Source organism: Aptenodytes patagonicus, chromosome W, assembly GCF_965638725.1.
Source record: "Aptenodytes patagonicus chromosome W, bAptPat1.pri.cur, whole genome shotgun sequence".
NCBI lineage: Eukaryota > Metazoa > Chordata > Aves > Sphenisciformes > Spheniscidae > Aptenodytes > Aptenodytes patagonicus.
The window spans coordinates 41,695,258-41,767,346 of record NC_134981.1 but is presented as its reverse complement, the minus strand read 5'-3'; the positions used below and the strand labels follow the sequence as shown (position 1 = coordinate 41,767,346).

General features: G+C 43.4%; 2 pseudogenes; one reads left to right on the top strand and one right to left on the bottom strand.

Moving 5' to 3' along the window:
* The window catches only part of LOC143172252 (transmembrane protein 161B-like), a 21,907-nt pseudogene extending 15,816 nt beyond the window's left edge, over positions 1–6,091 (top strand).
* A 10,896-nt stretch (positions 6,092–16,987) lies between these two features.
* LOC143172251 (transmembrane protein 161B-like) lies at positions 16,988–38,894 on the bottom strand (annotated as a pseudogene).
* Positions 38,895–72,089: the final 33,195 nt, after the last annotated feature.

Sequence of the window (72,089 nt, the reverse complement as noted above, 5' to 3'; positions counted from 1 at the left end):
CTACAACCAGTGTGATTTCACAGTATGTAATATTACTGTTTTGTTGAGACTTGAGTCATACTTATAAAAAAAGGGAAGTAATTCTCTTATTTACCTTTCCCCCACTATTTTAAAATTTGTATTACTCTTTTTGAATCCGTACCACCAGTTTCAACAGTATGGTAACTGTATTTAATAACACACACCCCTTTATTTTTCCTCTTTCAGAACATTGCTACATATAAACTTCTTGGCTCCTTTACCTATGGTTCTACTGTGAGTAAAACCAATCACTAAGGACTACATTATGAACCCACATTTGGGCAAAGAGAGTGTACCTTTGTAAGATTCCCTTTAAAAATTTTTTCTGGAGTGTTGAGGATAAAACCTTAAGTCTAAGTAGTGCCCTGTAAAAGTCATAGCAACATGGAAAACTTAAAATTGTGGCTGTGAATAGCATCTGTCATGAAAGGTACCGTAGAAGTTCCAACTGAGCTGTAAAGGGCTTCTGTTATTTAGGAAGAATGAGAATTAGTCGCAGAGTGTTGAATCCGATTAAGAATGGTAAGGCAGTGGTTCCCAAAGAGCTGCTATCTTCTGGCATCTCTGTGTCAGAGTTCTGTGTTGTTCTCCCTAGGGACAGAATACCACTTCATTGACAGCTTCTAATACCTTACATCTTACTTATTGGTGTAAAGGGAGAAGTGATTTCACTGAAGACAATTGAGATAGATACATTGGCATGAGAACTGACCTAAGGTTCTTAGTAGTATGAGACTTGCCTTAAAATGTATGTGTAGAATCATAGAATCATAGAATCATTGAGGTTGGAAAAGACCTCTAAGATCATCAAGTCCAACCGTCAACCCAACACTACCATGCCCACTAAACCATGTCCCTAAGCGCCTCATCTACACATCTTTTAAATACCTCCAGGGATGGGGACTCAACCACTTCCCTGGGCAGCCTGTTCCAATGTTTAACCACTCTTTCAGTAAAGAAATTTTTCCTCACGTCCAATCTAAACCTCCCCTGGCGCAACTTGAGGCCGTTTCCTCTCGTCCTATCGCTAGTTACTTGGGAGAAGAGACCAACACCCACCTCGCTACAACCTCCTTTCAGGTAGTTGTAGAGCGCGATGAGGTCTCCCCTCAGCCTCCTTTTCTCCAGGCTAAACAGTCCCAGTTCCCTTAGCCGCTCCTCATAAGACTTGTTCTCCAGACCCCTCACCAGCCTCGTTGCCCTTCTCTGGACACGCTCTAACACCTCAACGTCCTTCTTGTAGTGAGGGGCCTGTAGATGAAGTGCATATGAAATTTGATAGCTAAAATATTTAAAAGCATAAAAAGGGAAAGAATTTTCAGGAAGAATTATATCTGAAATCAATATTGTATAAGTAGCATAGGTGACTGTCATTGTCACTTTATTAACCTAGGTAATTCAAAATAGTAGTATTCAGAGTTGAAACTGATATGATTGGCTGTCACTTTTATTGCTTTCTAGGTCTAAATGATGCTTCTGAGATAACTGTGATCACTGAGCTATTACGTAAAACATTGCAAATATATAATTTTTGTGTTTCCATTTTATTCTTCAGTTAATCTTAATGAGAGTTGTGCTATAGCAACATATCTAAGGCAGCTGAAGTACACATTTGGTATCTAGAACTATATATCTCAAAACTTGGAATTATCTGAAAGAGCTTGCTTTTTAGTGTCCTGTCTTCATTACTCAGAATTCAAGCTTTTAAGAGTTGTTCGCGTTTGCAAGCAAATGGGTACTAATTTGGATCTAATGCTGTAATAGGGCTACCAAGAAGTAGCAGTAAAGAGAATGGGTGGAAAAGTGAATATTACTTGCACGTGAACTCCATAACTGTGGATTGTGTGTAAGTACTTTTAACAATATACTTAAAGATTTCTTTACAAATAACTCTGTAGTGGTAGGTGACCTTTGGAAAACAACGTTACCCTTTTTATCCACAGAATGTCAGAAGATATATTTGACACCATGCGGTTGTGGATTATAATCCTGTTGTGTGCTTTACGTTTGGCTATGATGCACAGTCACTTACAGGCCTATCTGAATTTAGCCCAGAAATGTGTGGATCAGGTGAAAAAGGAAGCCAGCAGAATAAGTACAACTGATTTACAAAAAAATGGTAAGTATAATGGCACTAAGGTTACATATATTTGGAGTGCTCTGTCTGTGCAGATTTTTTTCATAGAAAAACATAAACATCTGGTTTGTTGTCTTCTGTGGCACCAGAACTGAAATTTGAATGAAGCTTCCTAAACTATATCCCTTCTAAAAATAGCACCATTACAACAAAATTCTGCAAACCAAAATATGCAAAGATGCATCATCCATATTATTCAGATGGCTTGTCTTAAGTTGTTCCTCCATTGTTCTAAGAGATCCCATCATGAAGTGTTCTTTACAAATATATTGGCAAGCCTTACGTTTATCTTGATGAGTTCAGCATGAATAGAACCTGGGGAGTGTATAGGGTAAGTGGTGATTTGTTAGTTACAGCAACAAAAAAAAGTCAGATTTAGATAGAAGGGCAAAATATTGTTGCCTAATCCCAACTGTGATTTTTAAATTGGGGCAAATTTTAAGATAGGATGGCTATATTTTGGGATAAAATAAGACATGTTTAGTTCTGTAAGACCACTCTCTAGGCACTAGCCTAGATATAAAACCGTCTGCCTATAAAACTGTTACTGTGGCAAGTGATAAAAGAGAAAGATTTCCTTGAGGGCTTTTTTTATAGAAAAATAATTTAAAAACCATCAACAAACAGAGGAGATAGAAATTTGTAAGCTTGGTATAGAGTGGTGTTGCATGTTTCCTGCAAAATGAACTTATTTCTAGTGTTACATGATAGTGCTGCCTGATAATCTTGCTGAGTCAGGGTGTATTCCAGAAGGAATATTCAAGTATGCCATAAGACAAAGCTTCCTCTTCATTTTTAAATTGTCACTACTATAATCTTGTCTTTGTCTCACAAATATCTTAAGGTTGTAAATGGACTGTGCAGTAGTTATTTCAAATATTTAGTTACAAAACAAGTGACTTGCTTTGGACTTCAGAAAAAAGGTTAGGAAATATAACTAGCAACAATTGTTTACGACAGAACAGTTCTAGTTGTTGTGAATGCATAATTTTAGTTTTGGGAGCTTTCATCTTATTGATAAAATAATAATGCCTTCTGTATCTGGTGTTTCCTAATCCATTTATCCAGTACCTCAAATATCTTCTCTTTAGGAAGCCCAGGGCCATTAAATATAGTCCTATCTGGTTTTACTAGCCATACCTACTTTCTCTTCTTCTGGTGCTTTTGCCAGTAAAATCTTTCCTATCTGTCTTCCTACACTGATCATTACTTTTTTTTTTTTTGCTCTTTTTATCATATCCCATCAATTATCTTAAAATATTTTGTCTCATGCTTTTTCTTCTGTCAATGTTTTACTGCTTTTTTTCTCATGTTAATTTTTTGATGTTTGATCATCTCAAAGCCCTTTGAGGTTTTAAAGCTATTTCGAAAAATGTCAGGGCTGCCTTGATCTTTTTTGCCACCCTATATTCTGTTCTTTGCTAAAATCCAGTTAACTATATTTTACTGCTTGCTTGCTATTGATTTTATGACTTTTTTCCTTCTTCATTTGATATAGTCTTTAAGGTCAACAGTTTATGTAAAATATGTAACGTAACAATCTTGAGAAAGCTGGAACAGATTGTGAGCAGGGGGAGGGATAAATCTGAGTGGATTTCAATGAACCATAATGTGTACCTGAAATAAAGATCATTTAAATGCTTTGTTATTGATGAACTGCTAATGAAAATTCCTCTTGTCGTTGTTTTAAAAGTACTGGTGTTTACCATTTGGATATCTTACAAATATCTCACTTTGAAAAGGGACTGAAATATTAACCAAAGTTTCATTTACTTTTTATCAGGCTTTGGACTGTTTCTACAGTCACAGTACTTCATTTTCGAAATGGGATTTAGTTTGTAATCACTTGGGATAACCATATATTTAGCTTTGAGGTAGCTTACAAAATTCTAGTGTGTTCAAATACGAATATTTGAATGATAGCATTCAGTTTGCATAAGCAAAATTAATTTTGTTTGTGTTAACAGAACTGCTACTTTTAATTATTTTCTTTCAGTGATTCCTCTTGGGATTGTAAGTGTCCTGAAACCAGAATTCATTATAGGGATCAGTTCTTCATTAGGTCTTTTGAAGACAATATTTCACATACCAAAACATGCTATAAAACTTTTAAAATAGCTTTTTTGCATAAGAATTGGGGTTTTTTTTTAATAAATTGCTTGTTTTTACCATAAAGGTAAAAAGCCATAAAGGTTTGCTTTGATCACCCAGAACTCATGAATTACCCTTTTCTCTTTTTCCATGTGGCTCGGGTATTCTATTATCTTTGTGTAATTGCACTGCAGTACGTTGCACCATTTGTAATGGTCTTTCACGCAACTCTGCTTTTGAAAACACTAGGTAGGCAAAATTTGATGAACAAAACTGTGCTCTATTCCATATAGAGCATTTATATTTTCAGTCTACTAAAGAACATTAGAACGTATGGGTACTCATAGCACAGAAATACATTGTAGTTTCCTGCCATTTAAAACTTGCAAAATCACAGAATTGTTTAAGTTGGAAGGGACCTCATGAGATCATCTAGTCCAACCCCCCCTGTTCAAGCAGGGTCAACTAGAACAGGTTGCCCAGGACCGTGTCCAGTCGGGTTTTGAGTATCTCCAAGGATGGAGACTCCACAACCTCTCTGGGCAACCTGTTCCAGTGTTTGACCACCCTTAGAGTAAAAAAGTGTTTTCTTGTGTTCAGATGGAATTTCTTGTGTTTTAATTTGTGCCCATTGCCTCTTGTCCCGTCACTGGGCACTACTGAGATGAGCCTGGCTCCCTCTTCTTCATTCCCTCCCATCAGGTATTTATATGCAGTAATAAGATCCTCTCTGAGCCTTCTCTTCTCCAGGCTAAAGAAGCCCAGCTCTCTCAGCGTCTCCTCATATGAAAGATGCTCCAGTGCCTTAATCATCTTTGTGGCCCTGCGCTGGGCTTGCTCCAGTATGTTCGTGTCTCTCTCGTACTGGGGAGCCCAGAACTGGACACAGGACTCCAGGTGAGGCCTCACCAGTGCTGAGTAGAGGGGAAGGATCACCTCCCTCAATCTGCTGGCAAACAGCTGATAAACAGCTTTTAAGCTGTGCTCTTCTCTTGCTGCTTTTGACATCTTTCAACAATGAGCTGTATTGTTGATTTAACTTTATTAATATCTGTTAATTTTTTTTTCAATATTTCAAACTTCAGTGGACTTTTTGAACAGAAAATGTAAGATGTGGGGTTTATTTCATTAGTGGGAGATCTGATGTCACTGTTTTTCTTCTTTCTTGTGAGGGATGTCTTTCACAGCCTACCATGCAGTGGTGGCATTCATTTTGACAAATGTGAACAGAAAGAAATAGGCATTATTAGTCTGTGATTCATTCCATCCTAAAACAGACATCTACATCTGGTGAGATGAATCATACCCAGCACTGACAGGGGTCCCAAGGCAACTGACTCACATGTAAAAGTTAGGATGTCAAAAGGTAAGGTTAATCCTACCCTGATAGCTTACTGGTATGATCAGGAAGCCATGTGGATGGACACAGCTAGCATTTACTAATTTATAAGTAAAATTTTGCAATTTTTTTGTTTGAAAAAAATATATAGGATTATCTATAAAGTTGCTAGAAATAACAGAACTAATCTAATTCTACAAATATCTTATATGTTACTCTGTTTTTTAACAGGTAATTATTCTTGGGGCATCTATCCAGAATCTGACACTCCAGTAGAAAACAATCTGCTTCCCAGTTCAGTTTATTATGAGTCTCCATCTGCTGATGGAAAGATGAAAACAACTGTAGTGCAAATAACAATGGCTTTGGGAAGCCTAAAGAATATTTTCACTCCTCTCCTATTCCGGGAACTCTTGTCTTTCCTCACCTGGTAGATCGCTGCTTGCCTCTTTTCCACAAGCCTTTTTGGGCTTTTCTATCACCAGTACCTGACTGTGGCATAAACAGATCAACTGACAAAGCAAGTATGAGGTCAAATTCTAGATACAAACCCAAGTACTCAAGAGGAGATGAAGAAAAAACTGTATATGAAAACATATCAACATTTATTCTTAAACACTTATTCTGTGTTCTCAGGGTGAATATTCTTATAATGTTTAAAATTGCAACTGGATTTGTTACTTTTTTACTGAAATGATAAGTAACATTGAATTATGGTACTGGGATTGAGTGACATTATTGTGTAGCAGGTATTGGTGGACATATTGAAAAGATAGCACCTCAGAGTATCTTTGTTTCCATTAAACAGCAAGCCACCCTCAAAATTTTCTATTTGAAGAATCAAGAGTCAGTGACTGAACTATGTTAGTAGGGTATTAGATATGCTAATGGTGGCTGCCTAGTAAGTAAAATCTTGAAATTGAGCCATACAATGGAAGAGTAGGGGGATATAAAAAAATTGTTGGCTAGCTATTGATCACTTTTCTCCATGAAAAATGAAATAAACCAACAGGGCAAAAGAGATACTGTATATTACAGTAAAGAAAATTGTATAAAATTTAAATTTAACGTAGGAATAGATGTGTGGGCCTGGCAGGTATTGCTGCCTAAACATATGCATGAATGCTTGTGCAGTAAGGAGTGTTATAAATATGATTTCAGTCCCTGCAGTCATTTTGAAGTAATGGCCATGTGGGACTTTTGGGTCTTTTAAATTTCTTCTTTTCAGGTAATGGATAAATTCCATTGAATTTACAAAATAATTGAAGTAGATTAGTGACACCAATCAAACATTTCAAAACAAAACAGTTTAATCCTGCTGAGTGTATCTGTGTAATGTACACATAAATATATATTATATATTAAATATATAATATATATGAAATCTATAAAATATTGAATCCTTATTTTAAATTGCTGAATGTATATTACAAGGCAGTGGGACAGGGATATATGTGTATCAAGTAATTTCAAGATCCCTTTTGAAACGAAAATTAAATTTTTTTGAAAGTTCAGTTGAAAGAGCTATTTGGTTTTGGTGCCTCTATAAAGGTACTTACCTATACTAAAGAACCTTTGCTATTTTGGAAGGAAAGAACTACTTAAATTGTTAATCTTGAAGTTTCTGTTCTGTCAGATCATCATCTTTTGCCAGTCTACACAATTACACAATTCATGTAATCAGAAAACAGGAATGGGAATTTGTATGCGGTAGCTTTTTTAAAAGTTAATATTACACTGTAAAGAGAGTTCTCAGTGTTTAACTAATATTAGCTATTTTTATCTTACTGGTTTTTTTACTCTTGAATTTCTGTAAAGCTTTGGCATATAATAAGCATTTATAAATGGAAAAGCTTAACAAATATTTAATCCATTGCAAACTACCATACGGGAAAGCAAACTGTCAGTGAATGCAGAAAATTAAAGATTTAAGCTGGTGATAAACTGTCTTGCTACATTGAATGTTTTTAAAGTTATTTATCAGTTTTTTAAATTACACTTACAGATTTGAGGAAAAGATGTATGTACATGAGCTTGTACCTTCTGCATGCATTTGGGATATCTGAGAACACCTTGCATGATTCTAGCAGTTTAAATAACTTTGAATTCCAGCTGAAATATGGACAAACTTGTTATCGGTTGTTTAAGCACTGCACTTTTATTATAGAAGTCTCTTTAAACAAAGTATTAGGATAGTGATAAATCCAAGTCTTCCAGCACGATTCAGGGAAGTCCAAATATAACACTTTGGCTATTTCTGAGCTTAGAAAAGTTGATTAGGAAAAGGAGAAGGGATTGTAACAAGCCTATTCTTCCACTTTGCAGGCAATATTCTCAGGCAGCACTTGTCCTCTTTTGATACCTTACCAAGCTTTAGGATTTCCCAGGTGTTGAAGGGACTGTGGTAATTTCAGCTGCAGTTTTTTTCTCTTTCTGACTTCTCTTGCATAAGAATCAACAAGTAAAGTAACAAGAAAAACAGGTAGTATCAGTACAAGAGAACATCCTTGTACAGAAGGCCATGCTTTAGAAAATTCATTTCTATGGCAGTTGTTCTTCAGCTTCTTTTAGTTACAAATACCGGAAGACGTGAGCAGAGATGCATGTTTCCCTGGATTGTAACGTCAAACTCACCTATGAACAAAAATGCCATCAAAATACATCAAAACTGCAATTAGCTAGCAAAACTTCAGTGTATATGTAATATGCTTAGTTAGTACAGAAATTCCAACTAACCTCAAAGGAACAATTTAAAGTTTTGCACTTTGTCACAGTAACTACAGCTAACTGGTAATAGAGGTCTTGGATTTAATGCATAGAAAATATAAAAGTATCGAATCCTGAAACCTATTATTTAAGTCACATAAAAATGTTGGAAGGCTCTACAAGATAGGCCTTATAACTATTAATTCTCCAAGGCCCCTTGTTTTTCCTGATAAGTTTTTGAACAGTTTTGAAATGCTATCCTTCATGTTTTGGCATAATATGATGCAATTTGTGCATTTATTTGTTAGCCAGAAAAACTCTAAATTTAACCCACAGTTCATTTTGTCCCTACAAAGTTGCTAGAATGTTTTGCCTAAGATTGAAGAATTAAGCGCACAGTGAAAACAGAAAATCTTGAATGAAAATGAGGCCCAAAAAATTGTATGCTCTGTTGGGGAAATCTTTCTATTATGGCTGAGTAAAATCTTAATAGCAGAAGGCAACAGCAGGTGTTTGTATCCGAAAGCATATATTAAAGATTAATATTTACCATAATGAGTAAGACTCTTATTTTCAGCATCTGCAGCCAAAGTCTTAAATCCCAAATGATAAATTAAGACCAATATTTTGACCTTACTGATATTTACTCTAAAGAGCATATAGGCAACAAGTATTGTAGCTAAATGCTAGATCTAGTTAAGCAAGCTGATATAGAGTAGTCAGTCTATACTTCAGAGTGACATTTGAGCAACTTTTACTTTAGAGAGATCTGCCATGCTTTGTGGCTTTGGCAATGCATGTACTGAAACTGATGGCATATCTAATCTTCATCCTGATACTAGACTGAAAAGTTTTCTTCCTCCATGGGAGAGATGGTGAGGCCAAGACTTGTTCTCCAGACCCCTCACCAGCCTCGTTGCCCTTCTCTGGACACGCTCTAACACCTCAACGTCCTTCTTGTAGTGAGGGGCCTGTAGATGAAGTGCATATGAAATTAGATAGCTAAAATATTTAAAAGCATAAAAAGGGAAATCTTCCTTTTCTGGCCAACATACTTGTAGAAGCTCTTCTTATTATTCTTCGCATTCCTTGCCAAATTCAGCTCCAACTGTGCCTTAGGTTTCCTGATCCCACCTTCAGAAAATTTTGAGTAGCCTAGGATATTAAACCACCCAACCTAACTTCAATACCCAGATAATACCTGACTGTGCCACATGAGCTGATAATGTGCCATTGCGGCAATGGTGGCTAATGGTATCCTGGGCTGCATTAGACAAAGCATTGCCAGCAGGTCGAAGGAGATGATCCTTCCCCTCTACTCAGCACTGGTGAGACCACACTTGGAGTACTGTTTCCAGTTCTGGGCTCCCTAGTACAAGAGAGATATGGAGCTACTGGAGAGGCATCAACTGTTAAGTTAAAATCATAAAATTGTAACATCAAAAGAAAAAGTTCACGTGCTAAAGACTTACACTTCTAACTTTGTAGGAGTAAAGTTCTGACTCTACTGTTGATATGGGGTTAGATTCAGCATCTTTTCAAAGTTCAAAAATTTGGATCTTTAGACTAAAACTAAATTAAATAGTGGTTTAGTTATTTGTTATCTGGTTCCTTCACTTTTATCATCCTGCTTACTTTTTCTACCTTTTCTTTGCAGTCAAACATTTTAATACTATTGTCACGGAAAATCGGGACTAAAACTCCTTAACACTGGGTGTATTAAAGAGCAGGCATTACTTTATTCGGCCAGGTGCATGGGGGATCTCTCCTCCTAGCATGCACACCATATGTTGCATCAACCGTCCCTTATATGGTTCTGCGATATACATATTCATATTAATTTCTTGGAATAATCATGCATATTCATTATATTTCTAGGAACTAATTACAGTATCTGCATAGTCTTTCACACATGCGTTTTGAGTCCTTAGGAGCATCTTCAGGTGTCTCTGGTGGTCTCTGGAGGTTTCTCGTGGTCTCTGGTGGTCTTTGCAGGAGGTGAACTTTTCTTGAACCTTTGGGCCCTTCTCCTTATATGGTCACAAATTGGCTCATCACTGCCATTTGCCAGTTTTGGTTGTCCTCGTCCAGTTTCTGCTAGTATTTATCTGTCTCTCATGATGTGCTCGTTAGCTGTGGCCTTGTATGTTTGACGCACGCTTGATTAGTCCAGCATTTTATCTTACAACTATTTACAACACTATCACATGTGGGAGGGCTTAAAAAAATTTTGAGATAAATAGTGATCAATGCAGAAGTTGGCAACATTGAACACATTCTTAGAGAACGGAGTTATTGGACTTGTTAGTTTAAGTTACTCTATCCACACACAAGAAAAATACAAACCAGCTGTCACTTTTACTCATCTTTGAAAACCAGTGATAACATCAGCACTCAGAAGTATAGTTTCAGGTTCTCAAAAGAATAGGAGGGAATGATAACATCAGTGTTCAGAAGTATATGTAACACCCTGTAACAGTAATAGGAGAGAACAAGGGCAAACCATACATCAATAGTTAACCTTTAAAGTTAACCTTTAAGAAAGACAAGAATGACTCAGACTGAAGGACGCCAAATTGAAGAGGTGAGCAAAAGGACACAGTGAGGAAGACTATTGACGACCACCAGAGGACCCTGAGAGACCACCAATGAACATAAGAGCGCATGCGTTAAAGACTTTTACATATGTTGATGAGTTCCAGGAAGTAACATGAATATGTTAATCATTACTAGGAAATCTAATGAATATGTATATTCTAATTGTATAAAACTTCTGAAGTTGAACAACTCGGCGCGCACATTAGGTTGGAACGATCCCCTGAGCGCCCGGCGCCGCAATAAAGAATGCCTGCTTTCTAAAACTCCAAATTGAGTCTTAGAGAGTTTTTCATCTGCCGACTTACGGTAACACCAGATGTCAGTCATTAATATTACTGTCAGGGTTAAAAGTTTCAGTGGCTTAAGGAGGAAATAAGCAAAATACACATAGCAGGAGATTTAAATTCCTTGGTGGAATGCGAAAGGCTGGCTGGGTTCTTCCTCAGGGCTGAAATCCAAAAGAATATCATAGAATAGTGACCCATAAGTTCATGTACATTTTCACTGATTAACCTTTTACTGAGACCAGTAATTTTCTTACTGATAGCAGCTTATAAAAAGAATGTCTGAAAACAACCCAGTGAAGAATTCACCACTTCAGGTTGTAATTTAATTAGTTACTTCTCTTTTAAAATGATGTATTTTCCACTATTGTAGTTTATCTAGTGTTGGGTTCTAGTCACTGGTTCCTGTTCTGTCTTCCTCTAGGATTAGAGTCCTTCCCTATGCAGTTTTTATTCCACATTAAGGTATTTTAACCTCTGAATCTTCTCTTGACACTCTGAACAGTTCTTTTTATGTTTCCCTCTATAAGTAATTTTTCTAGTCCTTAAATCCTCCACAGCTTTTCATATAAAAAACAAACCCAACAAAAATCCACAAACATTCACCCCTGCAGTTTCATAGTGTTTGGTCCCACTTATCCCGGGTTACACAGAACAAACCTCTTTTGTTCCTGAATCTGTGAATCACATTCACTCCCCCACCTCCCAGATTGTTGTTCTAGCAGCATATAGGGAACTGCCTATTACCACATTGTACTTTCCTGAAGTCATTAAATCCCTTTCCAGATTAACCACTTTCTATGTCTTCCATTCTGTATAGTCTGAATTCCTCGATATACAACTTCGCCATGCTCCCCATAACCCCCTCCCCATTTCTGTGAACTTGTTCTGTTTGGGAGATGATGGAGTCATGCATAAATAAAATCAGTCTTTCCCATTTGGCAAATATGGAAATGAAGGGAGGGGAGCCCTTTGTTCTTAGGTTTGTTCTAGAATAGGACGTGTTATAGTCTCTTCACTTAAAAAGACAAAAAAAACATTAACAACAGAAAAACAACATTGAATTTATGCATGTTCCCAGCAACAGAGACATATTTAAAGTAAAACAACCCAGAGGATGTTCCCTGTGCAATTATAACAAGTCTACCTTAACAGAAATTTTAGGCTTAAACTAATGTTTACATTAATATTTGCTCATAATTGGGAAAACTGAAACATTAGATAAAATTTCCTACTATTGCTATTACAGACTGTTTCCCCAGGTGTATTCTTCCTAAAAACCCTACATACTGAAAACATGCAAGATCATTAACAATGGAAAAAGACATGACTGAAAAACAGGAAAAACAGAAACTATTTGTTGGCATATCATGACATGGGTATGAACTGCATTTACAAAATAGAATTTTTGGTGCATTTTTCTTCATCCTAGCTTTTAATCAAAAATACTATAAATATGCATTCTTGAAACTTAGAACATGAGGGAAGCAAAGTTACAAAGAAGAGAGGAAAAGAGAACAAAGGCTGATTTTAAGCACATGATATTTTAAATCAGTCTTTAAAAATACTTAGCAGCATGATAAAATAAATAAAAATGGTCAGCTACTAAGTAGTTTGAAAAAAGCTACTCTGAAAACACTACAGTTCTTTAAAAAGTAGAGTCATAAGGATAGCGTGTTGTTGAAAGAAATACTACAAATCTGAACTTCCTTGTTTATTCTTGACTGGTGTGTGATATGAAAAAAGTTTGGTATTTACAGGTTGATTTCACACTTCAGTATAAAACTGCATACTTTTTAATATGTCAATCTGAATATCAAGTTTTAAAAAAAATCTGCGTGTAGAAATATTTGTCTTATGGTTGCAGGCACTGATATTAATTAAAAAAAGAAAAGGTAATGCATGATATCAGGATTAAAAATAATTTCCTTTTAAAAATGCCACTGAAACCAAAGGTATAAAAATATATATACACTGGCATGCAAAACAATGTCCAGTGCAGCATTATCTCTGTCCTGGTTTCGTCTGGGATAGAGTTAATTTTCTTCCTAGTAGCTGGTATAGTGCTGTGTTTTGGATTTAGGATGAGAATAATGTTGATAACACACTGATGTTTTAGTTGTTGCTAGGTAATGCTTACACCAGCCAAGGACTTTTCAGCTTCCCATGCTCTACCAACTGAGAAGGCTGGAGGTGCACAAGAAGCTGGGAGGGGGCACAGCCAGGACAGCTGACCCCAACTGGCCAAAGGGATGTTCCATACCATGTGACGTCATGCTCAGTACATAAACTGGGGGAAAGCTGGCCGGGGGGGCCGCTGCTCGGGGACTGGCTGGGCATCGGTCAGCGGGTGGTGAGCAATTGCATTGTGCATCACTTGCTTTGTATATTCTATTATTATTATTATTATTATTATTATCATTTTATTTCAATTATTAAACTGTTTTTATCTCAACGCATGAGTTTTCTCACTTTTACTCTTCTGATTCTCTCCCCCATCCCACCGGGGCTGAGGGAGAGTGAGCGAGCGGCTGTGTGGTGCTCAGTTGCCAGCTGAGGTTAAACCACAACATACCAAAGGTATAAAAATATATATACACTGGCATGCAAAAGAATGTCCAGTGCAGCATTAATCTCCTGGCAGTCAACAATGGGAGACTTCAAAAAGTTAAGTGCAGTATATACAGATTTCGGTAAAAGCAGTATTGGAGTAACATCTTGGCCTCACCATCTCTCCCATGGAGGAAGAAAACTTTTCAGTCTAGTATCAGGATGAAGATTAGATATGCCATCAGTTTCAGTACATGCATTGCCAAAGCCACAAAGCATGGCAGATCTCTCTAAAGTAAAAGTTGCTCAAATGTCACTCTGAAGTATAGACTGACTACTCTATATCAGCTTGCTTAACTAGATCTAGCATTTAGCTACAATACTTGTTGCCTATATGCTCTTTAGAGTAAATATCAGTAAGGTCAAAATATTGGTCTTAATTTATCATTTGGGATTTAAGACTTTGGCTGCAGATGCTGAAAATAAGAGTCTTACTCATTATGGTAAATATTAATCTTTAATATATGCTTTCGGATACAAACACCTGCTGTTGCCTTCTGCTATTAAGATTTTACTCAGCCATAATAGAAAGATTTCCCCAACAGAGCATACAATTTTTTGGGCCTCATTTTCATTCAAGATTTTCTGTTTTCACTGTGCGCTTAATTCTTCAATCTTAGGCAAAACATTCTAGCAACTTTGTAGGGACAAAATGAACTGTGGGTTAAATTTAGAGTTTTTCTGGCTAACAAATAAATGCACAAATTGCATCATATTATGCCAAAACATGAAGGATAGCATTTCAAAACTGTTCAAAAACTTATCAGGAAAAACAAGGGGCCTTGGAGAATTAATAGTTATAAGGCCTATCTTGTAGAGCCTTCCAACATTTTTATGTGACTTAAATAATAGGTTTCAGGATTCGATACTTTTATATTTTCTATGCATTAAATCCAAGACCTCTATTACCAGTTAGCTGTAGTTACTGTGACAAAGTGCAAAACTTTAAATTGTTCCTTTGAGGTTAGTTGGAATTTCTGTACTAACTAAGCATATTACATATACACTGAAGTTTTGCTAGCTAATTGCAGTTTTGATGTATTTTGATGGCATTTTTGTTCATAGGTGAGTTTGACGTTACAATCCAGGGAAACATGCATCTCTGCTCACGTCTTCCGGTATTTGTAACTAAAAGAAGCTGAAGAACAACTGCCATAGAAATGAATTTTCTAAAGCATGGCCTTCTGTACAAGGATGTTCTCTTGTACTGATACTACCTGTTTTTCTTGTTACTTTACTTGTTGATTCTTATGCAAGAGAAGTCAGAAAGAGAAAAAAACTGCAGCTGAAATTACCACAGTCCCTTCAACACCTGGGAAATCCTAAAGCTTGGTAAGGTATCAAAAGAGGACAAGTGCTGCCTGAGAATATTGCCTGCAAAGTGGAAGAATAGGCTTGTTACAATCCCTTCTCCTTTTCCTAATCAACTTTTCTAAGCTCAGAAATAGCCAAAGTGTTATATTTGGACTTCCCTGAATCGTGCTGGAAGACTTGGATTTATCACTATCCTAATACTTTGTTTAAAGAGACTTCTATAATAAAAGTGCAGTGCTTAAACAACCGATAACAAGTTTGTCCATATTTCAGCTGGAATTCAAAGTTATTTAAACTGCTAGAATCATGCAAGGTGTTCTCAGATATCCCAAATGCATGCAGAAGGTACAAGCTCATGTACATACATCTTTTCCTCAAATCTGTAAGTGTAATTTAAAAAACTGATAAATAACTTTAAAAACATTCAATGTAGCAAGACAGTTTATCACCAGCTTAAATCTTTAATTTTCTGCATTCACTGACAGTTTGCTTTCCCGTATGGTAGTTTGCAATGGATTAAATATTTGTTAAGCTTTTCCATTTATAAATGCTTATTATATGCCAAAGCTTTACAGAAATTCAAGAGTAAAAAAACCAGTAAGATAAAAATAGCTAATATTAGTTAAACACTGAGAACTCTCTTTACAGTGTAATATTAACTTTTAAAAAAGCTACCGCATACAAATTCCCATTCCTGTTTTCTGATTACATGAATTGTGTAATTGTGTAGACTGGCAAAAGATGATGATCTGACAGAACAGAAACTTCAAGATTAACAATTTAAGTAGTTCTTTCCTTCCAAAATAGCAAAGGTTCTTTAGTATAGGTAAGTACCTTTATAGAGGCACCAAAACCAAATAGCTCTTTCAACTGAACTTTCAAAAAAATTTAATTTTCGTTTCAAAAGGGATCTTGAAATTACTTGATACACATATATCCCTGTCCCACTGCCTTGTAATATACATTCAGCAATTTAAAATAAGGATTCAATATTTTATAGATTTCATATATATTATATATTTAATATATAATATATATTTATGTGTACATTACACAGATACACTCAGCAGGATTAAACTGTTTTGTTTTGAAATGTTTGATTGGTGTCACTAATCTACTTCAATTATTTTGTAAATTCAATGGAATTTATCCATTACCTGAAAAGAAGAAATTTAAAAGACCCAAAAGTCCCACATGGCCATTACTTCAAAATGACTGCAGGGACTGAAATCATATTTATAACACTCCTTACTGCACAAGCATTCATGCATATGTTTAGGCAGCAATACCTGCCAGGCCCACACATCTATTCCTACGTTAAATTTAAATTTTATACAATTTTCTTTACTGTAATATACAGTATCTCTTTTGCCCTGTTGGTTTATTTCATTTTTCATGGAGAAAAGTGATCAATAGCTAGCCAACAATTTTTTTATATCCCCCTACTCTTCCATTGTATGGCTCAATTTCAAGATTTTACTTACTAGGCAGCCACCATTAGCATATCTAATACCCTACTAACATAGTTCAGTCACTGACTCTTGATTCTTCAAATAGAAAATTTTGAGGGTGGCTTGCTGTTTAATGGAAACAAAGATACTCTGAGGTGCTATCTTTTCAATATGTCCACCAATACCTGCTACACAATAATGTCACTCAATCCCAGTACCATAATTCAATGTTACTTATCATTTCAGTAAAAAAGTAACAAATCCAGTTGCAATTTTAAACATTATAAGAATATTCACCCTGAGAACACAGAATAAGTGTTTAAGAATAAATGTTGATATGTTTTTTCTTCATATACAGTTTTTTCTTCATCTCCTCTTGAGTACTTGGGTTTGTATCTAGAATTTGACCTCATACTTGCTTTGTCAGTTGATCTGTTTATGCCACAGTCAGGTACTGGTGATAGAAAAGCCCAAAAAGGCTTGTGGAAAAGAGGCAAGCAGCGATCTACCAGGTGAGGAAAGACAAGAGTTCCCGGAATAGGAGAGGAGTGAAAATATTCTTTAGGCTTCCCAAAGCCATTGTTATTTGCACTACAGTTGTTTTCATCTTTCCATCAGCAGATGGAGACTCATAATAAACTGAACTGGGAAGCAGATTGTTTTCTACTGGAGTGTCAGATTCTGGATAGATGCCCCAAGAATAATTACCTGTTAAAAAACAGAGTAACATATAAGATATTTGTAGAATTAGATTAGTTCTGTTATTTCTAGCAACTTTATAGATAATCCTATATATTTTTTTCAAACAAAAAAATTGCAAAATTTTACTTATAAATTAGTAAATGCTAGCTGTGTCCATCCACATGGCTTCCTGATCATACCAGTAAGCTATCAGGGTAGGATTAACCTTACCTTTTGACATCCTAACTTTTACATGTGAGTCAGTTGCCTTGGGACCCCTGTCAGTGCTGGGTATGATTCATCTCACCAGATGTAGATGTCTGTTTTAGGATGGAATGAATCACAGACTAATAATGCCTATTTCTTTCTGTTCACATTTGTCAAAATGAATGCCACCACTGCATGGTAGGCTGTGAAAGACATCCCTCACAAGAAAGAAGAAAAACAGTGACATCAGATCTCCCACTAATGAAATAAACCCCACATCTTACATTTTCTGTTCAAAAAGTCCACTGAAGTTTGAAATATTGAAAAAAAAATTAACAGATATTAATAAAGTTAAATCAACAATACAGCTCATTGTTGAAAGATGTCAAAAGCAGCAAGAGAAGAGCACAGCTTAAAAGCTGTTTATCAGCTGTTTGCCAGCAGATTGAGGGAGGTGATCCTTCCCCTCTACTCAGCACTGGTGAGGCCTCACCTGGAGTCCTGTGTCCAGTTCTGGGCTCCCCAGTACGAGAGAGACACGAACATACTGGAGCAAGCCCAGCGCAGGGCCACAAAGATGATTAAGGCACTGGAGCATCTTTCATATGAGGAGACGCTGAGAGAGCTGGGCTTCTTTAGCCTGGAGAAGAGAAGGCTCAGAGAGGATCTTATTACTGCATATAAATACCTGATGGGAGGGAATGAAGAAGAGGGAGCCAGGCTCATCTCAGTAGTGCCCAGTGACGGGACAAGAGGCAATGGGCACAAATTAAAACACAAGAAATTCCATCTGAACACAAGAAAACACTTTTTTACTCTAAGGGTGGTCAAACACTGGAACAGGTTGCCCAGAGAGGTTGTGGAGTCTCCATCCTTGGAGATACTCAAAACCCGACTGGACACGGTCCTGGGCAACCTGTTCTAGTTGACCCTGCTTGAACAGGGGGGGTTGGACTAGATGATCTCATGAGGTCCCTTCCAACTTAAACAATTCTGTGATTTTGCAAGTTTTAAATGGCAGGAAACTACAATGTATTTCTGTGCTATGAGTACCCATACGTTCTAATGTTCTTTAGTAGACTGAAAATATAAATGCTCTATATGGAATAGAGCACAGTTTTGTTCATCAAATTTTGCCTACCTAGTGTTTTCAAAAGCAGAGTTGCGTGAAAGACCATTACAAATGGTGCAACGTACTGCAGTGCAATTACACAAAGATAATAGAATACCCGAGCCACATGGAAAAAGAGAAAAGGGTAATTCATGAGTTCTGGGTGATCAAAGCAAACCTTTATGGCTTTTTACCTTTATGGTAAAAACAAGCAATTTATTAAAAAAAAACCCCAATTCTTATGCAAAAAAGCTATTTTAAAAGTTTTATAGCATGTTTTGGTATGTGAAATATTGTCTTCAAAAGACCTAATGAAGAACTGATCCCTATAATGAATTCTGGTTTCAGGACACTTACAATCCCAAGAGGAATCACTGAAAGAAAATAATTAAAAGTAGCAGTTCTGTTAACACAAACAAAATTAATTTTGCTTATGCAAACTGAATGCTATCATTCAAATATTCGTATTTGAACACACTAGAATTTTGTAAGCTACCTCAAAGCTAAATATATGGTTATCCCAAGTGATTACAAACTAAATCCCATTTCGAAAATGAAGTACTGTGACTGTAGAAACAGTCCAAAGCCTGATAAAAAGTAAATGAAACTTTGGTTAATATTTCAGTCCCTTTTCAAAGTGAGATATTTGTAAGATATCCAAATGGTAAACACCAGTACTTTTAAAACAACGACAAGAGGAATTTTCATTAGCAGTTCATCAATAACAAAGCATTTAAATGATCTTTATTTCAGGTACACATTATGGTTCATTGAAATCCACTCAGATTTATCCCTCCCCCTGCTCACAATCTGTTCCAGCTTTCTCAAGATTGTTACGTTACATATTTTACATAAACTGTTGACCTTAAAGACTATATCAAATGAAGAAGGAAAAAAGTCATAAAATCAATAGCAAGCAAGCAGTAAAATATAGTTAACTGGATTTTAGCAAAGAACAGAATATAGGGTGGCAAAAAAGATCAAGGCAGCCCTGACATTTTTCGAAATAGCTTTAAAACCTCAAAGGGCTTTGAGATGATCAAACATCAAAAAATTAACATGAGAAAAAAAGCAGTAAAACATTGACAGAAGAAAAAGCATGAGACAAAATATTTTAAGATAATTGATGGGATATGATAAAAAGAGCAAAAAAAAAAAAAGTAATGATCAGTGTAGGAAGACAGATAGGAAAGATTTTACTGGCAAAAGCACCAGAAGAAGAGAAAGTAGGTATGGCTAGTAAAACCAGATAGGACTATATTTAATGGCCCTGGGCTTCCTAAAGAGAAGATATTTGAGGTACTGGATAAATGGATTAGGAAACACCAGATACAGAAGGCATTATTATTTTATCAATAAGATGAAAGCTCCCAAAACTAAAATTATGCATTCACAACAACTAGAACTGTTCTGTCGTAAACAATTGTTGCTAGTTATATTTCCTAACCTTTTTTCTGAAGTCCAAAGCAAGTCACTTGTTTTGTAACTAAATATTTGAAATAACTACTGCACAGTCCATTTACAACCTTAAGATATTTGTGAGACAAAGACAAGATTATAGTAGTGACAATTTAAAAATGAAGAGGAAGCTTTGTCTTATGGCATACTTGAATATTCCTTCTGGAATACACCCTGACTCAGCAAGATTATCAGGCAGCACTATCATGTAACACTAGAAATAAGTTCATTTTGCAGGAAACATGCAACACCACTCTATACCAAGCTTACAAATTTCTATCTCCTCTGTTTGTTGATGGTTTTTAAATTATTTTTCTATAAAAAAAGCCCTCAAGGAAATCTTTCTCTTTTATCACTTGCCACAGTAACAGTTTTATAGGCAGACGGTTTTATATCTAGGCTAGTGCCTAGAGAGTGGTCTTACAGAACTAAACATGTCTTATTTTATCCCAAAATATAGCCATCCTATCTTAAAATTTGCCCCAATTTAAAAATCACAGTTGGGATTAGGCAACAATATTTTGCCCTTCTATCTAAATCTGACTTTTTTTTGTTGCTGTAACTAACAAATCACCACTTACCCTATACACTCCCCAGGTTCTATTCATGCTGAACTCATCAAGATAAACGTAAGGCTTGCCAATATATTTGTAAAGAACACTTCATGATGGGATCTCTTAGAACAATGGAGGAACAACTTAAGACAAGCCATCTGAATAATATGGATGATGCATCTTTGCATATTTTGGTTTGCAGAATTTTGTTGTAATGGTGCTATTTTTAGAAGGGATATAGTTTAGGAAGCTTCATTCAAATTTCAGTTCTGGTGCCACAGAAGACAACAAACCAGATGTTTATGTTTTTCTATGAAAAAAATCTGCACAGACAGAGCACTCCAAATATATGTAACCTTAGTGCCATTATACTTACCATTTTTTTGTAAATCAGTTGTACTTATTCTGCTGGCTTCCTTTTTCACCTGATCCACACATTTCTGGGCTAAATTCAGATAGGCCTGTAAGTGACTGTGCATCATAGCCAAACGTAAAGCACACAACAGGATTATAATCCACAACCGCATGGTGTCAAATATATCTTCTGACATTCTGTGGATAAAAAGGGTAACGTTGTTTTCCAAAGGTCACCTACCACTACAGAGTTATTTGTAAAGAAATCTTTAAGTATATTGTTAAAAGTACTTACACACAATCCACAGTTATGGAGTTCACGTGCAAGTAATATTCACTTTTCCACCCATTCTCTTTACTGCTACTTCTTGGTAGCCCTATTACAGCATTAGATCCAAATTAGTACCCATTTGCTTGCAAACGCGAACAACTCTTAAAAGCTTGAATTCTGAGTAATGAAGACAGGACACTAAAAAGCAAGCTCTTTCAGATAATTCCAAGTTTTGAGATATATAGTTCTAGATACCAAATGTGTACTTCAGCTGCCTTAGATATGTTGCTATAGCACAACTCTCATTAAGATTAACTGAAGAATAAAATGGAAACACAAAAATTATATATTTGCAATGTTTTACGTAATAGCTCAGTGATCACAGTTATCTCAGAAGCATCATTTAGACCTAGAAAGCAATAAAAGTGACAGCCAATCATATCAGTTTCAACTCTGAATACTACTATTTTGAATTACCTAGGTTAATAAAGTGACAATGACAGTCACCTATGCTACTTATACAATATTGATTTCAGATATAATTCTTCCTGAAAATTCTTTCCCTTTTTATGCTTTTAAATATTTTAGCTATCAAATTTCATATGCACTTCATCTACAGGCCCCTCACTACAAGAAGGACGTTGAGGTGTTAGAGCGTGTCCAGAGAAGGGCAACGAGGCTGGTGAGGGGTCTGGAGAACAAGTCTTATGAGGAGCGGCTAAGGGAACTGGGACTGTTTAGCCTGGAGAAAAGGAGGCTGAGGGGAGACCTCATCGCGCTCTACAACTACCTGAAAGGAGGTTGTAGCGAGGTGGGTGTCGGTCTCTTCTCCCAAGTAACTAGCGATAGGACGAGAGGAAACGGCCTCAAGTTGCGCCAGGGGAGGTTTAGATTGGACGTGAGGAAAAATTTCTTTACTGAAAGAGTGGTTAAACATTGGAACAGGCTGCCCAGGGAAGTGGTTGAGTCCCCATCCCTGGAGGTATTTAAAAGATGTGTAGATGAGGCGCTTAGGGACATGGTTTAGTGGGCATGGTAGTGTTGGGTTGACGGTTGGACTTGATGATCTTAGAGGTCTTTTCCAACCTCAATGATTCTATGATTCTATGATTCTACACATACATTTTAAGGCAAGTCTCATACTACTAAGAACCTTAGGTCAGTTCTCATGCCAATGTATCTATCTCAATTGTCTTCAGTGAAATCACTTCTCCCTTTACACCAATAAGTAAGATGTAAGGTATTAGAAGCTGTCAATGAAGTGGTATTCTGTCCCTAGGGAGAACAACACAGAACTCTGACACAGAGATGCCAGAAGATAGCAGCTCTTTGGGAACCACTGCCTTACCATTCTTAATCGGATTCAACACTCTGCGACTAATTCTCATTCTTCCTAAATAACAGAAGCCCTTTACAGCTCAGTTGGAACTTCTACGGTACCTTTCATGACAGATGCTATTCACAGCCACAATTTTAAGTTTTCCATGTTGCTATGACTTTTACAGGGCACTACTTAGACTTAAGGTTTTATCCTCAACACTCCAGAAAAAATTTTTAAAGGGAATCTTACAAAGGTACACTCTCTTTGCCCAAATGTGGGTTCATAATGTAGTCCTTAGTGATTGGTTTTACTCACAGTAGAACCATAGGTAAAGGAGCCAAGAAGTTTATATGTAGCAATGTTCTGAAAGAGGAAAAATAAAGGGGTGTGTGTTATTAAATACAGTTACCATACTGTTGAAACTGGTGGTACGGATTCAAAAAGAGTAATACAAATTTTAAAATAGTGGGGGAAAGGTAAATAAGAGAATTACTTCCCTTTTTTTATAAGTATGACTCAAGTCTCAACAAAACAGTAATATTACATACTGTGAAATCACACTGGTTGTAGTTAAAAAAAAGTGCTTTTTGGAATAAATCAAGTTTTTTAGATATTTGAACAAACTAACCAAAGGAACTACATGCATTATACCACACTATAGTAAAAGACAGTTGTTGAAAATTTCCATACAATGGCATAATACCAAACTACAGTAGCCATTACTGTTTTAATCTAGAGGGTCAGTATCTTAGACAGATAATTATGGAAAATATGCTGCTATATTAGTGATTTTTTTTTTTGCTTTATTAAAAAGATACTCAGATTAATTTCTATTATCTATACAGACCAGGGGAAACACTTTTCACAGGTCAGATTACCCAGTTTAATGAAGATTTTTACTTAGGAACCTTGAGGAGCAGTCCAAAGAATTTCAGTAACTTGTGAAATGAGCTTCTACTTATTTGAGACATCCCATTGAATTAGTGGACTGGAATGTGCCAGAGTGGCAAGAACCACTTTGTGTTTATTTGAGTAGAGGTAGAAAGGCTGAAAGACTCTTGAAGCAGGCTCTGAAAATGGGGTGAATTTGTAGGAAATGATACAAATTGATTAAGAGAGCTCCAAAATATATACAGGGAAGGATGCTGCTAAAGGAAAACCAAACAGGCTATCAAAATTAAAAGTGACACCAGATTATTTTAATTCTATTTTATCCAAAAACTTATTCCCTATTTATATATGCAAGATTCACGTTAATCATTTTGACCACATTACTAAAGTGGCAATTCATCATTTACCTAATCTCCAATTATTTTTTTAAGTCACTGCTCCCTACAAGTTAAGTCTCCCATTCTGTAATTATGGCTTGTGCCTTTTTTCTTTTACAAATGTATGACCTTATATTTGCCTTATATGGAAAGGCATTATTTTCCCCACACCCAAATTAGACAGCTTTGTATCAATGACATGTCATCCGCATTTACTACTCTCCTTTAGTCACTGTCAAACAACTGCAAACAGTCAATAATGATCTACTCATTGACAAAAACACACCACTAAGGGCAAACACTGATCTCTTCAGGGCCCATTAGAAACAATCACTCAGCAATGATTCTTTGTTTATAATTGCATTACCTAACTACATTGATATCTGACCAAGTTTTAATCCATGTAATGCAATTTTTATATTGTTGCAGTTGAATAGACAAAGTATTGGCATACCTTTAAAAAGAATTTGCTTGGTGCTGCAAAATGTTATCTTTAACAATCAGTTCTAATATCCCCTAAACATCAAGTTAGAAAAGATTTATTTTTTTCATAACCCCATACTAGTGGATATTAATTACCCTCTTAGTTCTTCATTAATCAAGTCCTGTTTCAGAGATCCTATATTTCTGCCTAAGATATCATGTCCACAGGTCAAGAAAGATGTTGGTGTTGTGGTTTAACCCCAGCCGGCAACTAAGCACCATACAGCCGCTCGCTCACTCCTCCCCGGTGGGATGGGGGAGAGAATCAGAAGAGTAAAAGTGAGAAAACTCGTGGGTTGAGATAAAGACAGTTTAATAAGTAAAGCTTTATATGCTGAGCATGACGTTACATGGTATGGGATACGCCTTTGGTCAGTTGGGGTCAGCTATCCCAGCTGTGTCCCCTCCCAACTTCTTGTGCACCCCCAGCCTACTCGCTGGTGGGGCGGTGTGAGAAGCAGAAAAGGCCTTGACGCTGTGTAAGCACTGCTCAGCAATAACGAAAACATCCCTGTGTTATCAACACCGTTTTCAGCACAAATCCAAAACGTAGCCCCATACTAGCTACTATGAAGAAAATTAACTCTACCCCAGCCAAAACCAGCACATTCTCCACCCCTTATTCCATACCATTTACGTCATGCTCAGGTCCCACACTAGCCAATACATCCTCATTAACCACCACCACCCTTCCCATCCTTTGATACAATACACAGATATCATTCCCTTAGTCTATGGACCACCCCTGTGAAATGTCTTTAAAATGTCCACAAATGTCCACAAAATGTCCATTGAGTTCATTTAGTCCATGACTTTGGGCTCCATCTGTTATGGTGGTCACTCAGGACAGGAGAGATGGTGTGTTGCGTGGAGTTATTGGGCACCAAAGACAGCTCAGGTTGGGTCGCTGCTGCACTTGCACTGCTTCTTGTAAGACTTGTCTTCCACTGGTTCGGGTGGTTCCTGCTATAGTAATTCATATAACATGCAACTCAAATCATGGGTTACAACAATTTAAAGGTATATCCATTACAATCGCCACCCCTGGTCCCTTTGGGCCAGGTTATAGGGTTTAACATTGCAATGAACTCCTCCCCTTGCTCCTAGCCTGGCTAGCAACAAGGGGTTCTTGCTATAGTAATTCCCATAACATGCAACTCAAATCCCGGGTTACAACAATTTAAAGGTATTTCCATTACAGTCTCCGCCCTTGGCCCCTTTGGACCAGACCATAGGGTTTAACATTGCAATGAACTCCTCCCCTTGCCCCTGCTCCGGCTTGGACTTATCCACAGACTGCAGTCCCTTAGGGGAGTACCTGCTCCAAGTGAAGCCTTACCTATGAGCCACAGTCTCTCCAGGGGTATACCTGCTGCGGCATAGACTTATCCATAGCCACAGTCGCTTTGAGGTGCACCTGCTCCAGCGCGGCATTATCCATGGGCCACAATGCCTTCAGAGATGTACCTGCTCCAACATGGCCTTACCCATGGCTGCAGTCCCTCCAGGGGTGTACCTGCTCTGTCGTGGGCTTATCCATGGCCACACGCTTTGAGGTGCTCCAGCATGACCTCATGCACAGCCACTGATGCTTCAAGGTCTACCTGCTGCAGCATGGATTTATCCACAACCACAGATGCTTTGAGGTGTACCTTCTCCAGCGTGGACTTGTCCTTGGGCCACAATCCCTTCAGAGGTATACCTGCTGTGGCACAGACATAACCACGGCCACAGACGCGTCGAGATATACCTGCTCTGGCATGGGCTTATCCAGAGCCACAGACGCTCCGGGGTGTCCTGCTCCCGTGTGGACTCATCCACAGGTCACAGGCCCTTCGACTCGAGTTCACACCGGAGTTCCAGCCTGTCCAGTACAGCAGCGCAGAAACAGCAGTGATGCCCTGGCTATCTGCCAGCCCAGGCGCATTGCCATTGCTGTTATCAAAATGTTCCCAGGCACAGCAGAGTAAGATGATAAGCAGTACAGCAGCAGAGCAAGCAGTGAAAGCAAAAAGCAGCCACTAACGAGCATTAGACTCTAATATACAGTGAGGCAAGCAAGCCCCATGGCAAGCACAGGAGCCTGTCAATTAAAAGCTAAACAGCAATAACAGCTATAAATTCGATCTAGCACATTCCAATCAAATCTGTCATTATCTCGAACCCTTTGAGCCCCACGTTGGGCACCAAGAAGGACTGTTGTGGTTTAACCCCAGCCAGCAACTAAGCACCACACAGCCGCTCGCTCACTCCCCCCCGGTGGGATGGGGGAGAGAATCCGATGAGTAAAAGTGAGAAAACTCGTGGGTTGAGATAAAAACAGTTTAACAATTGAAATAAAATAATAATAACAACAACAATAATAACAATAATAATAAAAGAATATACAAAGCAAGTGACGCACAATGCAATTGCTCACCACCTGCCGACCGATGCCCAGCCAGTCCCCGAGCAGCGGCCCCCCGGCCAGCTTTCCCCCAGTTTATATACTGAGCATGACGTCACATGGTATGGAACATCCCTTTGGCCAGTTGGGGTCAGCTGTCCTGGCTGTGCCTCCTCCCAGCTTCTTGTGCACCTCCAGCCTTCTCAGTCGGTAGAGCATGGGAAGCTGAAAAGTCCTTGACTAGTGTAAGCGCTACTTAGCAACAACTAAAACATTGGTGTATCAACTTTGTTCTCATCCTAAATCCAAAACACAGCACTGTACCAGCTACTAGGAAGAAAATTAACTGTATCCCAGCCAAAACCAGGACACTGAGTCATCATAGTGTAAGAAATACTGAAATACTGAAAAGGACAATTTTAATTTATTTTTCATTTTAAAGCTATAAAAGTTTTAATAATTGAACTCACTTCCTATATGTTACTCTAAATTCAATATTTATTAACAAAAGTTTCCATTGAGTTTTAGATTCCCTTTTAATGTGTTTCCAGTTTACTGCCTTTCTGAAGCTATTTCTTCACTTCCTTTTTTTTCTTTGGATCTTAACCTAATCTTATTAACAAAGGCACAATGCCCATCTAGAAGAAAAAAAAAAAGTCTGTGGCTGTACCTCTTCTTCCAGACAGCTATTTGAATTTCCAAAAAGATATAGGGGAAAGGAAGCAGGAAGTAGAAACATTCATGGTGGAGCTCTCACACAAGGAAAGGAAAGGAATGCTTCTTTAACTCGTATTCCACTTACAAGGCAAAGAATGTAATAGATCAGCATGTTGAACTTCATCTTAAGTTTTACTGAATTTTAGGTTGTGAAATAATCAACTATAAGAACATTTTGATTCCAATAAGTTAGCCCCTATGGTAGCGTTATGTATAGGTCGCCGTGTTACTTATTATTTGAGGCTGTGTTGCTTGAAGTCCCTATTCCCTATTCTCTGGACTCTCTAGACCATAACCAGAGCCCCTAGGTTCTATTGTATATGGGATGAGTTATTTGACAGCCTGGCAAGGTAGATATCTAGCTGGCCAACTTGGCAACAAAACCTACTTTTAAGGTGTCCTGAAGTGAACTGCCTTCATTATAATACTAAAAAACACACCCACAGGTCAAGAAGACCCTTGCCCAGGTGAAGACCCTTCCCCCGCGCAAGTGTAGTAACAGAAGAGAATGACACAACCGATATTATAATTATATGTAAATCATTAACCAATCATTGTAACTGGGAGTGTACTACCTTATAATTTTTGTGTATAAATGTAACGGTGATCTAGCCATAGGTGTGCTTGATTTGTGGAATTCCACCTTGCACCCGGCGCTGTAATAAAGAATGCCTGCTTTCTAAAACCCCAAATTGAGTCTTAGAGAGTTCTTCATCTGCCGATTTACGGTAACAGTTTTGGCGACCCAGATGGGACCCTGCTCTTGAGCCTCGACGGATCCTGGGATCGCGGAACCTCAGCCGGCACCGAGGGATTCTCGGAGAGGATCTTCCGATCCCCGGACCGAAGAGCCCCTGAGCGAAGAACATTGTGAGTATTAAGGCATTCTTTTGGAAACTTTAAGTTGGAACCCGGGAAGGGGGTTGGAGTCCCCCGTTTGGGAAGGGGTTGTAGTCCCCATTTGGCGGGGTCGGAGACCCCGCAAGCCTGCCTGTAAGGCGCAGCGAAAGCTACGCAGGGTTGGGGCTAAGAGGGTACCCGTTTGGCAGTAGGAAGCCTAGGCGTCTGCCCATAAGTCATAAGCGAAAGCTATTGCTGGGTTGGACATTTGGAGGGGTTGGAATCCCCGTTTGGAATTTGGAGTTTGAGGGGTTGGAATCCCCGTTTGGACACTTTATCTGTTATCTTTCATAGAATCATAGAATCATTGAGGTTGGAAAAGACCTCTAAGATCATCGAGTCCAACCGTCAACCCAACACCACCATGCCCACTAAACCATGTCCCTAAGTGCCTCATCTACACGTCTTTTAAATACCTCCAGGGATGGGGACTCAACCACTTCCCTGGGCAGCCTGTTCCAATGTTTCACCGCTCTTTCAGTAAAGAAATTTTTCCTCACGTCCAATCTAAACCTCCCCTGGCACAACTTGAGGCCATTTCCTCTCGTCCTATCACTTGTTACTTGGGAGAAGAGACCGACACCCACCTCGCTACAACCTCCTTTCAGGTAGTTGTAGAGAGCGATGAGGTCTCCCCTCAGCCTCCTTTTCTCCAGGCTAAACAGTCCCAGTTCCCTCAGCCGCTCCTCATAAGAGTTGTTCTCCAGACCCCTCACCAGCCTCGTTGCCCTTCTCTGGACACGCTCCAGCACCTCGACGTCCTTCTTGTAGTGAGGGGCCCAAAACTGAACACAGTAGTCGAGGTGCGGCCTCACCAGGGCCGAGTACAGGGGCACGATCACTTCCCTACTCCTGCTGGCCACACTGTTTCTGATACAGGCCAGGATGCCATTGGCCTTCTTGGCCGCCTGGGCACACTGCTGGCTCATGTTCAGCCAGCTGTCAACCAGCACCCCCAGGTCCTTTTCCGACAGGCAGCTTTCCAGCCACTCTTCCCCAAGCCTGTAGCGCTGCATGGGGTTGTTGTGGCCGAAGTGCAGGACCCGGCACTTGGCCTTGTTGAACCTCATACAATTGGCCTGGGCCCATCGATCCAGCCTGTCCAGGTCCCTCTGCAGAGCCTTCCTACCCTCGAGCTGATCAACACTCCCGCCCAACTTGGCGTCGTCTGCAAACTTCCTGAGGGTGCACTCAATCCCCTCATCCAGATCATCGATAAAGATATTAAACAAGACCGGCCCCAGTACTGAGCCCTGGGGAACACCGCTCGTGACCGGCTGCCAACTGGATGTAACTCCATTCACCACAACTCTCTGGGCCCGGCCGTCCAGCCAGTTTTTGACCCAGCGCAGAGTACACCTGTCTAAGCCGTGAGCCGCCAGCTTCTCGAGGAGAATGCTGTGGGAGACGGTGTCAAAGGCCTTGCTGAAGTCCAGGTAGACCACATCCACAGCCTTTCCCTCGTCCACTAGGCGGGTCACCTGGTCATAGAAGGAGATCAGGTTGGTCAAGCAGGACCTGCCTCTCATGAACCCGTGCTGGCTAGGCCGGATCCCCTGGTTGTCCCGCTCATGCCTTGTGAGCGCCCTCAAGATGAACCGCTCCATAATCTTCCCCGGCACCGAGGTCAGGCTGACAGGCCTGTAGTTCCCCGGATCCTCCTTCCGGCCCTTCTTGTGGATGGGCGTCACATTGGCAAGCCTCCAGTCATCCGGGACCTCCCCCGTTAACCAGGACTGCTGATAAATGATGGAGAGCGGCTTGGCGAGCTCCTCCGCCAGCTCCCTCAGCACCCTCGGGTGGATCCCATCCGGCCCCATAGACTTGTGAGCATCCAGGTGGCGTAGCAGGTCATTGACTGCTTCCTCTTGGATTATGGGGGGTTCATCCTGCTCGCCGTCCCCGTCTTCCAGCTCGGGGGGCCGAGTACCCTGAGGATAACTGGTCTGCCTGTTAAAGACTGAGGCAAAGAAGGCATTAAGTACCTCAGCCTTTTCCTCATCCTCAGTGACAATGTTCCCCCAAACTTCCCCTTTGAACTCTATTTGTTACCTTTGAACTCTATCTGTTTACCTTCGAACTCTACCTGTTACTTTTGAACTCTATCTTGTTACCTTTGAATATTTTGTTGGGATGGCATCAGGATTTGTAAAACTGTTTAAGAGTGAGAGTGTTGGGAATTTAGCAACAGATGAAAAGATACCAAAAACCTCGCCATTGGGGTGTTTGTTAGCGCATTGGGGTGATTTACATGATGATTTGCACAAAAGCCAGATGACTGAATATTGTAACCATTGGTGGCCTTTGTATGTTTTGGAGGATCAGGAAAAATGGCCAAAGAACGGAACTTTGAGTTATAATACTGTTTTGCAGTTAATGTTGTTCTGTAGAAGAGAAGGCAAATAGAATGCTTTTATTTGAGGCAGCGAGTGGATTGGCAGAATGAATGTAAGTTAATTAGTCGAGATACTTTGGTAATGGCGTTGTAACAAGCAGAGGGCAGGTTGAGCACAAAGAGGCAGGTGCTGGAGAGGTGCTGCTTGCAAGAGGCAAGACTGCTGGAGATATGAAAAGCAGGCAGCAACAGAAGTCTTAGTCAGTCACTGCCTTCTTATTGGAATAGTTTGCCTTGTCTATTTTCAGACATTAAACTGAGATTTAAGACTGAGTAGCATATACCTATGTGTGAGAAATGGTTAGCGACCTGCTACACCACTTAGACACACACAAGTCTACGGGGCTGGATGGGATCCACCCAAGGGCACTGAGGGAGCTGGCGGAAGTGCTCACCGAGCTACTTTCAATCATTTATCAGCAGTCCTGGCTAACCGGGGAGGTCCCAGTTGACTGGAGGGTAGCAAATGTGGCGCCCATCTACGAGAAGGGCCAGAAGGAGGATCCGGGGAACTACAGGCCTGTCAGCCTGACCTCGGTGCTGGGAAAGGTTATGGAGCGGTTCATCCTGAGTGCCATCACACGGCACGTACAGGACACCCAGGTGATCAGGCCCAGTCAGCATGGGTTTATGAAAGGCAGGTCCTGCTTGACTAACCTGATCTCCTTCTATGGCAAGGTGACCCACTTAGTGGATGAGGGAAAGGCTGTGGATGTTGTTTACCTGGACTTTAGTAAAGCCTTTGACACCGTTTCCCACAGCGTTCTCCTGGAGAAACTGGCTGCTCATGGCTTGGACGGGCGTACTCTTCGCTGGGTAAAAACTGGCTGGATGGCCGGGCCCAGAGAGTTGTGGTGAATGGAGTTAAATCCAGTTGGCGGCCGGTCACGAGCGGTGTTCCCCAGGGCTCAGTATTGGGGCCAGTTCTGTTTAATATCTTTCTCAATGATCTGGACGAGGGGATGGAGTGCACCCTCAGTACGTTTGCAGACGACACCAAGTTGGGCGGGAGTGTTGATCTGCTTGAGGGTAGAAAGGCTCTACAGAGGGATCTGGACAGGCTAGATTGATGGGCCGAGGCCATACCTCTAATACTGTGTTCATTTTTGGGCCCCTCACTACAAGAAGGACGTCGAGGTGCTGGAGCACGTCCAAAGAAGAGCAACGAAGCTGGTGAAGGGTCTGGAGAACAAGTCTTATGAGGAGCGGCTGAGGGAACTGGGACTGTTTAGCCTGGAGAAAAGGAGGCTCAGGGGAGACCTTATCGCTCTCTACAACTACCTGAAAGGAGGTTGTAGCGAGGTGGGTGTCGGTCTCTTCTCCCAAGTAACTAGCGATAGGACGAGAGGAAACGGCCTCAAGTTGTGCCAGGGGAGGTTTAGATTGGACATGAGGAAAAATTTCTTTACTGAAAGAGTGGTTAAACATTGGAACAGGCTGCCCAGGGAAGTGGTTGAGTCACCATCCCTGGAGGTATTTAAAAGATGTGTAGATGTGACACTTAGGGACATGGTTTAGTGGTGGACTTGGCAGTGTTAGGTTTACGCTTGGACTCGATGATCTTAAGGGTCTTTTCCAACCTAAATGATTCTATGATTCTGTATTCTCTTACTGTGTTATGTTTTCTGTTGCTAAATTCAGAGCATCCAGATGCATTTGAGCCAGTTGCATGCCAGGGAATGTCAAAAAAAACACGAATAAGTGAACGCAGAACAGCCAGGAACATTTTGAAGGTTAGTTTAGACACAGGACCCCTAAAAGAAAAGAAAGAAAATAAGCATTGGCAGGGGGGATCAGAGACTACTTTCAACTCAACAGTATCTAACATTTAATCAAAAAAGTAAACAACATTCCATAGTTTTACTCTGGAATACCAGCATTTTTACAACCAATTCAGGAGGAGATTAAAATAAAAAACAAGTGAGTCACCTATTTATTTATTCTAAAGAATAAAAAGCTGTTCAGTATAAGAAAACCAAAACCTAAGCTATTTCCTACAAGATGTTAAATTTGTTAGCAGAGCAAAAAAAAAAGAATAATTTTATATTGTGATTAACAAGTTGTGTAATAAAAATAGCTAGTAGAATTAATTCAATTATTATATTTTTAATAGAAGAACAGATACATCGCAGGTTTAACTTGTGAAAGACAAAGTTTTATTTTTATTTTTAAGTTATACTACCTGCATTCAACCTTTATCCATTAAATAGCTCTATCAAACTGTTATTAATCCAGCTATCCACAGATTTATCAATAACATACATGTGACTAATTAACATGTCCCTTCCAAGTGACTAATATAGTTTCTTTTAACGAACTATGCAGTACATAACAAATTGAAAAAAAAAATCAAGATCAACTGAATTACTGAATTAATAACCACTAGATTACACAAAAACCAAAGTGACACATAACAAACAGATTATAGAGGAACAAAACCAAGTCTAGAGACCCACATGAGTTTCAGATTCTTTCTTAATCTGTGCCATTCAAACTACCAAGAGACACCATCATCAATACAATCACTGCTGTAAACAGCCAAAGCACTGTGAATGTTTAAAAGGAAATGGACACAAACAGAAAAATTAATACAGAAGTTAGTAAATTCAGAATAGCTTAGGAAAAACAGAGTGAAGAAAGGTTAAGAAACACATGGGATTCAGTTGAAGGGTTTCTTTTTCATTAAATATCCATATCTACAAATGACACATTATTCTAAGTATGTGTGTATATATATTTTTGAAACTTCTGTTCCTCACAAATAAAAAAAATCCATAATTCTTATACGATACTTGAGAATTTCCAAACAAGAAATTCAAATTTGTATTCCCACAGTGATGACATACCCCATACAAGCATCTTGGATCACGTGTGTAAGGCAGGGACTGTAACAGAAGTCTGTTTACGATATACAAAGGCTGTCTATAACAGTGATTGTATATATAAGTAACATCAGAAGCTATGGAACATTCCTTTGTCAGTCTATACAAAACTGGGATGTACTGTAGTAAGCAGATGTATTTGCATAAGAGGAAAAATTAAACCAAAGTTTAAATGCAAATTTTACATACTTATAAGAATTTACAGAAGTTATATCAAACCAAAAATAAGACAATTGTATCTTCAATGTAAAATATAAAGCTAGATGAAAAATATTCCATCAAACTACACAACAGTGAATGCAGGGAAGTGAATAAACGCATTTTTAACCACAGTGGAGTTATACAAATTCTGTCAGAATGCACAACCCCAAGTGGGTGCATTCAAGATTCTTCACTACAAAAATCCAGAGTTCAAAGACCAAAATATAGCATCATTCAAGCCACTGCATGTGTGTTGATGAAATAATCTGGGTTAAAACACTGCCTCAGTCTTTATTTAACTATATGTGAATGCATGTTTGTACACATGCATACATCCATACACACAAATACATATATATAGTACATATATAAGTATAGTGTGTATATTGATACCGAAATACTAAGGAGACATACGGTTTTCTTTGTCGAAGCGAAGTAACTAAATGTTCTGCAGACTGGACATTCCATAGATAAAAGGAATCCTTGAAGCTCTGTGTACAGGGGTGGAACGGATAAGGAAGTTATGCTGAAATCAGCTACTGCAACTAGGTGAAAAGACTGAGTTCAATTAGCGGACACAGTGAGGAAGACTATCGACGACCACCAGAGGACCCTGGAAGACCACCAATGAACATAAGAGCGCATGCGTTAAAGACTTTTGCATATGTTAATGAGTTCCAAGAAATAACATGGATATGCTAATCATTTCTTAGAAATTTAATGAATATGTATATTCTGATTGTACATAAATCCCATAGTTGAGCAGCCCGGTGCGCACACTAGGTGGAGCGAACCCCTGTGCGCCCGGCGCCGCAATAAAGAATGCCTGCTTTCTAAAACTCCAAATTAAGTCTTAGAGAGTTTTTTTGTCTGCCGACTTACCGTAACAATATAACATACACAGCTTTTTGTTCCTGTCGTGGTTTAACCTCAGTCGGCAACTAAGCACCACGCAGCCGCTCGCTCACTCCCCCCCGACACCGGTAGGATGGGGGAGAGAATTGGAAGAGCACAAGTGAGAAAAACTCGTGGGTTGAGATAAAAAACAGTTTAATAATTGAAATAAAATGATAATAATAATATGATGATGATAACAATAATAATAATGCACAAAGCAAGTGATGCACAGTACAATTGCTCACCACCCGCCGACCGATGCCCAGCCAGTCCCCGAGCAGCGGCCCCCCCGGCCAGCTTTCCCCAGTTTATGTACTGAGCATGACGTCACATGGTATGGAATGTCCCTTTGGCCAGTTTGGCTGTGCCCCCTCCCAGCTTCTTGTGCACCTCCAGCCTTCTCAGTCGGTAGAGCATGGAAAACTAAGAAGTCCTTGGCTAGTGTAAGCATTACCTAGCAACAACTAAAACATTGGTGTGTTATCAACATTGTTCTCACCCTAAATCCAAAACACAGCACTGTACCAGCTACTAGGAAGGAAATTAACTCTATCCCTGCCGAAACCAGGACAGTTCCTTTGGGGAGAAAAAGGTAGAAAAGGTAGAAAAGGTGTTCCTCCTCACATAAGTCTCTTTTTTTCTGAAGAAAAACATAGACATTTGTATTGGGTCTGGCTGGGATGGAGTTAACTTTCCCCGTAGCAGCCCTCACAGTGCTGCGCTTTGTATTTGTAGCTAGAACTGTGTCCATAGCACACCAATGTTTTGGCTACTGCTGAGCAGTGCTCACACAACATCAAGGCTGTCTCTCCAACATCCCCCCTGCCTCCAAAGGCCAGTAGGCTGGGGGTGGGCAAGAGGTTGGGTGGGACATAGCCAGAACAGCTGACCCAATCTGACCAAAGGGATATTCCATACCATATGATGTCTGCTCAGCAATAAAAGCTAAGAGAAAGGAGGACGGTGGCATTCGTTATTAAGGCGTTTGTCTTCTGAAGCATCTGCTACCAGTACTGAGGCCCTACTTCCCAGGAAGTGGCTGGACATCGCCTGCTGATGGGAAGTAGAGAATAAATCTTTTGTTTTCCTTTGCTTCCACGCGAGGCCTTTGCTTTTCTTTATTAAACTGCCTTTATCTCGACTGACGCGTTTTTCATCTTGTTTTCTCCCCCTGTCCTGCTGAGGAGGGGGAGTGATAGAGCGGCTTGGTGGGCACCTGGCGGCCAGCCAAGGTTAACCCACCACAGTCCTTTGTGGTGCCCAACACGGGACTCAAGACAACGGCAGATTTGAATTGAGTGTGCTATAGTTATAATAGCTATGAAGTTGCAAGCTTCTGTGCGGGTCACGGAGTTTCCCGGATGCACTGCTTATCTCTTTATTTTGCTGAGCTTGGGAACATGCCAATACAAACAATGGCTATGCACTTTGCCCTGGCATTGATGCCCTTACTGTGCTGGGGGAGCTATCTTGTGGAGAGGATGAGGGAATATACCTCCTTCTTCCTAACTGGGATTGATGTGGGTGGTTTTATTGCGCGTGCTCCCAAGGTCCTTGTTCACCCTTATGTGAGCTGTTTAATACTACTAATTAACGCTGTTGGCTTATTGTCGGGTTTGTGGAATCTGGTGTCCTCCTGGCCGTAAGAGGAGACAACTTTTGGGATGCTGAAACACGCCCTGAGGCGGCTGGTCCCTGGGTGGCCCTCCTTGACTAAAGACAAGAGATTTTAGAAGACATGAGGTGAGAACACAGAGATTTGTTGCCCTTTAGTTTAGAAACAAACAAAACCCCCATACACAATAAGCATTTGATGCAAAAGCTGTTCTCTCAAATGTCTACTGAGCTTTCCCAAGTAGTCTTAGAAAAGCTTCCAGGTAGTTTTACAAAATCTGCATTCTTTCAATTAGATTTTCTTTTCTTAGTTTTCGGGACATGATGATTAGTGGAAGCAGCAAAAACTTAACTCTTTGCATAAGAACAGAGAAGTTGCAAGAATTTTTATATATATAAATAAATGTCAGGAAAGACAAAATAGATTTTTTGCTTTAAAAACACCAAAAGTTTCTCTCTGTCACTTAGAAATATTCAAACAACAGATAAAGTAACTTTGTGCTGTTTTTGGTGAGGGAGGGCGGGAAACACAAGGTATACGTACAAACAGCAGGGAATGGGATGCCCCAAGAAGCACTTCTATCAATAATGAGATAAAATTTCTTAAATATGAAAAATTCTCCTCACAGGTAGTGTAGACCTGCTTTATAAGAAACAGTGACCAGTGGCATGGGATTGTTGCTTAGATTATTATGTGACTATTTACTAAACAAAAAACATATGAAAAGATGAAACTTGTGTTTCTCTGCTTTCACGTGTATGTGTTCAAGATTTCTCAACTACCAAAGAAAATCAACTAACAGCACATTTAGTATTATCTAGGAAAGAAAAATCTATCCCATTCTCATTTTGATAAAAAAGAGAGACTATATAGTCTGGTATTGTCACCGAAAATCGGGAATGAAACTCCTTAACGCTGGGTGTATTAAAGAGCAGGCATTACTTTATTCGGCCGGGTGCATGGGGGATCTCTCCTCCTAGCATGCACACCGTATGTTGCATCAACCGTCCCTTATATGGTTCTGCGATATACATATTCATATTAATTTCTTGGAATAATCATGCATATTCATTATATTTCTAGGAACTAATTACAGTATCTGCATAGTCTTTCACGCATGCGTTTTGAGTCCTTAGGAGCATCTTCAGGTGTCTCTGGTGGTCTCTGGTGGTCTCTGGTGGTCTTTGCAGGAGGTGAACTTTTCTTGAACCTTTGGGCCCTTCTCCTTATATGGTCACAAATTGGCTCATCACTGCCATTTGCCACAGTTTTGGTTGTCCTCGTCCAGTTTCTGCTAGTACTTATCTATCTCACGATGTGCTCGTTAACTTTGGCTTTGTATATGTGATGTGCTCGTTGGCTTTGGCCTTGTATGTTTGACGCACGCTTGATTAGTCCAGCAGTTTATCTTACAACTATTTACAACAGTATTATATCTTAAGTCCTTTCCCCAATTCCATAAATATGAATATCTAAGAGGTTACCTGTTCTGTTATCAAGCTGTTTTAAAAATATTTATTGAATATTCTCCTTTTTAATGCATTTCTAAAATTATTAGCTCCAAAATTATGCAGTAGATTAAGATAAATTTTTCATAATACACTGTCAACTCTTACTACTATGAGCTGCAGCCCATTATAATTGATTTTTTTATTTTCAAATGGCAGGCAATATCAAGTCTATATTTAAATAAAGTACTTGGAGATCACTCCAGACATTACCTGCTTTAAAAAACAAAAAAGGAAGACACAAAAAGATTTTAAGAGTAAATTGTACACATTTTTTCCACTACACGATAACATAATAATTTATATTTGTACTTTTTAAAATATTGGAAGGATTTTAAGATGCAGTTTATGTGAAAATCCATTTTAGGGTATCTCTCAGGAAACCATCTGATTATGCAATATTGCACTTCATTAAGCAGCACACATTTAACATATGCATTGCTGTATTTCATCTATATGCAGAGAAGTACTCATATATGTGCATTAGGGTGGCCTAATCACAGCATCTAACTTGACTCTTAAGTTTACAGTAATCAATTTAAACTTCCTTTATAGTTAACAGAAAGAACAGATATCTCTAAAGGAAGACTTATGAAGGGAAAATTCTAATTGTAACTGCTCAGGAGTGGTAATTTGTGACCGAGGAATGATCTAGCATGGAGGGCAAGGAGGCCCAACTGCAAGAAGGGGTTAAACTGGCTGGAAGTAGGAATGCCAGAGACTGTATGGCTCCTTGCAAGGGAGTCAAGTTTCCCTGGGTGATGAGATAAGAAACAGCCTCAGCATTGTCTTGTAGCCATCCAGGAATGGGAGCACTCAGGGGCCCAAGCTCAGGGGCCACCTTTGAGCAGCAGAGCTGGGCTGGGGGAATGGACCCACCACCAGGCTGAGGTGCCCCATGCAACCGCTCTCGGGACTGGTGCTGGTGCAAGTGTATATCAGGAATCTGCTTGTGACGCATCTTTGCAGACTCCATGTAGAACCGCTTATTGCGGTAGGACTCTGCCCAATGCATTGTTCATTAAATTTTTCTTTTATATTTAAGCACAAACGTGTGTTTAATTCGCCTCGAGGGGTACCATAAAAAATCCCCAACACTTACCTCATTCTAAAAATAGGCACATAATAGGTCATACGGACTGTGTTCTGGAAAGGTCTGTTTCTCTACATTGACCATTAAAAGAACATCAGGATGATTTTGAAATGCTTAGAAGTTAGGCAAGATAACTCCCACCCTTATAAACATTTTCTCCAAAATGCAACTTTAAGATATTATTTCACCAAAAATAATACATTCTTAAACCAAGTGCCTTTACACAGCTAGGGACACTGAGCAAATTGAAAATATATTAATTTCAAATCTTGAAGTTACACAAAGTACTTCATCACAGTTTGCGACCAATAGTGCTACCTATAAACAGATTTTAAACCCCCTAGATACTTTATGTTTTCAGCTATGGATTATGCCTAAAGGATCCGGAAAACCCAACTGGGAAAAAGAAAGCATACTGATAGTAAGTTCCAATTATAGTGTAGGTTCAGATCCTTCTATATAAAGTTAAGGATTATGCAAACCATATGTGACTGAAACCCTCTGTTAGCTGAATAACCACCACTGCTACCTATTTTAGGGGTGGAGAAAATTGAAGCATTATGGCAAGGAAATCTGAGTTCTCTTCATGACTTCCTTTCAATCCTTGACCTATATTTCAGGATCTATTGAAGAAATAATTTGCGAGTATACAGTGCTAACTTAATAGGTTTTTTTCCTTTCAATTACTTTATTTAGGTGAAAAAGGTAGCAAGCTTGTAAAATTTATGGCGATACTTTTTCTAAAAACAATTCTATCTTTTAAGTTGCGACAATTTTAGAATTTTTGAACGATTTACTATACAGTCCATTGGTATTTATGCACATGGTTAGAAAGAAAAAAGAACCATCTTCTGTTTCTAGTAAAATGCATAGAACTTTTGGATTCACAACTGAAAACCAAATAAACTCCACTATATTATTTCTAATTGTATGTAGATAGAAAAAAAAAATAGTTTAAGGCTTCCAGAGATTATTTCAAGGTCTGATGACTGATTTTCCCTAGATCAACCTTCAATCAAGTTAAGAAAAGTCTGTTGCTTTCCTTTGCTATCCCATTGATATAACTACATATGAAGACATTTTTCAAAAGTAGCCAGTAAAGTTTCCTAATCTACTAATGAAATCAGGTTACTTAATCAGCTTTTCAGATGACAGACAGCTTCCCAACTGAGAAATAACTTACTTTTCCTATACCATATTAATTTTCGTAAATACCTTGCCTTTGCAACAGAAAGGATTGTGTACAGCACTGTTTAAAGGTTTACAACAGATAAAAAATTAAATAAGCTGATGTATTTGGTTTAACCCAGCAGGCAGCTAAACACCACACAGCCGTTCGCTCACTCCCCCCACCCCCAGTGGGATGGGGGAGAGAATCAGGAAAAAAAAGTAAAATTCGTGGGTTGAGTTAAAGACAGTTTAATAGGACAGAAAAGGAAGGGAAAAGAATAATGATGATGATGATGATGATGATGATGATGATGATGATGATAAAGCAATATACAAAATAAGTGATGCACAATGCAGTTGCTCACCACCCACTGACCGATGCCCAGCCAGTTCCCGAGCAGCGGTCACCCCTCCCCCGGCTAACTCCCCCCAGTTTATATACTGAGCACGACGCCATATGGTATGGAATATCCCTTTGGCCAGTTTGGGTCAGCTGTCCTGGCTGTGCCCCCTCCCAGCTTCTCGCTGGCAGGGCATGAGAAGCTGAAAAGTCCTTGACTAGTGTAAGCACTACTTAGCAACAACTAAAACATCGGTGTGTTATCAACATTATTCTCATCCTAAATCCAAAACACAGCACTATACCAGCTACTAGGAAGAAAATTAACTCTATCCCAGCTGGAACCAGGACAGTGTTGTACAAAGACAATCTTTTAAAATGTCATTCAGTTGTTCTCAATGATGAATTTTAAAAGCTGCATAAGCAGAGTAGTTTAAATTAGACACATGCTATTAAGATAGATCATCTCTCAATGTTGTCCATCTTTACTCTATCCCCCCCGCCAATGAAGTGCTTTGTTATTTTACAAACTCACCCTTTTGCAAGTATGCCAGCTGCAACTGCTACATTTAAAATTGTGATCAACCATTTAGTTCACTAATTTTGAATATTTTTTTCTGACAGAAGCTACCTTTCCAAATTTCAAAGTAATGGATACCAGCAATCTGCGACTAGTGACTATCTGCAACAACCTCTATAACATGTGAGCTACAACACAATGAGTTTTCACAAACATTAAAGTTACTTTTGCAAGAAGTACTGCAAAACCTATTTTTAAGCCAAAATTCATGTTTAGCAGGTTGCGACTGATAATCTGTCTTTATATACAAAACCACAAAACCTCAACATCGGGAAGGCGAGTGGGCAAGGCACAGTCCCCCTCCTGGCTCTAGAGGCCAACTCAACTAGTAGTCGTCGCCTTCCCAGAAGAGGACCAGCTATGGTTTCCACTCGGCCGAAAGCCGTCGCCAGAAGGAATGTGGTGACCCAGACGGAGCCCTCACACAAGCATACAGCTGTCCAGGTCTCTGGCTGCAGGGAGTGCCTGAGCCTGTCACTTGTACCCGAGGGCAGCAGAGACAACACCTGTGTGCGGTGTGACCAGGTGGATGATCTGCTCGGCCTGGTGGCAGAGCTGAAGGAGGAAGTGGAAAGGTTGAGGAGTATCCGGGAGTGTGAGAGGGAGATAGATTGGTGGAGCCACACCCTACCATCCCTGAGGCAAAGGCAGCAGATGGAGGCTCCGTGAGAAGCAGAGGATCCCCTGCCCTCTTGCCACCAGGTAGAAAGAGGGGACCCAAGCGACGGGGAGGAATGGAAACAGGTCCCTGCTCGGGGTCCCAGGCGAACCCCCGCCCGGCCTCCCTTCACCTTCCCGGTTGCCCTTACACAACAGATATGGGGCCCTGGAACTTGAGGGCCAGGCAAATGGTTATACAGGCTGGCAGTGATGAGGTTGCAGAGAGAAGCCCAGAAGCGATCAAAAGGGACTTCAGGGCACTGGGGCGACTGGTTGAAGGATCAGGAGCACAGGTAGTGTTTTCCTCAATCCCTACAGCGGCAGGGAAGAATACTGAAAGGAACAGGAAAACACACCTGATCAACACGTGGCTCAGGGGCTGGTGCCATCAGTGGAATTTTGGCTTTTTTGATCACGGGGAGGTTTACACGGCACCGGGCCTGCTGGCGACAGATGGAGTTCAGCTGTCTCACAGGGGGAAAAGGATCATTGCTCATGAATTGGCGGGGCTCATCGAGAGGGCTTTAAACTAGGTTTGAAGGGGGAAGGGGATAAAACCAGGCTCACTAGAGATGAGCCTAGGGGTGGCATGCCGATGCTGGGGGAGAAATCGATAGCCCAGCTCAAGTGCATCTACACCAATGCACGCGGCATGGGCGGCAAACAGGAGGAGCTGGAAGCCATTGTGCAGCGGGAGAGATATGACTTAGTCGCCATCACAGAAACATAGTGGGGTGACTCTCACGATTGGAGTGCTGCAATGGATGGCTATAAACTCTTCAGAAGGGACAGGCGAGGAAGGAGAGGCGGTGAGGTGGCTCTGTATGTTAGGGAGTGTTTCGATTGTCTAGAGCTCAACGGTCGAGTGTTTATGGGTAAGGATGAGGGGGAAGGCCACCGAGGCAGATATCCTGCTGGGAGTCTGTGATAGACCACCCAACCAGGATGAAGGGGCGGATGAAGCATTCTACAAGCAGCTGGCAGAAGTCTCTCAATCGCTAGCCCTTGTCCTCGTGGGGGACTTCAACCTCCTGGACGTCTGCTGGAAATCCAACACGGCAGAGAGGAAACAGTCTAGGAGGTTCCTGGAGTGTGTGGAAGACAACTTCCTGACACAGCTGGTAAGTGAGCCTACCAGGGGAGGTGCCTCGCTCGACCTGCTGTTTACAAACAGAGAAGGACCGGTGGGAGATGTGGTGGTCGGAGGCCGTCTTGGGCTTAGCGACCATGAAATGGTAGAATTCTCGATTCTCGGTGAAGTAAGGAGGGGGGCCAGCAGAACCGCAACCATGGACTTCCAGAGGGCGGACTTTGGCCTGTTCAGGACACTGGTTGAGAGAGTCCCTTGGGAGACAGTCCTGAAGGGCAAAGGGGTCCAGGAAGGCTGGACGATCTTCAAGAAGGAAGCCTTAAAGGCGCAGGAGCAGGCTGTCCCCATACGCCGTAAGAAGAACGGGCGGGGAAGACGACCGGCCTGGCTGAACGGGGAGCTTTTGCTGGGACTCAGGAAAAAAAGGAGAGTTTCCCACTTGTGGAAGAAGGGGCAGGCGACTCAAGAAGAGTACAGGGATCTCGTTAGGTCGTGCAGAGAGGAAATGAGAAAGGCAAAAGCCCAGCTAGAACGCAATCTGGCCGCTGTCGTTAGAGACAACAAAAAATGTTTTTACAAATATATTAATGACAAGAAGAGAGCCAAGGAGAATCTCCATCCTTTATTGGATGCGGGGGGGAACATTGCCAACGAGGATGAGGAAAAGGCTGAGGTACTCAATGCCTTCTTTGCCTCAGTCTTTAACAGGCAGACCGGTTATCCTCAGGGTACTCAGACCCCTGAGCTGGAAGACAGGGACGGCAAGCAGGATGAGCCCCCCATAATCCAAGAGGAAGCAGTCAACGACCTGCTACGCCACCTGGACGCTCACAAGTCTATGGGGCCGGATGGGATCCACCCGAGAGTGCTGAGGGAGCTGGTGGAGGAGCTCGCCAAGCCACTCTCCATCATTTATCAGCAGTCCTGGTTAACGGGGGAGGTCCTGGACAACTGGAGGCTTGCCAGTGTGACGCCCATCCACAAGAAGTGCCGGAAGGAGGATCCGGGGAACTACAGGCCTGTCAGCCTGACCTCGGTGCCGGGGAAGATTATGGAGCGGTTCATCTTGAGGGCGCTCACAAGGCATGAGCGGGACAACCAGGGCATCAGGCCCAGCCAGCACGGGTTCATGAGAGGCAGGTCCTGCTTGACCAACCTGATCTCCTTCTATGACCAGGTGACCCGCCTAGTGGATGAGGGAAAGGCTGTGGATGTGGTCTACCTGGACTTCAGTAAGGCCTTTGACACCGTCTCCCACAGCATTCTCCTAGAGAAGCTGGCGGCTCACGGCTTAGACAGGTGTACTCTTCGCTGGGTAAAAACTGGCTGGACGGCCAGGCCCAGAGAGTTGTGGTGAATGGAGTTCAATCCAGTTGGTGGCCGGTCACGAGCAGTGTTCCCCAGGGCTCAGTACTGGGGCCGGTCTTGTTCAATAACTTTATCAATGATCTGGACGAGGGGATGGAGTGCACCCTCAGGAAGTTTGGAGACGACACCAAGTTGGGCGGGAGTGTTGATCTGCTCGAGGGTAGGAAGGCTCTGCAGAGGGACCTGGACAGGCTGGATCGATGGGCCCAGACCAATTGTATGAGGTTCAACAAGGCCAAGTGCCAGGTCCTGCACTTCGGCCACAACAACCCCATGCAGCGCTACAGGCTTGGGGAAGAGTGGCTGGAAAGCTGCCTGGCAGAAAAGGACCTGGGGGTGCTGGTTGACAGCTGGCTGAACATGAGCCAGCAGTGTGCCCAGGCGGCCAAGAAGGCCAATGGCATCCTGGCCTGTATCAGAAACAGTGTGGCCAGCAGGAGTAGGGAAGTGATCGTGCCCCTGTACTCGGCCCTGGTGAGGCCGCACCTCGACTACTGTGTTCAGTTTTGGGCCCCTCACTACAAGAAGGACGTCGAGGTGCTGGAGCGTGTCCAGAGAAGGGCAACGAGGCTGGTGAGGGGTCTGGAGAACAAGTCTTATGAGGAGCGGCTGAGGGAACTGGGACTGTTTAGCCTGGAGAAAAGGAGGCTGAGGGGAGACCTCATCGCTCTCTACAACTACCTGAAAGGAGGTTGTAGCGAGGTGGGTGTCAGTCTCTTCTCCCAAGTAACTAGCGATAGGACGAGAGGAAACGGCCTCAAGTTGCGCCAGGGGAGGTTTAGATTGGACGTGAGGAAAAATTTCTTTACTGAAAGAGTGGTTAAACATTGGAACAGGCTGCCCAGGTGTCCTGGTTTCGGCAGGGATAGAGTTAATTTCCTTTCTAGTAGCTGGTACAGTGTTTTGGATTTAGGATGAGAATAATGTTGATAACGCACCGATGTTTTAGTTGTTGCTAGGTAATGCTTACACTAGCCAAGGACTTTTCAGCTTCCCATGCTCTACTGACTGAGAAGGCTGGAGGTGCACAAGAAGCTGGGAGGGGGCACAGCCAAACTGGCCAAAGGGACATTCCATACCATGTGACGTCATGCTCAGTACATAAACTGGGAAAGCTGGCCGGGGGGGCCGCTGCTCGGGGACTGGCTGGGCATCGGTCGGCGGGTGGTGAGCAATTGTACTGTGCATCACTTGTTTTGTGTATTATTATTATTATTATCCTATTAATATTATCATTTTATTTCAATTATTAAACTGTTTTTATCTCAACCCACGAGTTTTTCTCACTTGTGCTCTTCCAATTCTCTCCCCCATCCCACCGGGTGAGGGGGAGTGAGCGAGCGGCTGCGTGGTGCTTAGTTGCCGACTGAAATTAAACCACGACACCAGGGAAGTGGTTGAGTCCCCATCCCTGGAAGTATTTAAAAGACGTGTAGATGCAGCACTTAGGGACACGGTTTTGTGGGCATGGTGGTGTTGGGTCGACGGTTGGGCTCGATGATCTTAGAGGTCTTTTCCAACCTTAATGGTTCTATGATTCTATGATCTTTGTGTCCTGGTTTCAGCTGGGATAGTGTTAATTTTCTTCCTAGTAGCTAGTATAACACTGCGTTTTGGATTTAGGATGAGAATAATGTTGATAACACACTGATGTTTTAGTTGTTGCTAAGTAGTGCTTACACTAGTCAAGGACTTTTCATCTTCCCATGCTCTACCGACTGAGAAGGCTGGAGGTGCACAAGAAGCTGGGAGGGGGCACAGCCAGGACAGCTGACCCAAACTGGCCAAAGGGCTATTCCATACCATATGACATCATGCTCAGTATATAAGCTGGGGGGAGTTGGCCGGAGGGCAGCGATCACTGCCTGGGGACTGGCTGGGCATCGGTTGGCAGGTGGTGAGCGGTTGCATCGTGCATCACTTGCTTTGTATATTATTCTATTATTATTATTATTATTTTGCTTTATTTTATTAGTATCCACCCCTTATTCTATACCATCTACATTGTGCCCAGGTTCCATACTTTCCTATACATTATACTTAATCACTACCGCTTTTCTTGTCTTTTAATATATATGCACAGATATCATTCCCTTAGTCTATGGGCCATTCCTCTAAAATGTCTGTTGGGTTCATTTAGTCCATGATTTTGAGTTCCATCTGTCATAATAGTCTTTCAGGGCAGGAGAGATGGTATGTGGTGTTGGATTGTTTCATGTTGAAGTCAGTTCTGGTTCCATCACCACTGCACTTTGCTCGGTTTCATCAAAGTTCATTCTTGATTAATCTGGTTGATGCTTACTGTAATACCATTGATATGGCATATAACAACTATAGTAGTAATGACATACAGTATTACGTAGCAATTAACATCATACAGCTCAAATCATCGGCTATTCTCACCCAAAATCAAATCCCCTTGAGGTACACATCGGACTTCCCCATCCTTTCGCATTGCCCATAAGTGTACCCAGGTCCTTGAGCAAAAGCAATCCCACAGATGGGTTTTCCTTTGCCTGAGGCAGGAATAACCCAGACTGTCTTCCCCAGCATATTTTATATGTGCACCACAGGGACTTTATCCCCTTACACAGTACGTAAAATATTTGACTGGGCAGGGCCAGCTCGATTGGCAGATCCCCTAGAGTTGATTAACCAGGTGGATGAATTGGCTGGCCAACTCCGGCAACATGAAGAAAGTCTCTCTTCCTCCCTCGTCTCGGCTGTGGAGAAAATGTCCCGGGAGGTCCAGCAACTCAGAGAGGATAGGTCCTACTCCCCACCTGTACGGACCAGTATCTCAGCTATTAGGAGTCAGCGTTCTTTTGCTCAAGAGAGAAGATATAAAGGGTACATATCACAGGGCACCCTATGGTTTTACCTTTTGTCCTGGTTTCGGCAGGGATAGAGTTAATTTCCTTCCTAGTAGCTGGTACAGTGCTGTGTTTTGGATTTAGGGTGAGAACAATGTTGATAACACACGGATGTTTTAGTTGTTGCTAGGTAGTGCTTACACTAGTCAAGGACTTTTCAGCTTCCCATGCTCTACCGACTGAGAAGGCTGGAGGTGCACAAGAAGCTGGGAGGGGACACAGCCAGGACAGCTGACCCAAACTGGCCAAAGGGATATTCCATACCATGTGACGTCATGCTCAGTATATAAAGCTGGGGGAAGAAGAAGGAAGGGGGGGACGTTTGGAGTGATGGCGTTTGTCTTCCCAAGTAACCGTTACGCGTGATGGATCCCTGCTTTCCTGGAGATGGCTGAACACCTGCCTGCCGATGGGAAGTAGTGAATGAATTCCTTGTTTTGCTTTGCTTGTATGCGCGGCTTTTGCTTTACCTATTAAACTGTCTTTATCTCAACCCACGAGTTTTTCTCACTTGTGCTCTTCCAATTCTTTCCCCCATCCCACCGGGGGGGAGTGAGCGAGCGGCTGCGTGGTGCTCAGTTGCCGACTGAGGTTAAACTACAGCAGTCCTTTTTGGTGCCCAACGTGGGGTTCGAAGGGTTCGAGATAATGACAGGTTTGATTGGAATGTGCTAGATCGAATTTATACCTGTTATAGCTGTTTAGCTATTAATTGGCAGGCTCCTGTGCTTGCCATGGGGCTTGCTTGCCTTACTGTATATTAGAGTCTAATGCTCGTTAGTGGCTGCTTTTTGCTTTCGCTGCTTGCTGTACTGCTGTACTGCTTATCATCATATTCTACTGTGCCTGGGAACATTTTGATAACAGCAATGGCGATGTGCCTGGGCTGGCAGATGGCCAGGGCATCGCTGCTGTTTCTGTGCTGCTGTACTGGACAGGCTGGAACTCCAGTGTGAACTCGAGTCGAAGGGACTGTGACCTGTGGATGAGTCCATGCGGGAGCAGGACACCCCAAAGCGTCTGTGGCCGTGGATAAGCCCATGCCAGAGCAGGTACATCTCGCAGCGTCTGTGGCCGCGGTTATGTTTGTGCTACAGCAGGTTTACTTCTGAAGGGACTGTGGCTGCGAGTAAGGCCACGCTGGAGCAGGTATATCTCTGAAGGCATTGTGGCCCATGGAGAAGGCCGTGCTGGAACAGGTGCATCTCAAAGTGACTGTGGATAAGTCTATGCCGCAGCAGGTGTACCCCTGGAGAGACTGTGGCTCATAGATAAGGCTCCACTTGGAGCAGGTACTACCCTAAGGGACTGCAGTCTGTGGATAAGTCGAAGCCGGAGCAGGGGCAAGGGGAGGAGTTCGTTGCAATGTTAAACCCTATGGTTTGATCCGAAGGGACCAGGGGTGGAGATTGTAAGGGAAACACCTTTAAATTGTTGTAACCCATGATTTGAGTTGCGTGTTATAGAAATTACTATAGCAGGAACCACCCGAACCAGTGGAGGACAAGCCTTACAAGAAGCAGTGCAAGTGCAGCAGTGACCTGACCTGAGCTGGCTTTGGTACCCAGTAACTCCACGCAGCACACCACCTCTCCTATCCTGAGTGACCACCATCACAGATGGAGCCTGTAGTCATGGACTAAATGAACTCAATGGATATTTCATGGACATTTTACAGACATTCCACAAGGGTGGTCCATAAACTAAGGGAATGATATCTGTGTGTTATATCAAAGGATGGAAAGCGGGGTGGGTGGTTAATGAGGTTGCACTGGAAAATATGGGACTTGAGCATGACATAGATGGTATAGAATAAGGGGTGGATACTCAGGACGGTGAGGTTTGACTGTCGTGGTTTAACCTCAGTCGGCAACTAAGCACCACGCAGCCGCTCGCTCGCTCCCCCCCACACCGGTGGGATGGGGGAAAGAATTGGAAGAGCACAAGTGAGAAAAACTCGTGGGTTGAGATAAAGACAGTTTAATAGGTAAAGCAAAAGCCGCGCATACAAGCAAAGCAAAACAAGGAATTCATTCACTACTTCCCATCGGCAGGCAGGTGTTCAGCCATCTCCAGGAAAGCAGGGCTCCATCACGCGTAACGGTTACTCGGGAAGACAAACGCCATCACTCCGAACATCCCCCCCCCTTCCTTCTTCTTCCCCCAGCTTTATATACTGAGCATGACGTCACATGGTATGGAATATCCCTTTGGCCAGTTTGGGTCAGCTGTCCTGGCTGTGTCCCCTCCCAGCTTCTTGTGCACCTCCAGCCTTCTCAGTCGGTAGAGCATGGGAAGCTGAAAAGTCCTTGACTAGTGTAAACACTACCTAGCAACAACTAAAACATCGGTGTGTTATCAACATTGTTCTCACCCTAAATCCAAAACACAGCACTGTACCAGCTACTAGGAAGGAAATTAACTCTATCCCTGCCGAAACCAGGACACCTGTGTGACCACAGAGAGGACATGAGGCAGTGGAATGGAAAATCTACCTTGACCCTAGAGGCACGGGTACGTGAGTTGCAAGGAAAAAAAAACAATCGCAAAAGGGGGTTCTTCCAGGAAAATTGCTGCTCCAGTTTCCAGTGGCCAGTTCCCCAGACAGAGTAGAAGGGCTGATCTTAATTCCGGTCTTAATGAAGAGACTTCTGACTCATGTTTATAAGAAGTGAGTAACGAAAACTATGACCAGGACAGGAGGGGCCCTGCCTCCAGCCAGGGGGAGGAAAGGGACAACCGGGTTTATTGGACTGTGTGGGTTCGATGGCCTGGCACTTCAGACCCACAGGAGTATAAGGCTCTAGTGGACACCGGTGCACAGTGTACCCTAATGCCATCAAGCTACAAAGGGGCAGAACCCATCTGTATTTCTGGAGTGACGGGGGGATCCCAACGGCTAACTGTATTAGAGGCTGAAGTGAGCTTAACTGGGAATAAGTGGCAAAAGCACCCCATTGTGACTGGCCCAGAGGCTCCGTGCATCCTTGGCATAGACTACCTCAGGAGAGGGTATTTCAAGGACCCAAAAGGGTACTGGTGGGCTTTTGGTATAGCTGCCTTGGAGACAGAGGAAATTAAACAGCTGTCCACCTTGCCTGGTCTCTCGGAGGACCCCTCTGTTGTGAGGTTGCTGAAGGTCGAAGACCAACGGGTGCCAATCGCTACCACAATGGGCCACTGGGGGTAATATTGCACCAACCGAGACTCCCTGATTCCCATCCATAAGCTGATTCGTCGACTGGAGAGCCAAGGAGTGATCAGCAAGACTCGCTCACCCTTTAACAGTCCCATATGGCCAGTGTGGAAGTCTAATGGAGAGTGGAGACTAACAGTAGACTATCGCGGCCTGAACGAAGTCACGCCACCGCTGAGTGCTGCTGTGCCGGACATGCTAGAACTTCAGTACGAATTGGAGTCAAAGGCAGCCAAGTGGTATGCCACAATTGATATTGCTAATGCGTTTTTCTCAATCCCTTTGGAAGCAGAGTGCAGGCCACAGTTTGCTTTCACTTGGAGGGGCGTCCAGTACACCTGGAACCGACTGCCCCAGGGGTGGAAACACAGCCCCACCATTTGCCATGATCCAGACTGCACTGGAACAGGGTAGAGCTCCAGAACACCTGCAATACATTGATGACATCATCGTGTGGGGCAACAGAGCAGGAGAAGCTTTTGAAAAAGGGAAGGAAATAGTCCAAATCCTGCTGAAGGCTGGTTTTGCCATAAAACAAAGTAAAGGTCAAGGGACCTGCACAGGAGATCCAGTTTTTAGGAATAAAATGGCAAGATGGACGTCGTCAGATCCCAATGGATGTGATCAACAAAATAACAGCCATGTCTCCACCACTAGCCAAAAGGAAACACAAGCTTTCTTAGGCGTCGTGGGTTTTTGGAGAATGCATATTCCAAATTACAGTCTGATCGTAAACCCTCTCTATTAAGTGACCCGGAAGAAGAACGATTTCAAATGGGGCCCTGAGCAACGACAAGCTTTTGAACAAATTAAAGAGGAGCTAGTCCATACAGTAGCCCTTGGGCCAGTCCAGGCAGGGCAAGATGTAAAAAACATGCTCTACACCGCAGCCGGGGAGAACGGCCCTACCTGGAGCCTCTGGCAGAAAGCACCAGGGGAGACTCGAGGTCGACCCTTAGGGTTTTGGAATCGGGGATACAGAGGATCCGAGGCCCGCTATACTCCAACTGAAAAAGAGATATTGGTAGCATATGAAGGGGTTCGAGCTGCTTCAGAAGTGATCGGCACTGAAGCACAGCTCCTCCTGGCACCCCGACTGCCGGTGCTAGGCTGGATGTTCAAAGGGAGGATCCCCTGTACACATCATGCAACTGATGCTACGTGGAGTAACTAGGTTGCACTGATAACATAACGGTCTCTAATAGGAAACCCCAGTCGCCCAGGAATCCTGGAAGCGATCATGGACTGGCCAGAAGGCAAAGTTTTTGGAATATCGCCAGAGGAGGAGGTGACGTGTGCTGAGGAGGCCCCAATGTATCATAAACTGCCAGAAAATGAGAAGCAATATGCCCTGTTCACTGATGGGTCCTGTCGTCTTGTGGGAAAGCATTGGAGGTGGAAAGCTGCTGTATGGAGTCCCACGCGACAAGTCGCAGAAACTGCTGAAGGAGAAGGTGAATCGAGTCAGTTTGCAGAGGTGAAAACCATCCAGCTGGCTTTAGACATTGCTGAACGAGAACAATGGCCAGTGCTCTATCTCTGTACTGTCTCATGGATGGTGGCAAATGCCCTGTGGGGGTGGTTGCAGCAATGGAAGCAGAGCAACTGGCAGCGCAGAGGCAAACCCATCTGGGCTGCCACACTGTGGCAAGATATTGCTGCCCGGGTGGAGAACCTGGTTGTAAAAGTCCGTCACGTAGATGCTCACGTACCCAAGAGTCGGGCCACTGAAGAACATCAAAACAACCAGCAGGTGGATCAGGCTGCTAAGATTGAAGTGGCTCAGGTGGATCTGGACTGGCAACATAAGGGTGAATTATTTATAGCTCTGTGGGCCCATGACACCTCAGGGTGCCATCAAGGAAGAGATGCAACATACAGATGGGCTCGTGATCGAGGGGTGGACTTGACCATGGACACTCTTGCGCAGGTTATCCATGAATGTGAAATGTGCTGCAATCAAGCAAGCCAAGCAGTTAAAGCCTCTTCTGGTATGGAGGACGATGGCTGAAATATATAAGTGTGGAGGCCTGGCAGATTGATTATATCACACTCCCACAAACCCACCAAGGCACGCACCATGTGCTTACAATGGTGGAAGCAACCACCGGATGGGTGGAAGCATATCCCGTGCCCCATGCCACCGCCCGGAACACTCTCCTGGGCCTTGAAAAGCAAGTCCTATGGCGACATGGCACCCCAGAAAGAATTGAGTCAGACAACGGGACTCCTTTCCGAAACAACCTCATAGACACCTGGGCCAAAGAGCACGGCATTGAGTGGGTGTATCACATCCCCTATCATGCACCAGCCTCCGGGAAAATCGAACAATAAAATGGACTGTTAAAGAGCACACTGAGAGCAATGGTTGGTGGAACATTCAAACATTGGGATACACATTTAGCAAAGGGTTGGAGTAGCCGCAGGGCCTGTCACTGGGGTTGGAGTAGCCGCAGTGTCTGTTGTTTTGTCGTCAGATCCAGAGACCTTCTCTTCCCTTTGAGGGTAGTGAATGGTGTTGAACACGGCTCGGTAGGCATGGGCCAGGCCCCAGCACGTTCCAATGATCTGCATCTCTCTGGAGTTGCCAGGGTGACAGCATACTTTGTCCAAATATTCTACTAACTTTTCAGGATTCTCCACTTGCTCAGGGGTGAAGTTCCAAAACACTGGGGGTGCCCATTGGCCTAGGTACTTGCCCATGCTGTCCCACACACCCTGCCACTCATAACTATCCAGCCTTGGGGCAGATCTCTGGATGATATTCTTAAATTGCTTATTAATCTTAGACAAAACTGAAACAATATTCCCAAGAAATACCAATAGCAGTATCTTTACCCAAGGATGTTCAAGATACTGAAAAGGTATTATAATGAAGGAGGAAACATCATACAAGATTTAGTATGAGAACAAAGTTGATAACACGCTGATGTTTTAGTTGTTGCTAGGTAATGCTTACACTAGTCAAGGACTTTTTAGTGTCTCATGCTCTACCGACTGAGAAGGCTGCAGGTGCACAAGAAGCTGGGAGGGGGCAGAGCCAGGACAGCTGACCCAAACAGGCCAAAGGGCTATTCCATACCATATGGCGTCATGCTCAGTATGTAAACTGGGGGGAGTTAGCTGGGGGAGGGGTGACCGCTGCTCAGGAACTGACTGGGTATATCTGTCGCAGATGGAGTGAGACTGCACTTCATTCGTAAGAGAGAAGCAACAATACTTTATTGATAGAGAACAGTGAGTTAAAGTGTGAATTAACAAAGTTCAATGGTAAATGCGACAGTGAACAAGATTCGATGGCAAGGTACACTTGATTATTTACTGCATAGAGGACAGGGTCAGACATTACTGTCAGGGAGACCCTCCCGTTGAGCCATGAGGTTCAGAAAAGACCCCCTTGCTTTCTAAACTTCTCAGAGGAGTTTAGGTGCATCTGGATCCAGTCCTAGTCCCAGACTTGATCAACGGTTTATGTCTAAAGGATTATATATGCGCAATCAATCCTTTATATCACTTAGCTAAGATTTCAAAGTTTAGCATGCTATTAGTCACTTACCGAGGATCTGTCGTGGCAAGGAATCTCTCAGCCTCAAGGAGTAACCTTGAGAGACGTCCCTACTCAAGGGGAGATCCTGGCGTGCAGCCCGCTGCTGTGCAGGAGAGCTCAAAGGGCTCTTGAGCTGCTCACTATTTATAGGGGTAAGATGATTGACTCATAGTCATATTTACATACTAATATATTCATATTTACATACCAATAACTGTGGTTAGGTCGGCGTATTTCTCACAATAACCAAGGGCTATTGTGTTGTTATCTGGCTCCCAAATCCACTTCCTTAATGGACCAAGTATCACCATCAGCATCCATTAATGACTGCCCCTGGTAGTTATCACTTAAGCAGGGTTACAGGAGATAAAGGTCAGGTTGGGCAGGGGAGCACACCGTCACAGTATCGGTCGGCGGGTGGTGAGCAATTGTATTGTGCATCACTTATTTTGTATATTTTTATCATTATTATTATTATTATCCCTTCCTTTTCTGTCCTATTAAACTGTCTTTATCTCAACCCATGAATTTTACTCTTTTTTTCCTGATTCTCTCCCGCATCCCACTGGGGGTGGGGTGGGGGAGTGAGCGAACTGCTGTGTGGTGTTTAGCTGCCTGCCGTGTTAAACACCACTCAGAGAAGTTGTGGATGCCTCATCATTGGAAGTGTTCAAGTTCAGGTTGGATGGGGCTTTGAGCAACCTGATCTAATGAAGGATGTCCCTGCTCATGGCAGGGTAGTTGAATTAGGTTATCTTTAAAGGTGCCTTCCAACCCAAACCATTCTATGATTCTATGATTCTATATTTCCCCATCTTCAGCCCCATGAAACTTCTTTTCCTCCATGAGGTTTTTGGAGTTGATCAATAATTATGTGTTGACACTATCAGCCAATGCAGTAAGAACTCAAGTGAATTTCATCAATCCCACCTGATTAAATGCATGTAACCTCTCTTAATATTCTTTAGTCTTTTGTTTCTATATTCTGGCCTGTCTTTGTGAAAAAATGAAACAAAAATGTTAAGGAGCATTCCAGCAGCTTTTTATTAGTTTCATTTCCTTATTAAGGAATAGACTGCTATTCATCTTTCCTTTTTTCCTTTTGACATTTTTAGCTTTCTTTGTTTTGTTCCTATCTGCCTGTTGTAGCCTTTTTATGCTTCCTCTTATTTATGTGCTGGTTTTTGGCTGGTTTTATTCTAAGTTTGATTATTAAAGAATTCCATCTTTGTTTCTTACTCTAATTCCTTTTTTTTCTTACATGGTAGCATAATTTATGATCTCTACTCTTACTAGAGAAATCAGTTTTCTTGTACGTTTTAGAGAAAAGAGCTATTGCAGGAGATGAAACATGCTTAAGTCACCCTGCAGCATGAATTTATCCTTTGGGGATAGCGTGTGAAGTCAAGTTTGTTGCCATTCATAAAAGCCTCCAATCTCTCTCAGTTCCACAAGTTCCTGATGTTTGCATCTATGCAAAACAAAGTCTGTTGTAGACTCAAAACCAACAAACAAACGAACAAAAAGGTATTACAGAATCAATAGTTACTTTCAGTGGAATGGTCTTTATTTTGACAAGATTTTAAATAACATGATGCTTTCGATCGGTGTTCTGTGTTTTTGTGTTTCAACAACACAAAAAGTTAAAGATATTTTTCTCTCCATTGCAGAGCTGTAGCAAAGAAGGAAGTAGCCTTCTGTGGAAGGCATTAAACAGGAATAAATATGCCCAAAGTTAGCTGTTAATGCTTCTGATGCTGTCCTATGTTAAGCAGATCAGCAGCTCTTCAGCAGGACAGGAAGAAGTGCCCTGAAAGTTGGTGAAGGCCTTATCAGCTGCAGGCTACAACAGAGAAGGGTTGTGCACTAAACACTCACTCTTTGTGGTGGGTTGACCTTGGTTGGTCTCCAGTTGCCCACCAAGCTGCTCCATCACTCCCCTTCCTCATTGGGACAGGGGGAAAGAAATACAAGAAAAAGCTCATGGGTTGAGATAAGGACAGTGAGATCACTCACCAATTACCATCATGGGCAAAACAGACTCAACTTGGGGAAATTAATTTAATTTATTGCCAGTTAAACAGAGTAGGATAATGAGAAATAAGAACAAATCTAAAAACACCTTCCTCCCACCCCTCCCTTCTTCCCAGGCTCAACTTCACTCATAACTCTTTTACGTCCTCCCCCCGAGTGGCACAGGGGTTGGGGAATGGGGGTTGCAGTCAGCAACTAGCTACTATGAAGAAAATTAACTCTATCCCAGCCAAAACCAGTACATACCTGAAGAATATTATTTGTTTAGGCTTGCTTGTATTTTTCCTTTAGGCAATGTTCTGCAGGATTCCACTTCTGGTCCTGCTTTGTCCTGTATGTCAGGGCAGGCCCAAGACAAGAGGCAGAGACATAAGATTCAAAGGCTCTAGCAGGCAGTAGCTCGGAGAGGCTGAGCTCTGCCTGCTAGCCAGTTTTATTAGCTCTCCTGATAACACAATGGCAGCTGAATACTTAATATTTATAGAAAATCATCTCCTTTGAATGGATACCTATGTAACCCTGACACTATCTCCCCCCTTCACCCAGGGTGTGCCCCCACATCCTCCAGTGGACTCAGCTTAGCAGGATAATGGGCATAAAAAGCCCAAACCTTAGTTGGGGCATGCACCTCTGATGCAGGTTCCCAGGGACCTCCGGGCCATACCCTGCCCAATCAATCAAATACTGCAGGGTACCTCAGGATAGCCTGGTATCCAAAATAGCCCAGACGCAATATTCTCTCTGGCCCTGGACCATAACTGGAGGCGGAGGTAGAGGTTGCCACTGGAAGGGATCTGGGTGAACAGGTTTTAACAGGGAGATGTGAACAATGGGTGAATCTTGAGAGCACATAGAAGGTGCAGATGAAACGCAACTGGATTTTATACAGGCCCAGGTAATGGTGGTCTGACATAGAAGAAGGATGCACAGAACAACCAAACATAGTCCCCAACCACAAAGTCCAATGCTGGTCAACGACATCTATCTGCATAGTCTTTGTAAGCAGCCTTTGCTTTTTCCAGCTGCTCTTGAAGAAACAAATGCATATGCTGCAGCTGCTCAAGGGAGTCCTCAGGAGAATACCCCTGGACAGCCACTGGAGTAGCTGGGTGGTCACAGGGATGAAAACTGTACTGTACGTAAAAAGGAGTCTGCTACATGAAAGAGTCGACACTGCTGTTATATGCAAATTCTGCCAACAGTAACAGAGAGACTCAGTTATCTTGATATTAATTGATATAACAGTGGAGATACTGCTCCAGGATCTGTTTTACCTGCTCCATCTGACCATTAGACTGTGGGTGATAAAGGGTGGAAAGAAGGAGTTGGACCCTGTTACGACCCAGACTGGGTGACTCACGGGGTCATAGCGGTTTCGTGATTCCCTTGGGCTAAATTAAGGTGAAACGACACCAGGCGATCAATTAAATGCTTTATTTATGGAGCATGCAACTTAAACTTTGGAAAGCATAATAATAGGCGACGTGGATTCTATTGAGGCATTTATAAGAAGGAAAGGAAAGAGAAGAAAAAGAAAGAGAGAGAGAGAGAGAGATCGCCACCCTTGGATCCCGCGATGACGATGATGGACGTGGTAATCCTCCGGTGATGGGTGCACGCACGGCTCCTTGGAGTTGTGCCTTTTATAGTCTAGTTCCCGCATCTCGGGGAGTTATGTAGCTCCTGATCCTTTGTGCAGGCACCATTGGGGGGGGGTGGTCGTGGGCCCCTTCCTCAAATGAACTCTGTATGACCTCTGGCCATATGTGGTGTGTTGTTATGCCAGGCTTATCAGAACATGGAACTGCGCACCCTCCAGTACACCCTCCGCATCCTGAGTTATCTGACCTCTCGTTTAAGGTTTATCGCTGCTATGCAGACCGTGACTTGTTTTACTACAATGTTTGAGACATTAACTCTTTCAGTCTCTCACACCACCCCGTGGCTCAAACATTGTCCATATAATCTTCATCCAGGGTGGTGATTTTCACATAACGGATAGAGGATAGAGAAGATAAAAGTCGCGAAATCATACATTTTACAATAGCAAGGCCAATCATTAAAAACAAGAACCCACAGCCCAACATCATAGCAATATTTAAAAGCCATTTTCCCCAACCTGTAAGTCCCAGTGAATTCAGGAGAGATTTGAACCAAGATCCAGGGCTCCAGCCGTTAAACCAGTCCTTCGGCTGCATTGCCTGGAAAAGCTCTCCGGTCTGCTCCGATACCTCTCTCATCTTCTTTCGTGCTTCTTCTATGGTGGTAGTTGCATTGTGTATGGTGAGACAGCATTCTCCATCGGTGAGATTTAACATTCCACATACCCCCTGCTCTTTTAACAATAACATATCTAAAGCTAATCTGGTTTGTAAAGTCATTTTAGACGCCTGTTGAATCTGTAAATTTATTTCCTTGAAGGCATGATTGATCCAATTGCTTAGCACGTGTATTTGCCAGGTCAGATTTTCTAAGACAAACTGGTGTCTTTTAAGGGTCACATATGGGGTAAATATATTTTCTAACATCAGAGATGTTGTCATGCCCCAGGTATAATAATCGGGTACTCAGATTCCATGCACTGCCTGCTCAGGTCGTGCCTGGGACCCATCACTTTCCCGGCGCCTTCTGTTTTGATGAGGCACTAAGAAATGAGGCTGCCCAGGGAAGTGGTTGAGTCCCCATCCCTGGAGGTATTTAAAAGACGAGTAGATGAGGCACTTAGGGACATGGTTTAGTGGGCATGGTGGTGTTGGGTCGACGGTTGGACTCGATGATCTTAGAGGTCTTTTCTAACCTCAATGATTCTATGATTCTATGATTCTATGATTATATGAAATTAAACACTCTAGAAGGACACATTGTAGGAACTCCTATTCCACACTGTAATCCGGCATGTTGTCTCATTAAGATCGGGAATATAATTTTCCATTCGAGCATCCCCATAATGTACCTTGTGGAGCAGGGTACCATGTTGTACTACATTGGTAACCATCATCTCTGGGTACCCAAGTACCCTGTAGGTCCCTATCCCACACCTTTCGGCGTTCCGGACCATGGCTTGTGGGAATACCGCACATAATCGCAGTTCTTCCCGTTTTCCAGGTTCCGTTGCACCTATTGTCCAAATTTCAGAAACCCCGGGAAGGATATCCCCAAGTACACATATCCCGTATAAAGGTTCGGAGTTCAGAGATATACCATGTCTCAATGGGGTCTCCTGCACCTGTGGTGCAATTTAGGGTGGTGGTACAGTTCATTAACTGAGCGTATCCTGGGGAGGGGACTTCAGCATATTTCTCATCAACTGGATGATCAAGATTGGTGTCTCCGTACAACATATGTTTGATAGACCAAGCCCACTCATATCTGGTTCTATTAATTTTACCATATTCCTGACCTGGGTGATCCGGAATCTGTATACACCATGTAGGAGACCACTTAACTGTATAGGGGTGCTCAAAAAGTTCAATTTCAGGAGGTGGAGGCCAAAAGGGGATTTGGGTACGTGATATTCTGTGGGGATTCGCACAGTGAGTTTGGCTCCACCATTTACCTGATGCATTATGTATGTTCATCAAATCTTCGGGACAAGGAGATATTGGCAATCTAAACGGAGCTTCCAACATGGGAGTTACCGGATCACTCATATTCCATCTATTGCGTGTTTTGTTCCAAAGATCAGTCCAATTTTCCAGGGGAATTTGATAAAATGCATCCCGGTTCACCCTCCAGGCCCCACCAAAGGTATTGTTAGGTTGATTCTCGAATGGAGCTTTCACTCTGCCCCAAGTGCAATTGGCAATACAGTTATTAACAACTGTACGTAATTTACTCTCTAGCAACTTGAGAGGTTAAGATTAACTATAGAGAAGCCAATACCTTCTCCTGAAGACTTGGGAATTGGGACACAAATTCCTTGGTTAGTATGGTTCCAGATACGCGCGAACCCTTGAATTAGTTCCCAGGCAAGGTTCAGAGACTCATCTCCTCTTCCCTCACCAAGGATGGCGAAGGCGAGGAAGAGGGTTTTCCAAAGCATCGTGTTTTGCTATAACATACAAAAACAATAAAGAAAACTACACAGATGATGCAAATAATCACTAGGAGTAATAATGTATGCATATGGTCCGTAAAGACTTCTGCGACGACCTGCAAATACATAGAACAAGAACAGAGCAGGTTCAAAAGGATGGCACAATCCATCTAGTATTAATTCGATGATCCCTTCTGTGGGCGTTGGTGGCTATCCAGGCATAGAGGTTAAGCAGAGTTTTCAGAGTTAAGGGTACTTCTCCTACCCTTGGTAAGTCTACCAAAACAGGTTGTCCTGGGCAGTGGAGTGGTTTTACCGGGTCCTTCGTTTCCCTCTTCCCCCAGAGCAGGGAGGGGGGTTTGGGGAAAAATGCGGTGAGCCTGGGACATCCATTGACCCCCCAGCGACTGTTCACTTTCGCTACGGCATCGGGGAGTCGTGCAGGCCATCCGGAATTGTGGGGCCTAAGGACATGTTTCAGCAATCCGTTTGTCCTTTCCACTATCCCATTAGCTTGAGGATAGTAGGGGGTGTGACATATCCATTGTATTCCCTTGCCTTTTGCCCATTCCTGAATCACCCCGGCAGTAAAGTGGCTACCGTTATCTGATTGGATCGACTGGGGTTTAGGTAGATAAATAAACCATAGCTTCATCCCTTTCACCGTGTTGTCCCCAGTTGCTCTTGCAACAGCCTCAGCCTGGGTAAGTCCCGACACCACTTCCACCCTGATAAGAACATACTGCTTCCCGTCTGACTTTTTAAAATGTCCTATGTAATCAACTTGCCAGGTCTCCCAGAGGCCCTTCCCTTCCCGTAAGTGGAGAGGGGGTTCTTGCAAGGGGTGCCTCTCTAATCTGGTAATCTTGACTACAAGCCGAAATGATCGTGTTCCACAGCTCCCAAATAACAGGCCAGCCTCTGTGACCGGCTTCTTTGAAAAGGTCTTTAACCCCTGAATGACCGCGTTTCACGTGTAACCACTCTTAACAGATATTCCCACTTTTCTTCTTCAGCTTCTGCTGCCATTGTAGCTAAACGGGTTAGCGAATCTACCTGATTATTCCAAATGTGGGCTGGGTGATTCCCCCTTTGGCGTGCAGCTACCCATCCCACCAAGAAAGTCCCCTGTTTAGCAGTGTTTAAGATTTCCTCCCATTTTTCCCTTTGCCACACAGGTACCCGGTTAACTTCCCACTGATTTTGTTCCCAGAAGGGGAGCCACTCAGTACATCCTTTAAATACAGCATATGAATCCGTATAAATAAATGTTGGTTCTTTGCTCTCAGCCTCTCTTTTTATCACACTCCAAACTGCTATCAACTCCCTTACCTGAGCACTTCCCTCCCCCTCCGTTACAATTCGCTCCCCCGAATCAACATGTAAGGCTACTGCCCAGTATTTCCATACCTTTCCTTCTCTTTTTGAAGATGCATCAGTAAACCACACATTCTTCAAGTGAGGTTCGAACAGGGGAGCTGGTTTTATAAGGGAAGGGGGGGTCTCCTGGTTGGATTGGTTATCAGGTGACTCTTGTATCTGAAGTACCTTAGGTGCTCCTTCTTCTATCTTATGTGCATGACAATAGCGATCCAGTTGTGCATACCATTTTCTGACTGTTTCCCACTGTGCAACCCCTGGGGAAGGTGGGGTCCTAGCCAATACTGGTTTCAGGACTTTAAAGGGCCCTCTCAAAATAATTGATTGTTGCCTTATGATTTTTTTGGCTTCCTGCAGGGCTAGATTAACTATAAAAAGGCCCTTTCCCCAAACTGAATATCGTTTTTCTGCATCTTTGAAACTGTGTGAATAAAACCCGATGGGACGAGTCGGACCCTCAGGTCCATGTTGCCACATGTATATTGATAGCCCGTGAATGGCAAAACCCCATTCGATATGGAGGGGATCAGTCGGGTGTATCGGCCCTAAGACCTGATATACCCCAGCCTCAAAAATCAGTAGCTTTAAGGCTTCCTCATGGATGGGGGTCCAATCCCAAGAGGCCCTTTTGCATGTCAGATCATATAGGGGTCGGGCTATGATGGAAAAATCTGGAATGTGTTTCCTCCAAAATACCAACAGGCCTAAGGCATGTTGGAGTTCCCTTTTGTTTCCAGGCATTCCCACTTGTTCAAGGGTAGACAAGGTTTTGGGGGGAATACACACTGTCCCACCCCTCCACCAGATACCCAGGAACTTTACCTCCGAGGATGGGAGCTGTACCTTCTCTGTCGGGATCTGGAGTTCTATACTCTCCAGGTGAGTGATTATTTTCATCTGGGTCTGTCCCACTATGCTGGTATCAGGGCCGCCAATCAATATATCATCAATATATTGGTATATCCTAACTCCCTCCTCAGGGGTAACCCGGGCAAGCTCCTGTGCCAGTGCGTAGTGGGCGATGGTCAGTGAGTGGCAGTATCCCCGAGGAAGACGTGTAAAAGTAAACTGCACCCCTTCCCAGGTAAAAGCAAAATGATCTCTATCTGCTTCCTGCAAGGGAACCATAAAAAACATGTCTTTCACATCAATAGTTGCCAAGATCGGGTGGGCTCGTTCCTGTATAGTTGCAATCAGCTCAGCCATGTTAGGTACTGCAGCTGTTAAGGGACCTGTATTGGCATTCAGGCGCCGATAATCAATTGTTAATCGCCACTTTCCATTTGGTTTATGAACTGGCCACACAGGGGAGTTATAAGGGGAGTGAGTTGGGATAATTATCCCTTGTTCCCGCAACTCAGTTATTACAGGGGTAATTCCCTCCCTTGCCCCTAACGGCAAGGCATAGGGTTTCACATTGACTATCTTTGAAGGAGGGAGTGCAGGCACCGACTGTAATAGTCTCACCGAGGCCGCAGGGAGTCCAAACTTCCATTCCTTTCCCTTTGCGTCTACCCACACTCTCCCCTTTAATAAATCTAATCCTAAAATGTTTGTGGGCAATGAGCCTAATATCATTGTGACTTCAACAGGGGATGTATCTCCAGGCAGCCAGCACCTGACTCGGGCGGTTGGCTGTGACTTAGAATCATAGAATCATAGAATCATTGAGGTTGGAAAAGACCTCTAAGATCATCGAGTCCAACCGTCAACCCAACACCACCAGGCCCACTAAACCATGTCCCTAAGCGCCTCATCTACACGTCTTTTAAAAACCTCCAGGGATGGGGACTCCACCACTTCCCTGGGCAGCCTGTTCCAATGTTTCACCACTCTTTCAGTAAAGAAATTTTTCCTTACATCCAATCTAAACCTCCCCTGCCGCAACTTGAGGCCATTTCCTCTCGTCCTATCGCTTGTTACTTCGGAGAAAAGACCAACACCCACCTCGCTACAACCTCCTTTCAGGTAGTTGTAGAGAGCGATGAGGTCTCCCCTCAGCCTCCTTTTCTCCAGGCTGAACAGTCCCAGTTCCCTCAGCCGCTCCTCATAAGACTTGTTCTCCAGACCCCTCACCGGCCTCGTTGCCCTTCTCTGGACACGCTCCAGCACCTCAACGTCCTTCTTGTAGTGAGGGGCCCAAAACTGAACACAGTATTCGAGGTGCGGCCTCACCAGGGCCGAGTACAGGGGCACGATCACTTCCCTACTCCTACTGGCCACACTATTTCTGATACAGGCCAGGATGCCATTGGCCTTCTTGGCCACCTGGGCACACTGCCGGCTCATGTTCAGCCGGCTGTCGACCAACACCCCCAGGTCCTTTTCCGCCAGGCAGCTTTCCAGCCACTCTTCCCCAAGCCTGTAGCGCTGCATGGGGTTGTTGTGGCCGAAGTGCAGGACCCGGCACTTGGCCTTGTTGAACCTCATACAGTTGGCCTGGGCCCATCCATCCAGCCTGTCCAGGTCCCTCTGCAGAGCCTTCCTACCCTCGAGCAGATCAACACTCCCGCCCAACTTGGTGTCGTCTGCAAACTTACTGAGGGTGCACTCGATCCCCTCATCCAGATCATCAATAAAGATATTAAACAAGACCGGCCCCAGTACTGAGCCCTGGGGAACACCGCTCGTGACTGGCCGCCAACTGGATGTAACTCCATTCACCACAACTCTCTGGGCCCGGCCGTCCAGCCAGTTTTTGACCCAGCGCAGAGTCCACCTGTCTAAGCCATGAGCCGCCAGCTTCTCGAGGAGAATGCTGTGGGAGACAGTGTCAAAGGCCTTGCTGAAGTCCAGGTAGACCACATCCACAGCCTTTCCCTCATCCACTAGGCGGGTCACCTGGTCATAGAAGGAGATCAGGTTGGTCAAGCAGGATCTGCCTCTCATGAACCCGTGCTGGCTAGGCCGGATCCCCTGGTTGTCCCGCTCATGCCTTGTGAGCGCCCTCAAGATGAGCCGCTCCATAATCTTCCCCGGCACCGAGGTCAGGCTGACAGGCCTGTAGTTCCCCGGATCCTCCTTCCGGCCCTTCTTGTGGATGGGCGTCACATTGGCAAGCCTCCAGTCTTCCGGGACCTCCCCCGTTAACCAGGACTGCTGATAAATGATGGAGAGCGGCTTGGCGAGCACCTCCGCCAGCTCCCTCAGCACTCTCGGGTGGATCCCATCCGGCCCCATAGACTTGTGAGTGTCCAGGTGGCATAGCAGGTCATTGACTGCTTCCTCCTGGATTACGGGGGGTTCATCCTGCTCGCCGTCCCCGTCTTCCAGCTCAGGGGGCCGAGTACCCTGAGGATAACTGCTCTGCCTGTTAATTTCCAAATTTCCAAAAACATCTGTGATCCAAATTTGCTTTTTGTCAGCAACTATTCCACTGCAGCTAGCAACATCCCTCCGGAGAGCTGACATCTGAGACCCTGTGTCTACTAAAAAGGTGACTGGAGTCTTAAAGGGGCCCAGAAGAAAGGTAATCAACAAGTCCCCTTTGTCACTTTCCGTGAGCCTTCTTAAATAGATCCACTGGCCATCCCCCGGCTCACTGATTGGGGATGGCGGAGGGGGTTTCCTGAATCGGAGACACTCAAATCAATCAACTCAGTCTCCCGGGGGGGCGGACGGGGTTATTATTCCAGGTTCCCGGGATAGGAGAGAAAGATCCTTGGGGTTCGAGGGAGATGGGGTTCCCTTTATTTTGTCCCAGCCTTTCACCAAACTTTCCAGGTTGGGAGTGGGCAAACCATCCATCACCTCCTGGGGAATCCCTTTTGAAATGCCCTCTGCCCATAATGTATATCTTCTATTATCAGGGGGTCGCGTCGGTCTGGCCGGGGCGGGGGGTCAAGGATTGTGCGAGGGCATAGCTTTTATTCCCCCATTCCCTTCCACCCTTCTAAAGTCCACCTTGGATTTTGTCTCTCCCGGACCGGTAAATCCCATTCGTCTCCCGTAATTAATCAATTCCTGTGCTACTTCTCCCCATGTCATCTCCGGGGGACCTCCCCTTCTTCAGGGTCGGGGTGCCCTCAACCGATCTTGTAATTGTACCGCATATAATTTCCTGGTTTCGGTAGGGATAGAGTTAATTTCCTTTCTAGTAGCTGGTACAGTGTTTTGGATTTAGGATGAGAACAATGTTGATAACACACCCATGTTTTAGTTGTTGCTAGGTAATGCTTACACTAGCCAAGGACTTTTCAGCTTCCCATGCTCTACTGACTGAGGAGGCTGGAGGTGCACAAGAAGCTGGGAGGGGGCACAGCCAAACTGGCCAAAGGGACATTCCATACCATGTGACGTCATGCTCAGTACATAAACTGGGGGAAAGCTGGCCGGGGGGGCCGCTGCTCGGGGACTGGCTGGACATCGGTCGGCGGGTGGTGAGCAATTGTACTGTGCATCACTTGCTTTGTGTATTATCATTATTATCATCATATTATTATTATTATCATTTTATTTCAATTATTAAACTGTTTTTTATCTCAACCCACGAGTTTTTTCTAACTTGTGCTCTTCCAATTCTCTCCCCCATCCCACCGGGGGTGGGGGGAGTGAGCGAGCGGCTGCGTGGTGCTTAGTTGCCGACTGAGATTAAACCACGACAAAGGCATCGGGTAGTCCCCTTATAAGAGGGTGCAACCTGTCGGGGTCTGCCACATATTGCATGGGAGAGGGCTGTTGCAGAACCAGTAATCGGTCATGCATCAACTGGAGACATGCAGTTTTCTGTACGCTTTCTAAAATGTGACCTGCCGTAAGCATTTTAATCGAGAAGGGGTCTCCCCTTTCCATAGGATCCAATCCACCTGCCCAATATGCTACCCTTTGGGTCAGGGACCAGGGTTCTCTATTATCATTTGTGGTTATAAAACCCCCCAGCCCCCAATACCCTCTTGCCTCGTCCTCGCTCAGCAAGATACGGTCCCCCCCAGTAAGAGATACTCTCCATACATATTCGGTTTCCATTTCTCGGGGTCCCCAGGAATATTTTTCCTGAATTTTAGCCAAATCAGTAGGGGAATAGGGAACGATGCGGGTAGTAGCTTGTTGGGCTCCTCCTTGACCACCATCTACAATCTCGGTCTTAATTAAAGGTCGCATTATAGCTTCTTCCCTTCCAAGGGAAAATATTTCTCTTACATGTTCTAGATCTTTAAGAGGGTATAACAATTTTGATTCTTTTCCCTCGTCAGAATCTGCATCCATATTTCCTATACCAATTTGGGAGCGGGTTTCATCTAATTGCTCCCATAATATTCTCTCCCGCTCCAAAGCTTCCGTCAAAGCGGTATGTAGCCTTTGGTTAGTCACCCGCTCAGCAGCAAGCTGATCGGAGAGACTTTTTGTCTCATTTTCTAGTTGTTCCTGCAGAGCCTTCACTAGATCTTGAAGGGATTTTATTCCTTCCCCTTCTGCTTGTTGGACCACGTGTTTATCCCATTGTGCTGCCACCAGGGCAGCTCCTAAAACCACACAGACCAACGCTTTCCCCTTTCCTAGCTTCAACCTTTGCTCCTTAGCTAAAGTGGAGATTCTGTCCGCTACCGCTTGCGGATCGTGCCAATTACTATGGGCCCAAGTCATACCAGGGGGAGAAGGTCGGGCGTTATAGCCCTCTAATTTCTCCATGAGAGGGGTACAATCTACATTCAGACCTCCTGGGGAGGCCATAATGAGTATACAGTTATAGGGATCAGATCCCTTATTAGTCCTCTGAGGACTGTCTCCCCTGGTGCATGACTCCTCTCAGAGAGGGGCTGCGGTAAAGGCCTGGTCCCAACGATCGCTTTAGCACCAACAAGGGAATCCCATCCTCGTCGCCAATAAAATGTTACGACCCAGACTGGGTGACTCACGGGGTCATAGCGGTTTCGTGATTCCCTTGGGCTAAATTAAGGTGAAACGACACCAGGCGATCAATTAAATGCTTTATTTATGGAGCATGCAACTTAAACTTTGGAAAGCATAATAATAGGCGGCGTGGATTCTATTGAGGCATTTATAAGAAGGAAAGGAAAGAGAAGAAAAAGAAAGAGAGAGAGAGAGAGAGATCGCCACCCTTGGATCCCGCGATGACGATGATGGACGTGGTAATCCTCCGGTGATGGGCGCACGCACGGCTCCTTGGAGTTGTGCCTTTTATAGTCTAGTTCCCGCATCTCGGGGAGTTATGTAGCTCCTGATCCTTTGTGCAGGCACCATTGGGGGGGGGTGGTCGTGGGCCCCTTCCTCAAATGAACTCTGTATGACCTCTGGCCATATGTGGTGTGTTGTTATGCCAGGCTTATCAGAACATGGAACTGCGCACCCTCCAGTACACCCTCCGCATCCTGAGTTATCTGACCTCTCGTTTAAGGTTTATCGCTGCTATGCAGACCGTGACTTGTTTTACTACAATGTTTGAGACATTAACTCTTTCAGTCTCTCACAGACCCCCAGCAGGCCCATAAGCTGCCTCAAGAACTGGGCAGTAAACTGGGCCCCTTCATCCATCACCATGCTATCTGGCAGACAATGACAGTGAAGCAGTAGCTGCAAAAACAAGTGCGCAGTCTGAGGGGCTGTGGGCAGCCTCTTTAGTGAAACAAGAATAGCCACCTTCGTAAACAAGTCCACCACCACAAGCACTGCTTGCTGTATGCCCCTGAGACACAGGCAAGTCCACAATAAAATCCATTGAAATAATTTGCCGTGGCCGTTCAGGAGTTTGTAGGGGTTGTAATAGTCCCCGTAGCCTCTACATCAGTCTCTTGGCCCTGGTGCAGATATCACAAGCCTGAACATAGCTTGCAACATCAACATGCACCATAGACCACCAGTAGCTCTGTGTGACTTGATGCAGTCTTCTGATGACCACCATGCCCTGCTGTCAGTGCATCGTGACAGCACTGAAGGACCTGTATGCGCAGTGGGTCAGCAGGGATATACAGCCACTCATCGCGATACAGACAACCATCCTTCTCCTGCAGATTCTCTGAAGTATCCCCTGCCTGAAACTGCATGGCCAAAGGATCACTGGCCATCACCTGATGCACAGAACCAAGGTATTGGCTGGCACAGCTGCAAAAAAATTTTGCAGAGAGAAAAATTACAGGGGAGTGGATCTGCCTCAGTATCTCCCACTGAGGCTTCCTGACGTGACAGGGCATCTGCCAAGCCATTCTGTTTACCCAGCCTGTAGGTGACAGTAAATGGAAACTGAGAGCAAAAAGTTGCCCAACAAGGCAACTGGGGGAGAGGCACTTCGGGTTTCTAAAATATTCCAGATTTCAGTGGTCAGTCAGAACCAAAGTGGGCTCAGCAGGACCCACAAGAAGGTGCCTCCACTCAGCACACACCTCCCTGATGGCCAACAGTTCTTCATCCCAGGCATCATAATTCCTCTCTGCAGCAGTCAACTGGCAGGAGAAATAGGCACAAGGATGAAGCTGTCCATCCAATGAACCACGCTGAGAAAGTACCGCCCTGATGGCATGGGCAGAAGCATCTGCCTCCAACACAAAAGGATGACTGGTATCCAGGTGGGCCAAAACTGGGACTGTTGTAAATGCCTGCTTCAAGTCGTCAAAGGCCCCCTGAACCCTGTGTGTCCACTGAAAAGGGACACCCTTATGAGTCAGTGCTGTGAGCAGAGCAACCTTTTGAGCAAAATTCCAAATAAAACACCAATAAAAATTAGCAAAGGCCAAAAAAGCACTGCACACCACACACTGTCAAGGGAGCCTGCCAACAAAGAAAGGCATCAATCTTTTTCATGTCCATGTTCACATCCTCGGGGACAATTGAGTAACCCAGGAAGTCTATACGCTGTTGGAGGAAGGCATACTTCTCCAGCTTTGCATAAAGGCAATGATGCCAAAGGTGGGAGAGAACCTCTCAAACATGAACAACATGTTCCTCCCGCATCCTCGAGTAAACTAAAATGTCATCCAGATATGTGATGACATAATTGCCCAACAAGTCACAGAAAACGTTGAAAAAGTTAAGGTCTCTGCTCGCTTTTGCTCAAAAACGTCCAAAGTCCCTAAATTCTGGCGGCAGCGCCCCCAACAAGCCAGCAGGTGGCTTGGGGGAGTTGGCGCTGCCGGCACGGGACACCCGGCGGGCACTAGGGCCTGCTCAGGACCCTGGCCAGCGCCCGCCACCAGCGCCGGGAGAGAGCGCTGTAACACGCCGGCTGCGGCGGGAGGGGGGAGAAAGCAGCACCTCCCCCATCTCACCCGCAGGAAGGTAAATTCGTCTCTGTGCCCAACGGACCACCGGATCGTGCCGGACTAACCAAGGCGTGCCCAGGATGATTGGATAAAAGGGCATAGAGAGGACAGAAAAAGAAATAAACTCCTGGCATCCTGGGGCGACGAAGAGCTGCAGGAGCGGGATCTGCCACTCAGTGGGACCACCGCCAGCGGGTTTCCCGTCAATGGCAAAAATACAGCAAGGGACATATCGGCGCTCTATTGGCGCACAAGCCTTTTTTAGACTCTGCAGAAATCATATTCCTACAAGAGCCAGAGTCCACCAGGGCCTCAGCAGCGACCGCTCTGCCGTCCGGAAGCGGAAGCGAGACCGACACCGTGAGGAGCGCGGCACCTGAACTCGCCCCACCTAACGCCGGCGGCGACCTCCCTTCCCGAGCTGGCTGGAGCCGTTTCTCAACCGCACAGTACCGGGCGCTGAAAGGTACAATTCAGAAAACGGTGGAAAATCCCAACTGTTTCCAAAGGTAGCCAAATCAACCGTCTCCTCGGCAGAGTCCTCAGCAGGAGGAGAGGGGGACTGGGCAAACCCTGCCCCGATTTGTAATCGGTTCCACCCCGCCGCGAGCAGCGGGGCGGAGGCGGGCAGGGCGGACTCGGGGAGGAGCCACCGCGGGCCGAGCTCCGGTCCCGGCCATGAGGGCCCCATCCCCGGCACCACCATCATGGCGCCTGCCCCCCCGCCAAACAGGGGGGCTGCCGGGAGGGAGCGGGGGCCCGAAACCGGAGCAGAACCAGGCAAGCGCAAAAGCTGCTCCGCTTCAGAAGCACGTTTAGTGGCAACCTGCAAAACCTGCTGGCGCCAGCCTTCGTGCTACCTCTGTACTAACATCGCCGACCAGGCTATGAATATAGAGGGGTAACAAAAGGTCATCCCCCCAATTCAACTCCGACGACATGCGCAGGAAATCCGCGGTGTACTCTGCCACACTCTGCCCCCTCGGGCGCAGACTGAGCAGGGGGTTAAAAAACCCGAACGGGACAAAAGAAAGTTAGCCTTCGTGCGATCACCGGGAAAAGCACTATCCCAACCCTCCATGAAAACTTCCATAAGAAATGCAAAAAGAGAGGGATCCGTATCCCCAGTAAAACGGGGAGGGAAGGAACAAGCAGACATGGGGGAACCCCACCACCACTCAAAAGAATAGTAGTAGGGGGAGAACGGGGAGGTGAAGCAGAACCTGCCCTTTCTAGAGCCTCCACACGACAGAGCTGCTCTATCAAGGCTTGAGTCTTCTCCCATATCTCACCCAGTAACAATCCCAGTTCCCGTGAATATTGTGACTCAAGCTGTTGCATCTGCTCCATACACCACTGCAGAGCTTCCACAGCATCCTCTGCAGATGCACCTGCAGAGGCTTGGGGACCAGACATCTTCACCCAGTATTCCCGGTGGGGAAGATCTCTCCAAGCTAGTTGTCAGGGCAGGCCCAAGACAAGAGACAAAAACATAAGATTCAAAGGCTCTAGTAGACAATAGCTTGGAGAGGCTGAGCTCTGCCTGCTAGCCAGTTTTATTAGCCCTCCTGATAACACACCAAGGGCATCCGTAGACATAATATTTACAAAGCATTGTCTCCTTTGTTTGGATAGCCGTGTAACCCTGACATCTTACTTTTTCCTTGTACTTGGAGTGAATTAGCAACGGCAAGAGGTTCTGACATGCTTCCTTTTCTCCTGTATATCATTGAGATATATATATGTATATAGATTTTCACACAATGTACATGGAAGCTTTGTAAGGTAAACAGAGAATTTGGGCATGAATATTTACTTAGTCCCTGCTGAATCCAAAGGAATGCATTTTGATTAATTTTAACAAGGGAAGAAACTTTGATTGAAGTTTTTGCAGTTTGGTGACAAGTTTATTGTGTTGTTTGATGCAAAATATAGTCCCAAAACTACTGTGAAATACTGGTTTTAAACTCACTTGTAAAAAACAAGAGTAAGTACATTTAACAATTGATTAGAGCTGCATGAAGCTGTTCCCTAGAGATTTGAACTCTGGTGCACATGCCTGCCAACTTATTTTGGAGGGCTGCTCATTGCTGTTTTGCCCATCTAGTTTGCAGCTGTCTCACCTTGTTCATTTGTGCTGACCTAGTTTATTTGATTACTTTAGTTGGCTATGGCAGAGAAGGAAAGAGAATGAAAAAGAAAAGTTGCTGCTTTCAGTTCTGGCAAGGCACTCGTCTTTTTTTTTCCTTGCAGCCATCTTTGTTGTTTCATCTCTTTTAAGCATAAGATTGTTCATACACCATACTGTGTTGCTGCCTTATAATGAGTTTCAACTGGATGTGTCTCTTCAGGCCTGTTCCAATGGAGGTTTCTCATGAGAGGAACCTGAATTTGAACTTTCTCAGGGCAAACTTATTTAGCAAGAATCCCCTAAGCAGTCCAATTTGAGAGCAATAGGAGACAGGTTTTCTGAGGGACAAGAGGATGAGGGCTTTGTAGCTGCTTCTGCTCACATTACTGCTGCTGCATTTGCTGCAGGCTCTGTGCTTTGGGATAGGGAGGAAGCTGGGCTGCCCCGTCCCACCCTCTATATGGTGACCGAGCCTCGCTCTCGGGTATGTATTTTCCTAATTGGAAAACTGAGTATACTTCAGACAGTATATATTTATAATCATAAATTGAGGCCTATTGGCTTTTGTGTAGACACTGTGCCTATAAGGCCTTGAAAAGAAAATTTTGCACTTACGGA